The following is a 58640-nucleotide window of genomic DNA, read 5'->3' on the forward strand; positions in this document are numbered from 1 at the left end:
TATGGAAATTGGAATCTATTAATAAATAACAAACCTGATACATGTGCATAGCACCATATTTTTGCATGCATTTTTTAATTTCCTTAATTTGCTGGGCATATCTAAGAGCAAATATGAGACATGCTGTTAAGTTGAACAAATCCAAAAGGGACAAAAAAAAAAAAAAGACAGACTGAAATCAATGCATTTGCATGCACCAGCATTTAAAAACGTTTCATAACGCTCCCAAAGAGAGCATGTAAACTCCAGCAGTCTCATTGCAAAACTGCTGTAATCTGTGTTCCTGTGTAGTCATTATTCATACATGGGAGTATTCAGTTCCTACAGTAATTTTTCATGCATGAATAGTTTAAAACCCAAAATCACTAACATAAATACACAAGGGGAGAAGGGGGCTCCCTTTTTAAAGTTAACGTCTTACGAACTCTGAAAGTGAATGTGAAGCCAGATACCAGTCAAGGTGCTGACACAGCTCTCCTGTAGAGGGAAGGGAAGGGAAGGGGCTGGTTAGAGCCCCCCTACAGCCGCAACCAAGCCTTCCCCAGGCTAGGAGTCACCACCAGCCACTCGCCCTCAGCTGTGGAACCAGCTCCATCAAGGTCAGGACAGCACAGAGCAGAGCAGAGCAAAGTCTTACCACATCTCCCTTTCCCTCACCAGCGTGCAACTGGGGCCACACATGTAGGGAAGCGAGGTCAGCCCAACAGCTGCTTTGGGCGTGCAGTTTCCTTCTCAGGAGATGAAAGAAATCCCATAACCTATTCCTGCATTAAATAAAGGGCGAAAGGACACTTCTCCTGTTTTCCACATGATAAAGGATGATCAGCTGGCTGGGGGCAGGCAGACATGCAAATGGGCTCTGTGCAGAGAGGAAACGCACACGAAGGCACACACCAAGACGGCTTCATGCAGCAGCGTCTGGAAAAGAGGGTGACAGAATGGTGGCCCTCCCCTCCTGGCTGTCACAACGACAATGCAAAACAGCCATTAAGGAACTCCAGCTCTGAGGTGGGTCACCTCATCTGGAAATATCCGGAGAGGATGGTTATGTTAACCATCCCCCTGCAGCACGTCAGTCCCTCGTTTAAGGATTTAACCAATTTTGTTAGAATACATTTCAAGCCCACACTACATAGCCAGCCGTTCTATTACTTAAGGCTTTTCCCCTTTTAAAATCACACCTTTCACTGGTGCTGTGGTAAAAAGCTGGCAACTTGGCTTTTAAATTGCGTTTTTGTACGAGCTTTGAATATTTAGGGCCACCTCTTTCCAGTTCATAAAAACCTGCCTCAGGCCAGCTGTGTGCTCAGGAGCTGGTCCCTCAGAGGGCCCTGCGGCGAGTGGCTGTGGCGAGCTTCCCGCCCAGAGCTCTGCCGCCTCGTCCTGCTGTGACCTGAGAGCCAAAACCACCATGGTTCGGTTACACCACCAGCTTTGCACCGCCTCCAACTCACCTTACACCCGGTGCTACTACCACCGAGGCGGGGGGCCTGGGAACACGCTAGCGCAATGCCCCACACAACCCGCCCCGGGTCGGCCACCCGCTGACAGACAGCGGGCAAGATGGCGGCCGCCCCGCGCCCCGCCCGCCAGGCCTGGCCCGCCCGTCTCCATGGCGACGGCCGCGCTAGAGGGAGGCTGAAGGAGACGGGCAGCGGCTGTGCCTCAGTCGGGCCCTGCCTGCCGCGGGCCGCGGGAGCGACGAGGTTACGAACCCCGCCACGCTGGCATCCGCGGGTGTACGGGCAGGGGCCGAGCAGCACCGCCTCTGTCAGCGGTGGCTCGTTTCCGCGCAGTGTGCCCCAGGCCGGCCAGTGTAATCACTTCATTTAATCCTTAAGGAGAAGCAATGTCCAGTATGAGGCCTGTGTGAAAGACACGTTAAAACACTTAATGTGCGGTGCATCCTGGTGGATTGTATTCCTCAGTGATCCTTTTAAAACGTTCTGGAAGCTCCTGTCGGAGCGTGTGGGAAGGCACAGCTGTTTACAGATGTTAGCCAGTACTTGGAATTACATTTTGAATTCCGCTTGGTGGCAAAGGGATCATTTCCCATTCCATCCACATAGCAACTGGGAATGTAAATCTAATGCCGTTCTTGTTTTCAAGAGAGACAAACCCCAGCCCAGTTTCAAGGCAGTGTGGAAGGTTGTGAAGCTGGGAGCATCTCGGAGCATCCCAACCACTTTCAAACTCCTCCAAAGCTAACAAGCAGAACTACATCATGGTGGATTATTGCTAAACTACAAATAACAAATACAATTGAAAACACATTAACAGCTGCCAATGGCAATTCCAAGTAGGATTTAGGATCTCTGTTTTATTGATGTTATGTAGTTCACTTGCCATATACATGCAGCTATTTTCCAGTTTGAAATGTAACTGTAGAAGATAATGCTTTAGTCTACTCTGCTCAGCACACACGCACTTCTTTCTAGCAGTAACAGCATTGCCAGGAGGTAAGACACAAGCTTCTCAACAGGAGATGTGTGGTGATGTTTACTCATGCATTTGTTTTAGGTAATTTCACACAACCACCCTATAGAACAACTGGGTTATCACAACAGCTGGGTGGCACAGGGCAGGAGCCAACCTGCATGCTTAACACAGAATCACACTCGATGAGTACTTTCATCACAGGCCTCCACAAGCATGTTTCAGTCATACTGACTTCCAGAAAAGTCCGACCAGGCAGCACAACCTTGTCTAGCCATGTGAAACATAGCATCTGTGTAAAGGTTATCCATAGGAGAGACAGGGCAAAGCGTAGGCAGTGAAGGTGAGGCTTCATGTAAGCAACAGGTGGTTCCTAAAGCTGGGCCTCTGAAAGAGAAAATGAAAATGCTTTGACCTGTTCTTTTTCCTCCTTTTTTAAAGTTACAAGATGAACTGAGTTAAAGTCTTGGGCCAGATGCCCCACTCCCACATTAAAAGTTATGGGAGGGACTTTTTCATGAAGGCACATCTGTGAGAGAGGCTTCTTTAGTGATTTTACTTTGTTGGGGGAATGGGTCGCTGTCCTTGTCCAGGGCAGGCTGATGTGAGGAGGCTGACATTGGCCAAATGGCTGCTCTGTGTGCCTTCCCTGATCCAAAGCCCTGTGACTCTCCTTGCAGGCCCGAATCATGTTTCCATGTCTGACACCAGCTCCACCTATAGCTGCAGTCACAGGCTTTACAGTGAGCACTTGCACAGCTACAGCACCTGACCCTGGATCAGCCTAGCACTTCTTCCTGATACCTATAAAGGTTATGGAGGAATACAGATAAAGTTCTTCCTTCTGTGCATCACCCTACCCCAGGAAAAGAAACAATTTCTCACAGAGCTTCAACTAAGCAAAAGGTGTGGCCTCCAATTCACTGGGGCCACAAATACAAACATTTTGATAATCAGCTCAATGAACAGGTAAACATTTCAGTGCTAACACCTGCAACCTTGACATGGGATGACACATTTTCAAAATCAGCCTCAGAGTGACAAATAACTTAAAGGAAAATACATACCTGCTCTGGAAAGCATTAATGCAGATTAAATCCAGTCAATAGCAAAAGTCAAGAGCTACCCATAAACTCTTCTGGTCCTCAGATCTGCTCTTCCAGAAGAAAAGCACTTTAAGAACATGACAGACACTTCACTTTTGAGCATGCTCCAGCAGACCTCAATAGAGCACATACGGGAGTGAGCAGGAGTCCACTCGAGTGAACAGGACTGTCCCACATGTGTTTCAACTTACCCACTTGCAGCACCAGCACCCACTTACCTCTGGAAAGCTAAACCTGACCAACCAGAGAAAGGCAGGGTTTAAGAGTAGGTAGTTCTTCTTAATCTTACCTGCAGGGACCCTGAATTAATAACTGTAGTCAGGTAGAAGCTTTTTCCTTCTGGCACGCACATCCACAGAACTCCAGATTTCTAAGAACGGGCATTATTAGAATGACAGGACAGAATTATTCTTTAAAACATGAGAAGTCGGATGTGTTGGAGAGCAAGATTAAATAGAAATGCTTGAAAATTACTCTCTCCATAGCATCACTGCAGGGTAAATCCTTCTCTCCAGTTTTACTCTCTGAAAATTTCCAAATGTTTCAGAGAGCACCACAGATACCATCAGCCTGCTCTAGGGAACTCGCCATCCTCCCATTGCTTACAAAGCTTTGCTTTGTCTCACAAGAAAACCCCCATCTCCTCCACAGCACTGCCTACAAGATCTTGGCTCACTGCATTTCCCCCTTCTCTACCCCACTTGGAAGTGTCAGATGCCCCACGCCTAAGCACTGCTCCATTCCCCTCAGAGGAGACATCTGCCTCTTCCCCCAGTAACCCAGAAGGTAAACAGGTGCCTTCCCTGCAGCCACCTTCATGCCATGCAGAAGTGCCAGCAACAGGGTGTAACAGGCAGTACTTCTGCAGTGAACTAGATGTCCATCACAGACACAAGCAGGGAAAATCCAGGACATTGCTTAACATGAGAAAAAGCTGAAGAGGGACTTGGGTTTTTCTTTGAGACAATAATTTTTGTTTACACAGACTGTAGGAAAATCCTGTTTTCTTGGGCAGAGTTGTTTATAAAAGCAGGAGGTATTTTCTTTGCTCAAAATTCAAAGGGACACTCAACTGGACTAAATATAAACATGCTTTTAGCATTTTATTAGGTAAGCTTTTTCTACTGTCACTATGACTAGTCCTATTTTACTGTCACCTTTCCCTTGTTACTTAGTGCTGTATTTCAATCCATGTATATGCAGGTACACCCATCCACTAAACTAAAATGCAACAAAGCCTCTACCCAACTGTGGATCTGCTTGAACTGTCAGTGAAGCCACATGGCACAATAGGAAGTACCTGAAATTATTCTCAAGACAATACACTTAAATAAAACAGCACCACTAGGAAAAAAAAAAAAAAATCACAGTAGGTCCTGCAAAAACATTCAGACAAGAACTTAAAGTGATGCCTCATTCCTTTTCAGGTTACTGCTTGTTTTGCACTACATTTTAAACTCAGAATGCTGGCAGGAAAGCTGTCATTGCTCTTACTCTCATGGTGTTTCTGTAGGCACCATAAGACAGTCATTCCCCAGCAAAACTTTTGCAGAGGTAGACGCTGGTGATAGAATGCATTTAGAAACGATGGCCAGATGGTGGCATAGCAAACACCCCTCTTTTGAAGGGCCTTATGTGTCTATTAGAAATATTCCTTGTTCTGTATGCATATCACAGTAGATTAGACACATACAGTCCTCACACAGAACAACTGCTTCCCAAAACATGTCAGCAGAGTATTTACTACCAAATCCAGAAGGACTTTGTGATTCAAACATTGTCCCCATTAATGAGAAAAATGTCAGTATACAAAAGCTCTTTTTTCTTTTTTCTCCTTCTTCTGAAATCCTTCAAACAGCTGATAACTGCCTTTTATAGATTGGAGAGTCAGAGAGACTTTGGAATCTATTACTTTACTAAAACCCCAGGGGTCAACTTATCACCTGAAAACCATTTTACATGGACAATTTGACTTTCATGTGGAGTGTCAGAACATACCCTGGATGGAAATCTAAAATAAATTATATGGAATGCTGCCTGCTTTGTGCTGAAATTTATCACTCCCACACTACTATAATTTTGCAAATTGTATCCCTTAAGCTCCAGTGCCAAGATATTATTAACTGCTTGAACTGAAAGAGCAGTTCTGACTGGCTGCTATCCTATCTATGGACAGAGACTAATTTCTATTGAAGCACATGCTCATCTGAAGCTGTTTTCCACCATTCCAAGCTGCCAACTTTATTTTCTTCCACAACACACTGCCCATTTTATTACTGTCATTCTCTGTAGGCACTGTCATTTTGGCAAATCTGTTCCAGAAGCTAAAAATGAGTCTAAGCTTCTGCTAATATGGTTGCCTGAGACAATCACACCCAAGAGAGTGGGAGGGATGGAGGGATATCCACTTGTACCTCTTATCTTCCTAATACAGGTTATTTTCCTCACTAAGCAAGCCTCCAGTCTGAAATGCATCTCTGCGATGTACCACAAGATAAGCAGATCTATTTCATAACCCACAATTTCTTAACCACTTCTACTGCCATATGCTTGAAATAGAACTATTTGATAATGTGTTGATGGTTTGGTGAATGCTCTTTTACATTTATTAGTATAATTTTTAGAAACCACCCAACTGACCTCAGAGCCTAAAATCTTTAGAATTGAGAAGACACTGAAAATGTTAATGATCCAGCTGCTGGATTTCTATTATTTGGGTAGACATTCCCAGCTAGACAGAGAAACCTCCTCTAGGCATAACATGTAAGACACAAGAATGGAGCTCTGGGATAAGAGAAGTCTATTCCTGCACCCAGTAACCTAACAAGTCTGGACTACAACAACTAAAATACTACACCACAACGAGAAAAAAAAACACAAGAGTCCTAGTACTGAACTCTACCGCCCCATTTTCATTCAGATAAATTAATAGCCTTTATAAACTGGAACTGCTAAAAAGGAAGTTCTGACCTGCACATTCAAGCTTCTAGACAGCACTACCTTCACTTTTTCTTAACTAAACAGTATCTAGTGTCTCCAAGGGGCATTCAGACTAATGACAATTCACGGTAGCCAATCATTCACTCTCAGTAGACAGCAACGGCATTCAGCTCAGTAAGGCCTTTGCCAAGCAGAGACTGAAAACAAAGGTTTTGCAGGTCTCTTCCAAACCTTTACTGCCTGGCTGTCCAATATCTTTCTTTTATGTTATGTATCTAAGTAGAAGCAGGAGCCTGTTAGTAAATGAACAGTACATTGCAAAGTCGCAATTACAGCCTTTCAGGGAGGGAAGTGGCTAGTTGACTGGAACCCTGTGTTTATGTTCTCTCACACTGACTTCCCAAGGGTATTCCTCAAGGGTCTGGGAGAGCTCTGCCAGCTTGCCTGGGAGTAGTACTGGCCTGTTGTGTGCTGGTGCCTAAGCTCTGTATTCAGTACTGGTTCTGAAGCCATGCTGGATAGTGCAACATCCAAGCTCAGCAATTAGATGACTACTACAGTTTATTATTAAAATCCTCTGCAGTTACACTTCTACTGAAATATCGTATTTTAGAGAATCTGTGAGCTGAAACAACTGGGATAAAATAGTATAATATAGCCTTAGCTTTGAAACAGTTACTTTCTGTTTTGGCCAAGCATCTCAGTTGGTCAGTGGTGGTCTACCTCAGGCAAAAGTTTTAGAAGTATGAACTTATCTTTAATAGAAAAGATAACCTGAGGAAAGTATTTGGGCCAGTAAAAGTAATATCCATGTGTCTGCTTTAATTATATCTTACCCTGTAGTAAAGTGGCTAGAGCCAGTTAGAAGGACTTTTTCTTTCTTACCCAAACAATAGGAATTCCTTGCCTCACAAATTCACAGTACTGAAGGTAAGGAAAAGTGCAAAATGTGGAGTTGTCTGCTTGTATTGATAAATATTCTGAACAGTTTTAAGTGCTTAAACTGTTGAGATAAATGCTTTGGAATCTGTTTCTACAAACGATAGCTTAATTATCTCAAACGAAGAAATTCACAATTTCATAATGGGCACAACTGATAGAGCCTGAATTGAGCTGGAAGTGTGATCAGGTATCAACATGCAGCAGCTTAAAACAAGTTACAGAAGCTGACCTTAATATGTGTGACTATCGGCTTTTCACTGTAGAAATATATACTTTTCAATATCCTTTTCTGAGCAGAAATCATGTCATTTATATGCAAATCAGACTATATTCTGCAGCTGTTTCTTTTGTGCTGAAGCCATGGGAATTATTTGCACTTAATAAAGCCTCATAAATAGGTTTTGTTTCTAAATGGGTGGGGGAGCAGCAAATATATCATAGCCATTTACAGTTACAAGCATCTTCTTATTTTGAAAGTTATATGCATCCTTTAATAGGAAGTTTCACAGCTGCAAAAAGAAACATTGTTTAATTTATATAAACAAAATACCCTTACAGCCTTCAAAGCAAAATGTTTTGCATTTTTCCCTATGCTCAACTATCTAAAATGCAGAAATTGCCATGTAGCATCAATCAAAAGGACAATCTAGATCATCATTACATGCTAGTTCCATTTATTATAACTTAAATAGAAGAAGAAAATCCTTGCTGTTGGGTCTAGGCACTTTTATTACATTTGAAGGAGATATACCTTCTTTATACAAAGTATGTCCACCCCATATAATCTACTACATTTCTGCAGAACGTGTGACATTTTCACACACCACCAATCAGATGTGCCCCTCAAGTCCTGGCACATGGAAACAATCCATCTAAAAACCATAAGGTGACAGACTCAGGAACACTCAAAGCACATCCCACAAGACTAGAGCGAAAGAAGAATGTAAGTGTGGAAGTGTACTGTTTAACGTGGTAGGTAGCATACTAAAGTGAATTGGGAAACAATTTCCCCCAGCTGGTATAAACTTTTGGGTTGGGACCTGTTGTTAAGGACTGCATGTTAACAGCAGCACAGCTTTTCCAGTCACTTCACAACCACAGGAGAGAGCAACAGTGACCAGCACCACTGAAAGTCAGGAGACAAAAGGGCCCCAAAGGCTCTATGACTTATGAGTATGCATTCCTTACCCCAGCCCACTCCATCTGAAATACCTGTCAAGAGCACATGGAGACCAAAAGTTACAACACTTGGGAAAAAAGTGAGGTTTTGGACAGGTACAATTTTCTCTCATTCAGGTTTCAAGAACAAATACAGAAACGTGGTTCAACCAGCATGGCCCTTACGTCAGACAAACAGTGGCAGCCAATAAACCACTGCCCATTTTCTATCTGACTTATTTCAGTCAAGCTGATCATCAGTGCAAACTACCAGCACACTGTGCGTGCCTCAGCTTATTCTCATCTAAGCCTTCAATAAATTCCATGTGTTGGTAATCCTCTGCAGGAAGTTAATTTTACCATGACTAGCACTTCCTTTTCCTTGTCAAGCAAAGAAGTTAAGACAGACCCCTAAAACCCAGCGGGCATTCATGGGTCTCATTTCATGGATATAATTTAAAGATTCTTTTGGTAAAACAATTGACATGATATTGCTCTCCTACATAAAAACCAGAAGGAGTGACATAAAGAGGTAATGCAAGATAGCCTTTCTTTTAGAAGGGATACCAGTTATTCTGTCATAATGATGCCTTAGAGATGTATTATTTGTGCTTTACAAAATGACAGATTTTAACTCTTTTTCAGGTGTATATTGGCTCCATACAGTGACTTCTGTTCACTCTTTATCGTTATGCTGACTGCCTTTAAGAGCACCAGCTTTTATACCTCACATAACTATTCTGTGAAGGTAAAAACACATCCAAATGACAAGAGTCTGACTTGTAACCACTGTCATTATTTTAGTAATTACTGTAATGTTTAACCCATTATAGTCTTCAAATATGTGAATAAGGTCTACATAGTTAAAATGATCACAAGACATGCTCCATACAATTATACTGATGTCATGTTTACAGTATTCCATATGCTATGGACGTACCTTAAACACAAATGCGTCTGGCAACATGTTTAAACACTATACTTATTTTCCTGCTAACAATAAGATCATGGGGTTTGAGGGGATATTGCATTTTCTTCAGGCACAGATATGGTTGACCTCAGTTTATATTTTGAAACCAATATATGTGATAGGACAAGGAAGCATGTAAGGAAGTTGAAGTTAAATTAAAAGCAGGTATAAGCATGTATTTTATTACAGAGAATCAGACAAGTAAGTCAGTAAAATCTGACTTCTTGTCACATTGAATTTTCTTTCACTACTCCATTATGGGAAACAGTATTTTTATAATGTAAATTTTATAGAGTCATCCCCAGACTAAAGTCTGTGGCATTCTGCTGTATCCCCAAAGAATTACTTACACAATCCCACTGATTGAAAATCAGGCCACTCATTTAATGTTACAGCTCTATGCAGAATTAAAAACAAGGATCCTTTCAGATTTTAACAATGTTTTTATGTATTTTAGTCTGTATTTTATCTATTGGTAGTAGCTTAGTGAAATTGTCTGATGTTATCCTGTTGAATTTAATCAGTATGTTTTACCATCTGGACAGCAACTAAAAGGAAGCTGCATGAAGCAACATTAGTGGAGTACAGCCATCTTTTGCTGTACAGAAATAAAGACTACTCAACTTAGGAAAGTTGAATACTTATGTGGATAAAAGAACTCAGGCACCTCATGTGCACAAGAAAGGCAATACTCAGTGACCCTGGCTGTGAAATTACAGCACACCAGCTTCTCCAAGCTAACTGTATGTGGTCACTTTCATCATAGCTAATTTGGTGAGTTCCACCTGAACTGAGAGCAATTCAGCCCACTTATAATCTGAATTATCTTTTGACAGTATCTGCCTCTTTCTAATGACTACACAGGGAGCCCAGGTGAACTAGGTTAACACTTAATGCGATTCAGTTAAATGACTAAAATTACAGCTCTTTGTGGCTATGTCTGTACTTAACTTTCAGCACATAAGATGGGATTTTGGTCCCTGGTCATTCATGTAAAGCATCTGCGGAGAAACACCACTATTCCTGCTTGGAAGCCATCTGATTGCTGTGGAAGTCAGAAGATGGAGGTACACTCTGCATTCTTAAGACTTACGATGACATGGAACTGGGAAGTGACTAGGATATACATGAGTAGGACTCAGTAGTAGCATAGTAATTCTGAACTACCTTAGTTTGGAAATTGAATTAAAAAAACATCATTCAGATTTTACTAGATTTTTCTAATTTTGCAGTCAGTTTGCTTTTTCTGCCTGTATTTGTTTTGAAGTATAGTCAGTGTGTATCTGCAAGTAATTGTTGCCATAGAGACCTACTATGATTATCACTTTTGATCTTTGAATTACTCTGATTTGGAAACTGGAACAATAACAAATGCTGCCATATGAACAGTCATTCCTTTTCCTGAGATAAAGAACGTTTCAGCATTTAAGTACTTCCAAACTGGGTTTCTGAAAGTGAATTAGACTTTAAGAGTCATAGAGCTAATATGAATGATGAAGAGAAACAACAGTGCCCAATAAAGCCCTTATCTCTAGAAAAATGTTTTTGCACCAGAGGTTCAGTGTTCCTGTAAAGACATTGCAGTATTGAAAGATTTATAGTCTGAAATCTGTGAAAGCTGTCAGCAGCAATAGCAGAAGTTTGTAATTTTCCAAGGATAATACAGGATGTGAATTTCTTGTGAAAAACAGAGACAGGAAACAACCCGATAAACCATCTGCAAAGTGCTCTGAATAGTCTCAAAAGTCCTGAAATGCTTCTGTTATCATGTGTTCTGACTATGGGTCAAATTGAAAATTAAAGCCTTTTAAAATATGGTATCAGAAACTTTATCAGTCTGAATCTTGAAGTACCCCAATAATAACTTCTGAACTCCTGCACTGGGGAAAAATAAGAGGAAAATAAAATACCTGCCTGCAATGGTCATTTTCTTCGGAGTAGTAGTCTAGATATAAACCTATTCCTATAAAGTAACTAAAGCCAAGTGGTTATATTTAGGCTATACAAAAAAAAAAAAAAAAAAAAGCCAAAAATGGCAATAATATCAATTACTTTTTAGACATCACATAAACTACAAAAATACCTCACAGAAAAATGGAAATACACCTTCAGTGTAGTAATGGGGCCATAAAAAACCCTCAAAAAGATGCTTCCTTAGTACAGAGAAATAAATGAAGCTTACCTTACTCATTTTTATGAAGACCTAAGCACAATCAACTTTCACTAGTTTCTGCCTCACAGCTCAAGAACCTTTAGAAGGAGCTTCATGCAGATCAGCAGGAAAAAGTGCAGCACCTGCCACCAGAAGCTCTCCTAGTCTGCAAGGGAGGCCTGAGCAACCAGCAGGTGAGTAAGATTTTGGAAAGTTGCAAGTTGTATAACAACAATATGATATAAATTATATATAATATCAAGATTATATTAATTGTTTGCTTCCTCTCCTATTTTCTGTGTTTGAAGCTCAGCCTTGTGTTGCTGTGTAAAAGCTTTTGTCCAACATGAAGAAACTGAGGAACCGCTCAATTAGTTGTTGCAAGCTAAAAGGCCAGGGAAAGGCAGGATACAAAGGCAGTTAAAGAATGCCATGTAAATATGAACTATACATTGAAAAAACCCCCATGTATTTCAAGTAGCAGGGAGAGAATCAGGTATTCAAATATTAACATCCAGTACATTTTAGATGCCCTAGAGGATCTGGAACATCTCTGGCACAGTAGATGGAGCTGAGGGAAGATTCTCTGGATCACCTAAAATGACATTTGGCACTTTGCATTCTTAAATCTCACCCTGACACAGAACTGAGAGGTGACTAGGAAGTATATGAATAGGACTGCAGGGCTAAACGTAGTAGTAGAATAGTAATTCTGAGTTACCTTAGTTTGGAAGTTTAATGTAAAAAACAATTGAGACAAAAAGATCTGACATACTGCAAACTTCCAGATGCAATTAAATATTTGAAGTGCAGCAAAGTGAGTTAAAACTTTGGTCTGTTGGAATTTGTGCAGTCAAAACCATACCAAGTGGTGGGTGCTGATGCTGCTTATGCTAGGCCATGCTTTCATATGGATAGAATAAACAAAAAGTGTAAGGAAACATCAGAGTCAAATAAAATGTTACTAGCTGAGAAAAATACAATCACGTAGTGCAGCAAAATAGTATTGCATTTGGTTGCAAGAACAGACAGCTAAAGTTCCAGGAATGATTTTAACATTTTAATTCCATACATTTTGAATAATTAACAGTGAAAATTAGCAGTTTCTTGGACTTTAGGCAGGATCATGTATTTTTCTAACTGTTGGACTTGCAAGGTCTACTGTTCAAAAAAATAGAGTTACAATAAGATAGCCAATCCAATGCTTGGTTGTCTAAAACTGTACTAAGATGCATAAATGTCCATTTTATGACCTTTGGTGTAAAAGTGTAAAGGCAAACACAACTTCTGAGTATTGTTTGTAGACATTTTAGACTGTCAAAAGTCTACAGTAGCTTACCATTCTGTTACTTTTATTTATAAATCTAATTATTTTTACAGAATTTATGCTATGAACAAAATCAGCATTACAGAAACTGAAAGACAACACCAAAAGGCATTAAGAAATTTCTAAGGAAAGAGCCTTTCATTCATTTAAAGTGTACTTCTAAGCAGGGCATGTAATACACAGCTCACTTCCCCTTATGTGTTTTTCACTTTATAGCAGCACCCTCAGTTTGAAACTATTCTCCTGTGACACATTCCAGTATTTTCTCAAAAACAGCAAAGCCAACAAACAAATATTTAAGTACTTTTCACAATAAGATAATATACGTAGAATTCCATAAATTCTCCATCAATTGTGTTATCATCTATTTTGTGCAGCCATCCAACTATTGGTAAATAGGTATACAACACAAATCATTCACTTAACTGAATTTGAAGGATTCCCTCTGTAAAGATGACTGTAGCTTCTTTCCCCAACTCTTACAATGTATTTTGGTTTATATGTTTTACAAAATGCCATCAAATATACCAAGAAAGGGCTTGACATCATTGATTTCATCATCAAGAAGGTATCTAATGAAGATGAAGCAAACAAAAACATTTAGTACATCAAAACCTATGTAATCAGGAACACTATACAAAGAATAGTCAAGAAATTTAAAGTATTTCCTTTCTAAAAAACTAAGTTAATTGCTTCTATTACTATGAAAATTCATCTTTATAAAATTAAGGTTATATATGAACACATTGCCTAAAACTCTGTGTTCCATGAGGAACTAAGCATTGGAACACTGAGGCAACAGAAGAACACAACTTTTTATTACCTGGGATCTGCTTCTGTGAAAATAAAGAAATCCTCTTTCCTAGTGAATTTAGAAGAGTCTGGGATCTTTTTTGAGATGGAAGAACATTGTGCAGTTTTCAGCTCTTGTGAAAGATTTGAACAGTTTTTCTCTTGAAAACTGAACTGCAATGTAAATGGTGAAAAGTGTATCTGGTCACAATAACAATCCGAAAGAGAAACTGCTAGACTGTCATAATATGTAGTACAGATATTTATATTGATATTGTATTTTACAAGGTCCAAGCACATTATAAATCTAATTATATATTGCATAACTTGCAGAATCACAATCAAATTGAGTTTTGAAGTCATGCTATATGAAGTAAATTCAGGTCCTAGTTTTTTGTATCATGAATATCACACTGAACACAGCATGCATGCATATCTGGACAACACAAAGGTTCAGAAAATCATTATGTCCAAGCTGACTCAGAAGTCAGCTGTGGTAAATATATTCATACCTAGGAAATTATAGGAAATTCTCTTGCAAAAAGTATTTTTACTCACCATATTTATATTTCCATGCTGTGCAGATAAATTCACTTTTGATGGGCTATTAACCACAGAAACAATGGAGTTCTGAACACTGGTCTCATCTTGTAATATGCATGAACTGAAAATACCAATTGAATAATATAAGTATTTTTACAGAAGTGCAAAATTATTTACTTTTCAATTCAGGATTTTCTATTTATTTCCCTTTACACTTAAGGGGGGGGGGAAGAATAAAAAATCATTCAACAATTCCTGCCTTTTAAAAGCTGAAATTTCAGTTTTATGAGTGAACTTCCTTCTCTACATTTAATTATAAAGCTACATGTGAAATACAAACAATATTTTTAACTAAATAAAATTGTAATAAATTATATAATGCTTACTCTTCTGAAATGTCATTTGTGGCTTTGCTTCTTACATACTGGCCAAGCGGTTCACACTCATCTGGAATTTAAAGGCAGATATTTACATGTTCCATGTAAGAATTAAAGTTTAGAAACAGAGTCACAAACCAGCTGAAACCCCTTGTAATAGCTTAAATAATATGATAAATAATAGGTTGAAAATTATACAAATGTCTTAACACTTAAAATATTTCTTCTGTGGGTTTTGAGCTAATGCAAAGATAGCAGAGATAAGTAGTCAAATAAAATAACAACTATGCAGTTGCAGGCCATCCAAAAGATACTTCATTATTACTTTCTCAACTCTCCCTTATGTATTACATTTGTCTCAATATAGGTGACATTGAAGGGAGAATAACAAATCTGGTGGTAAAGTCAACTAACCAAAAAAATTCAGGTAGTTGTCTTCACTGTGTACTGTAATAAATTATTCTCAAATAATAGCCTGTAAAGTAATTTCTACATAGGAAACAAAGAATTTTGTTAACCATACCTAAATCTCTACTGTCAAAATTGCTAGCAAATACTAATTTCTCATCATCGATATCATCCCAAACATCATCCTGCAGTTCAAAGTCCACATCAAAAGCATCTGCAAAACAAAATCTGCTTTTATCTGCATCCATCAGGTTACACATTAAAGATTTAAACTTTTTTTTTATGCCATTGTCTCAGCTTTTCTCACACTCAAACACTGAATGTTCCTAAGGGAAAGCTTTAATATATTTGTAATGGACAAGTACAACAAAACCTGTCTGGTTTATGACCACTTGCTCAACCTATTGAAAGGAAGATTGTAATATATGCAACTTTTCTCAGCATTGTTTTGAGAAAAGTCACCCTCAGTGTATATTCTAGGAAAACCACTGCTACATCATTCTTTGCCTTTGTCAGAAGCATTGCTTGATTCCAAACTTAGTACTTTTAATTCAGTCCTTTCTTCTCTCCAGTTTTCAACACACTGAATGCTCTCTTCCTCCACACAGATCTAATGCCTAAGAAGAACCATGACAAACACATTTTCAAGCACTGTTGTTAAAATTCTTAATTAAAATGTGAGTTAATGTTTTAAAATACTTTTTTTTCTGTTGCAAAAATGACTTTCCTATTTTCCTTTAACTCTTTCCCTTTTGTTTGTTGTGTTATTTCTTTTCATCACCAGTGCTGTTCTCTCTGCTATTTTTTTCATCTTTCTTTTGCCAAACTACCCTCCAGCATCAGACAGTGCTGGAAACTTGATTAAGTTACCATGGCCCTAATATGCCTAAAACAATCCTGATCCATGTCTCCCTTTCAACAGAGGGGGAGCAGGACAGGCTTATATCAGAAATCCTGTTCCAGAGACATGGGCAACACCAGGAAGGGACTGCCACTGTCATTTTGGATGTGCACAGTCAGCACAGTGCATTACTGCAGTTACGCAGACTTTAAATTATGTATTTAGGTTACTACAATTTCACTGTATATTGTTAATTACCTTTCTCAACTACTTACTTTTTTTTTTTTTCATGAAATGGAAAGACAGTGCATTACAGATGCAGTTAACTCTATAAAAATCATATGAACTGATGCCTTTATTAGAACTATTTTCTGGCCAAGGTTGGCTTTTCTGCTGCTATTCAACGGAGAAGGTTTTTAGTCAGCAATATCTTCTACATCCCCTTGATCCTGTATGATTTGCCTCAAGATGTTCTCGAGCACAGACTATAACTATACTGGGATATCCATCAGTCTTCTCATGACTTTATTCTTTTAACACAATTATATGATACATTAACACCCTGCTGTCTCCCCCCAGCAAACCATGATACACCTATGCAACAGTCTTCCATCTTAAGACTAGAGAACAACTATAGCAGGTAAATTAGTATTGCAAAAAAATATGAAGCATTAAAGAAATAGGATTACAATCCCATCATCAAAATATTAAGCAAAAATGAAATTACAGAACCATAGAATGGCATCCCTTCCACATTCCCTCCAGTGTGTTGACTGTACCACACAGCTTGGTGTTGTCGTAAAACTTGCTGAGGGTACACTCAATCCCATTGTCCTTGTTGACAAGGATGTTAAAATTACGCAGTATAGCTGCCAACACTCAAAGCAGTATGGACTAAAAAAACGTTTCCATTAATTTCAGCATAGTGTTTCTTATATGTCTGAGTATGACTTAAACATTGGAACTGCTATTCAATAGCCAAATTAATCAGAGCCTCATTCACATTGATCTGCTGTCACCAAATACAAAGGCAAAAGGCATGCAGTGAGAACATCATAGTTATATACTGATAATGAAGACAAATCATTTAACACCATGTGTAAGAAGATTTGTGGCATTTCCAGTGGAGAAGAAATAGAAATTTTTTTTCCAGATTAGGATGTTTTACTAATTATGAACTCAGTTACTGAATGGTCACATTTTGTCAACTACGAAACAAAAGCTCATTCTTTACTAACTTCTTCCAGCAGAAAGGGAAAAGAAGAAAATATATACATATAGTGGTAAAATACTTCTTGTATTACAAGTAGCTTCAGTGGAAATGTATTACAGTCATACCTTTCAGGAAGTATTATAGATTTAGAACTTCATGTATTAGATCTAGTCATTACTGTTTTATTTAAAGGTACATTTAGACACTTAGATACACGTTAGAAATTCTTAGCAGTACGAGAAAGAAACCCAATTAAGACCACTATATCTCCCCTATACATTCAGTGTTCTATAATGTTATACTGGTTGTCGTAGTGATTTCAGCAAGTTTGAATTTACAAATACATTCCAATCAAAACAGTAAAAAATCATAATTTCAAACATTGGCAATAACTTACTACTTTTCCCATAGTTCCAGGATTGCAGTTGTTTCTGAGATCCCCCTAAGCTATTACCTGCCTGGTCCACCGAAGGTAATGAAGACGACTGTCCATTGCTAGACCTATTAAAATAAAAGGAAGAAATCACTGACATGCCAGTAAAACAGTAGCAGAAAATTGCAAAATAGTTTTAGTCAGAAAACAGGTTTTAGTTGTTACAACTTAATATTATCTAAAATAAGGCAGTTTTCTTTTGTTACTTATATTAATCAGTACCTCAGCAATGCCGGCAGTGAAGATTTCGGTGTAAAAACATACTGCTTGAGATCCACAGTTTGAGTTTGATTTAACATCTGCATCTAAAGAAAGCAGATTATTGTAACTGATAAGATGTATTGAAAACCATTGGGTTTTAACAACTTTAATGACATCATTAATACTTTATGAAGTTAACATAATTTTTAAAGGTCATATGTAAAATCTGATGTTTGCTTATCTAACATAATCAGTTAAAAAGGTTTGAATTACTTGTGTCTAGTAGAGTTATCCAAGTACCATGGCAAAGTCAGACTGGTTATCACTAACTCTCAACTGTATTAGCTACAGGCTAAATCATTCTCTATTGCAAACAAACAAGCAAACAAAACTGAGGAGGAAATAAAACACTCCAATATCTCAAATGCCATTCTTGTTGCAGAAAGAACTAGTTTAGTACTTTCAAAGGGAAAAAGTGTAACCCATGAAACCCTTCAGAGGTTAAAAACTAACATGGTTGGTTTTTTCATAATAGGTGTATTTACCTGTCAATGCAAAAAGATCTCATTGTAGCGTTACTCTGATAAATACCACTGTTTATTTTCATTCAGGTCGTATTTAGCCCAAACCAGGTCAGAGTACAGTACCTTCCAGTGATGCCTCTGTACCTCACCCACCACAATCTATCAAATGCAATACAAATAAAACCAAAGAGTACATGTACAGAAGTGGATCATTTAAAGTACTGCAAACAGCAGCAGAACCTCTAAAAGATTCCTGGACATTTGGTACCTTTGTACTTCTTTGCTTTTTGCATTCCACACAGAAAAGGCAAACTTGAGTGTTCATACTTAGTTATAAAATTCTCTCTGCAAACAATACATAACAGATTAAAAGAAATCTATTCAATGGCTGACTGTATTCAAATGAACCTTTAACCGTTTTACTGGGGGTACACATGAAATTGAGTTCCTGCTCCTTAAATCAGCTAGGTACAAAGAAAACTTTGCATCTCCATTCATCTCAGACTTTGGAGGTACTCCAGTTTTACCTGGGAAGAAAAGGAATTAAAATAATCTATAATATTAATATAATATTAAAATAATTAAATTAAATCTTCAGATTAATTTAGAAGTGATAAATCCTAATTCTTCCCAGATCAATGGGAACTTTGCCACTAAGCTTAGTATGTTCTAATAAAAGATCTTAAAAGATATAACACACCAATATTTATATAAAAGTGTAACAGGCTTTGCATTGCTCTTTAATCAGATGCTGCATGTTCTGAAAGGTATTATTAATCATGCAGTTCCTATAAAAGTGTAAAAGACAAAACTTGTTATTCCTGCTTTTATGACTGCATGATAACAGCAGCTGAGGCCTAACTCTCTTGACAGATTGTCTCTGTTAATGTAGCTATTGCTATAAATTAAGCTATTCTAAATTATATTTGTCTAAAATTAACAGAAATAGTAGATTTAAGGAAACTCACAGCAGTCATGTCCACACACGTCTTTGTTTTTACAGCGGTGGTTGCATTCTCTGTTTCCATATTTCTTGTAAGTAATCTCTTGTTTAGATCTGCCTCCTAGATACATACAGAAATGCTCATTTTTTATTTCATATGTATTGTTGAGAGAGTACTTCAGGCAGTAAAAGATAGGCTAGAAGTAATCTGGGTCACTAGAATTTTGTTGCCTTCAACAAAACTTTGGGCTGCTCAAACAATATTAATATTAATCAGTGCTACTGAAAAACAGAGGCAGTACACATTCCCACATTCAAATGATAATATTAAATACCAAATACTTAATTCTTCTTATCTTCAAATTCATGAAAGAATTGCACTGCAGCACTTGACAAGTGGAAGCAGTGCCATTGTATTTCTGTTATACTTCTGAAAGAAACAGTGTGGGTAAAGATGTAGCTCTCTACTGAAAGCAAACCTCAATTTTCTGTTGAATTTGGTGTCAGCCGGATGTTATGATCTGACCATTTACCTGTATCTACTTTTGCTGCTGACAGACTCTGTGACGAGCCGTAACATGTATCAAGTGAAGACTTGGCCTGCAGGTTTTGATTTGTAACCACCTTACTTCCCCCTGGTTTTGGTGTTAAGTAAAAGGCTGTATATGCTTGCTGTATATCAAGGCCAACTTTAGAAAAAAAAAGACAAAAATATTTAAAATCACTATAAACTATTTCTAAACTACTGATTACTTTCAGTTTTCTAAAGAGTATAAATGTTATTAAAGGATCATGGAGATTTATTAAGGTAATGTACCATTAAAAGCACATATTATATGAATGGATTCTTTCTGATCAAGACTAAAAAACCCCAAACATTTTCAGAATTAAAGACACGGTTACCGGCCAAGTAACAAAATCAGTCCCTTTAACAGATTTTTTTTCTGTATTGTTTTAAAACTACATTTATCTATGGCTTTACACTGCCAATATAATGGTGATTGACACTGAGGGGGCCTGTGTTTAAATCTACACACTTTAAAGGACAAAATTTTCCACTGTAGAACTGTCTTGCTGTTAGAGTGAGGATGAATCCATATTTAATACTTTTTCTATCACAATGCAAAACCTAACCTTTCACAAAGACAGCTCCTCCCAGCAAAAATAACTTATCAAAATGGTAGGTTATCCCAACTGAAAGTTAATTCAACTTCAAGGCAAAGGGCAAAAGAGAATCCTAATCTGTATCAGAGTAAACTATCACCTCCCAGTAACAGTTTTGATATTTCCCAGTTCATTAATACACTAGGAAACAAAACAGATACGTAACTAGGACTGTTAGGTAATACTCATGTAATATAATTTTGTTTCCAGATCAGTTCATTTTATTGTAATTTTTGGCTTGATATAAAGTGTTTTAATCATTTATTCAAAATGTTATGCAGTTGTTTTTAAATTAAAAGTGTATCAACCAACCTACCATAATCAGAACTAATTAAATTTATACTAATTTCCTCTGATTTAAGAGCTCTTTTCACTTCAATTTTCTTTGTCCAATTGCCAGTTTTCAGCAGCACAGAATCCCTGTAATATATCAGTGAAGTTTTGTTAGGCATGGACAGTGAAAACATCATTGTATACTACGATGTCTGTAACCAAGGGAAAGAGCCTTTCTTTGGTCTTAGTTCTTGGATTTTGCTTGCTCAGTGGCCTAAAAATAACCTTCCAATAATATATGATCTGTGGTCATAAGAAAGCCAGGATCCTGCAGGTAAGTTTCAGTTCTGCCAAAAGTGCCAGACTTCAGCCAGAACTCATGTGAAAGTCACACAGTGGGAAAAGGTTTTGTTTCTCCTTTCCCATTTGCTCCAAGCATACCTTAAGCCAGCTGGAGAATTTAATTCCATCTCTGAGTGAAACAATTTTGACAATATGATATAATTAAAGAAATACAGCTATCAAGAGTAAGTAACAACTTGAGAAGGTGTTTTTTAAATAGGCTTATATTTATGGTTTATATTGACATGGAAATTTTTATAACTTCCATAAATGACTTCCATAATATGACATCAGTCTTGTACAGATACTTACACATACTCTGTACTGACAAGCACACTGGCATGTTTTGGAGGTTTTTGAATCTTGTGCAGCATTTTAAATGACAACAGTGACAAAAAAATGCTGTAGGATTAAGAGTGATTTTGTACCATTTATCATCAATACAAAGTATTGGAAAACTCACAAATCACAGTGAGGATTAAAAGCCAACAGCCTTAAAAGATGTGAGGCAAACCCCCTGATAATACATACATAATTTTCTGATTAAAAATGACTTGGTTGTCAGCATCTCCTATAACCAATGTAACATAGTGGAAGTCTGTCGCTGTTCTCTTTGTTTGTAGCTGCTCATAGTTTGTTAATCTGATGGTTACTAAGATTTCAGCCAATGTATCACTGTATTTTGGAAGCTAGGAAAAAATGATATAGAAGAAGACATAACTGCTAAAACATGCAAAGTAACATATGTGCTCTACCATAGATTTTTAACTGTTGATACAAACACAAACTTGACTCAAGCAATTTCAATTTATGGTACAATGTTCATTTGTTGTTCTGAGACACTGTTATACAGTACTAACTTGCCCATAGCTGAATATTCTAAATTTGATTAAGTATTGAGAGTAAAAGAGAGTCTACGTTAAGCCCTTAAAAAAATTCTCCTCTGTTCAATGCAAACAGAAAGATACAAGAAGAAAACCTAGGTGTGTTTTGACATCACAACATTTCTCTAAAAGATACTTTTAACTGTTAAATCTTCCTTCTGAGAATAACTTTAGAGATACTCCTCTGGTATTATGTCAAATGACAAACTAAAATAGAATTGATTGTTACAACAATAGGATTTCACACATTATTTTTTAACTTCAAGGATATGTTCATGAGACACTTCAAGGCTTTGTTTCAAATTCTGCATTTCAGAAAGGTAGCATGGCTTTGTGATCTGTCTAAAGACAAAATGAGTATCAGAACTGCAAAGCTCTTGATTGCACATAGAACTGCACCCTTCCTTTGAAAGGGTACCAGCTAGTTTAATGTAATCATTTAGTGTTTCTTTCTATTCCTAAATGTGACATTGAAAATAAACATCAGTTAATGCTTCTTCAGTAACTTTTATATGGATGCTTTCTCTGTCTCTAGGATTTGTTTATCATTAAGACAGAAGAGACCTCTCAGGCTTACATATAATGCTAGAATGTGGAACATACTGGTTCGCATCTGGAACATAAAATGCTATTAATGAGAGAGAGAGGCCAGTGTATTACATGGAATGTCTATTCCAAGGCTCTTCTTCAATATTTAAGAATTTGATTATACACGCTAAGGTGGACAGAGGCCTTAATATTATGTTATCTTCTATCAGCAGAGGCTCAAAACTTCTTTAAGTCAGTATTTCCTCTTTCATTTAATAATATCATGCTCTTTCATTTAATAATGTCAGCATAAAAATAAACTAAATAGAAAAGCATTTACCTGTTCAATGTCAAGTTCATATTTTGGCAGGTGCAAAACAGATTCTTTTATCTGGTTTCCAAAAGGAGGATGTCTGTTTAAAATCTGCAAAGATTTAATTTCATTTCTGATACATTCAGCTGATTAGAGATGCCAAGAGAAATGTAAATGCAAGGAATCAAAGTCACCAGAGTAGTTATACTATCAACAAAAGCCCTTATCACTCCTGGTTCTTTTCTGTCAGCAGTACCCAGAGTAGCAACAGAGCCAAAAGAAAATTCCAGTATTTTCCATGTTGCTACCACTGCTCTTCAGGTATCAGCCAATGAACTAGCCAATAACTTCAAAACCTGACTACTCAGGTTTTATATGAGGTGACTCTTTTATGTTGCCCTAGTTTTTATCAAAACAAAACAAATGACAGGAAAACTGCAGAAGGAGGCAGAAAAGAGAACTCAGATTCCTAAAGCCAATACAGAAAAACCCAAGTAAGATCGATTTCCTTTAGAAATCTGTTTTATCTTCCAGAACACTGGAAAAAGAGTTTCCTCAGAAAAGAAGCCAAAAGCTAAAGAGCTTGTCCTGGGGTCTAACTTCCGTAAAATAAAAAGTGCTTTATAGATGATTGAGAAGAACTTTGTTTTATGACTATCTTTAACTAAAACTAGCAATAATGGAAATTCAGGATTCTCAATTAACATACATGAAGAAAAACTTTAAATATGTATTCCCTTTCTAACACTTGTAAAAGGGAAATGCATATTGTCTTTTGTTTCAAACCATATAATGATGAAATTCTACAGATTTAAGCAACTGTTTTCCAAACCTAGCCAAATCAGTGAAATCTTTCACATTTAATTTGCTAGAATAAAACATCTTACGTATTTTCAAGGAAAAACAGCAGTAGCCACATAAGTTTCTAATTCACCAGTATAAGCAAATTCAAGGCCAGGCTGGACATGGTTCTGGCAACCTTATCTAGTTGAAGATGTCCCTGGTCACAGCAGGGGGATTGGACTAGATGAGCTTTGAAGGTCCCTTCCAACCCAAACTAGTCTATAAGTCTATTATTCTAAACCACTCAATTTTGCTAAGAATCATATAGTAGATATATATTAACCATACCACTTTTACTGGTAACAGTATTAATACTCATTATTTTCCTTATACTTATTTGCATAAAAAATAATCAATTACCAATTCAAGTTCCCTTGCATTTGTTTCTTCTATTTTTTTAAATGATGTCAGCCCAGCATTTACCATAGCGTTTGCAAGTGATACACCTGGGAAAAATGGAAGTTTTATGCTGTTAAATGACAATCACTAACCTCAAATTGTTCTCAACAGCTTCATTATAGCAGGAAAAACCAAAGCAGAAATCACTTAATAGTATGTTTGTCCCAACTTTTTGCCCAGTAAATCACTAAACTTTTTTCCAGTTGATTGCTTTTAGTATCATTTCTCTTATCCATTAGTAAAAATAAATGCAATATAAATCAAACATGAAAACATTCAGTATTTCAACACTGACAACTTTAAGATACGTTTTCTAGAATAAACCAGATTTTAGATCACTTTCTGCAAGAGCCAGGAAACATGTTCTACATAGATATGATGGAAAAAAAACACATCACACAACATTGTCTCAGAATATTTTTCCTACCTAAGGAATTATTTACCTATGTTAAAGTCATAAAGGATCTCAATCATAAAGTCATAAGGATCTCAATGTTTTTGAGCAAGCTAATAATAAAATACACTAATAAACTTATAATCTTTTAGGAGTCTTTGCAGATATAGCAAAAATTTTTCCTCTGGCATATCTGCTACAAAAGTGAACTGGCAGAGAATTCCATACAATCTTCTTCCTCTTTCCATGATTCCCAGTTCTTTTAAACTTCCAGTGAAATTTAAAGTCATCACAGCATAGAAGAAGGCATTTCCCTAACCTAACACTACAGCCTTCTACAATAGCTACAATAATTTTAGATAAAAGAATGAGTATGCGGATTCTTCACATGTAATTCTGTAGGAACAGTAAAAGAGATCTGAAAAATTAATTGGGAAACCTCTCAAAAGACCTTTAAGTTGCTTCTTGGAAGACATTACTGCAATCTTACAAGGAAAGACTCATTTCAACTCAAGAATGTAACAATTTGAGAAACAGAAGACCTTTTGTCTCTCATATATATTTGAATACATTTTGGGTCTGACTGAGGGAAAGCATCTTCTACCACCTCCCCTCTCCTTTGCCAAAGCTCTGCAAACAGTCCAAAGAGTCTCAGCTACTGCAGCTACTTCAGTTAAAGCTGTTGCCTTGGTTCTTTATAAATGAAGTTGAATACTACTAGTTCTTTTGTCATAATTCCTAAAATGGCAGAAGGGTTTTGCCAGTGAAGAGAATAAGAAACACAACAAGACTTGCTTTTTGTCCTTTATTTCTGAGCAAGAAAAAAAAGAGGTGGAAATCAAACTGAGTAAGTAGTAAAGGTGATAAAATCCTGTATGGCAAGTGACTGTTACCCTGTCTGTCAGAACAAACAAACAGAAATCAAGCATAGCAAACAAGAGGGAGTATCATTACTGGACAAAACTAACAGCAGTAAGAATTCAGCTGAACCCTCAACCTCAGTAAGGTCAAATCTCAGTTAAAGAACAGTCACTCCTATAAAAGAAATACAGGTTACTAATGTTTTTTTAAGATTAAAAACCCCATATTGAGATAAGAGTTTAGAAATCAAGAATTTCTGAATATGCTAAATGTTCTCAATAAATTTCTGTGTGCTCTAGCAGTTAACTTCATAACGACATAGAATAGGCTTAGCAGCCATAGCATAAGAGAAGTCAAGAATCAGACATACTAATGTAGGCATCAATTCAATATTCAGGAGAAGAGAGTGAACTTTCAGCAGTGGCTCACAAGAAGCCTGTGAGCAGAACAAATGGAACTCTGAAAGTCAGCAGTTCTTCGTAACATACGCTGGAGAGCAATGATAGCAAAAAAAACCAAAACAGTACAGATGTGTATGTATAGCACTGCTATTATTAAGAAAAAGAAACTGTCTTTATTCTATTCAATATAGTGTACAGGAAAGGATTTGACTATACTGTAAGTGCTATGTTTGTTCCACTGATCCTAACCCCCAGAAATGCTGAACATGAGGCAGACCCTCCAGATGACCATGTGCACATCAGCACAGATCGAGAAGTGATGGAAATGGGTTCCTACCATGCTGTACCGTGCTGCACACAAGCTAACAAGCCCTGTCCAGTCCTTTGAATCCACATAAATGAAGCTATATAGCTTCTGCACCTGGGCTGGCAAGGCTGTAATGTACTGTGCAATGTGGATCTTCTGGTTTAGCTATTCTCTAATTTGCAGATCTCTGTACTGTGCTCTTCTGTACAGAACATGTGTCTTCAAAGAAGAAATATACAGAACACTGCAGTGAATTCTAAAAGCATGAAATTATAAGATCAGACATAAGTCGGGAAGCTATACTATTACCTCAAACAAGTATAACTACATTTTTGTAACACAGAGCACTCCAAAATTTCCGAACTCCTTCACAAATAATTATGACAAGTTTCTACTTCCAGCCAGAAGTTCATCTATTAACTGAATAGAGTGATAGGAAGAAACTTGTGATCCTCATGTGTGTAAGAACCTCATCCACAGTAAACTATTTCTATTTCATGATTCCTATCCAGGTCAAAATAAATTAAAAGGCTTTCATGCATATGTGTTACAGGACCTATAGTGAAAGCTGTTTGGAAAGAAAGGCATAACTTAGAGATATGCAATCACACAAATGTGGACTATGCCCAAGATACTGAGATGAACATTCAGAAAGAAGAACAACTCTGAAATACTTTGAAAGCCTGGAAGATTACTGAATGCATTACTTTTTACGACAGACTATTCCGACAACCGTGGTACTCAACTGTGGAAAGTAAGTAGTAAGGAGACTCGTTTAATTATGTACGCAGACAACTCAAAAATTAGCAGGCTAATTCTGAGTCTTGATTTTCTATTGCATTCACCCTTATAATATGTGACTACTACCTACCAATTTTTTCCAGTTGTTTAGACACATGAAGTGAATTTTCCCAAAGTCTGCATCTGAAACACTTCGCTAAAATCAAAGAGTTTAATAAAGCAGAAAAGTTGTCCTTACATGATGCCAGAAAGTCAGTTAACCCTGTAAAAATAAGATTGACTAGTATTAATCAATATGTAGCTTATTATTATATGTACCAAAAAAGATTTAAATTTCACCATACATCTAGTGACTCTTAAGCCATTTCTAAATATTCTGCCAGTATCTTGTGTCAAAGTAAAGTCTTGAATAGGAATGCATCCGAGCTGAGCCTGAATAAGACTGGAAAAAAAAAAAAGACTGTTTTGGTATATAAGCCATACTGTAAGCAAAGTATAACAACTAAAACTTTCTACTGAAAACAATTCAGAATAGAAATAATGAAATGCAAATGATGCAAATTTCAGCATCTAAAATGACAGCTTTTCAATGGAAAGTAACAAAACAATATCATATTTACCAGTTTATTTTCATTTCTCTTGTTTTTATCTTCCCCTCCATTGGAAACCTATGAATGAAAATAAACAGATTTTCTGCTCTTCCTTTTATTTATTACTAAAAAGAGACTTTCCTTTTTCAAAGTACTTATTTTTTATACCTGATAGTTATTTTGTCCTTGTCTTTATTCAATGTGTTCAGTATTTTCTTTTCATTAGTTCTTAACTTGACATCCAGAAATTCTGTGCAGTTGGAGATCATTGTAATCTGTAACAATTTAATTTTTTTATTCATTCTTTTTCTTTGTCATTTTTTCTACCACTTCTTCCAATTACCTTCTTTTTAAAAATAAAAAGCTTTTAAAAAAAACATTATTGTCTCAACCCTATACAATGGAAAGAAGTTCAGTTGATTCTTTCTGATACTGACCAACTTCATCTTCCTATAAAGGCTATTAAATCGGAAGACTTCTTCAGTTTTAGATTACTATCCCACTTGAAGTTATCCAGAATCAACCACACAGCTAACACATCATGACGTATAAAGGCAACTATAGGTAATTTTTGCTGTCTTATGTATTTCAGTTTACTTTCTTCATACTTTTGTAACAAAACAGTCTCCCTAGGAGAAAAGGCATTCCATTTTTTCATGACCAATCTGTTCTGCCATAGTATTTGCATGAAAACAACATGTCTTTTGTGACTTAACAGTGGCAATAACAACCTCTTATTTGAGAGAGGAAAGTTATTTAAACCAGAAAGACAGCAACATTCCTTTAAAAGCAAAATGTGCTCTCCATGCAGCTTGTTTTGGCACTAAAATGTAACTACTAAGCCACAATACAATACAGTGACACATAAACAGAACAGCTTCAGCAACTTTTATCTTCATAAGCAAGGTAAATGAGGGTAGAAAGAATTTGAAAGCAAAAGATCTCAAAGAGTAGAAAGTCTCAAAAATACTCCATAAGGAATTTATTTAGATGTAGTCTCTGAAACTTTACATAGACAAAGCATGAGCTGTTTAAATTAAAACTTCTGCTTATCTTTGAATCCACTTAAAATCAATTGATCATATGTAAATTGTCTTAGAAAAGTTAAATTACCAATTCATTTAAAGTCTCTGTTCCCTTAATTGTGAAAAATTGTTTCACTGTATCAAATGCAATATAATACCACGCCATTAATCTTCCAGTCTCTGTAAAAGAAGAACATACCTTAAAAAATAAACATGCCAAATGTTTTTCATGTATTTTTAAAATCACAAAATCAAAGTGATTTTCTTATTAGAGGGGTCTATGACATTTACCACCACTGACTCAGTATATTATTGCCCCCAGCTGCCTGATGGACATTACTGACCCCATCACAGAGTGGCAGAAAGAAACATATGCCAGGTACAGTTTTCTCCGATGAAGATGAATTCACGCTAATATATCAGAATGTGACCTGTGGTTGCTGTGAAGCCAGCCACCTCTAGCAGAGGACTGTAGAGAAGAGCAGGTATTGATAAAACCCATCCTTCATTGCATTGTGTCACATTCAACTATTCTGTGATAATTTTCTGTAATTTTCTCCTAATCTGCAGCAAATTTTCCAGCAACAAGAGATCTGTTCCTGGATAAACATTAAGAGAATGAACTTCCATGATTTGCTAAAGAAACTTGTTCATATATTCTAGTCAAACAATCTCTCAGATTCTACTCTCTCCTACATTTCTGTACTTCTATTAATGGGTCCTATTAAGTTGTGACCTGTTGTAGTTCACTACAATCTCAACATCAATGCTGAAAATCAGTTTATTTTAAAAAGGTGTTACCTGTTGGTTTGAATTTATTTTCTTCATCCATCCTGATCAAATCAAAAGATGATAACTCATTTAAGTTCTTCAAACATAGCTCTACCAACAAATTGAAAATATATGTGGGTTTAGTATATGCAGAAAAACTATGTACAAACCAGAAATGTTATCAAATTGCATTGAATGCGTACCCAACTAATTCCATAGAACTCAGGTAAAGGTTTTGGAATATGAAACTGCTTCTGCTAAAGTTGGTTGTTAACTTCTGCCTAGGGAAAGCTCACTGAAAGATACTGATACAGGACAGCACAACTCTTTTTCAGGCAAAAATTATGTTCACACAATGTTCAAAATTTAAAAGTATGTTGGGAAAGCACTCAAAGTGATAGCAACCAGAAATCATTCACATTGCACGTGAAATGTATGAGAACATAACTACATACATTAATACAAAATACTTCATGTGTGCAGGGAAAAAGAGCTACTTTCTGCAAGAACTGTAAAAAGAGGTTTTTAAGATCAGAGTACTTCAAAGAAATATAATCCTCACCTACAAAGCATTTATAAGTGAAGCCTTCTACTCTAGCACTATATGTAGAGGTGATTTCAAGCCATGCCTTCTCACATAAAAGCTTATTTAGGAAGGAACATGCTTCATTAAGTGCCAAAACCAGAAGTGTTCTGATCAAAAAGACAGGACAGGGTAGAAAACAACTGAATGAACATAGGAACTAGGTAACTTTTCTTACTGAGAAGTAAGAAGTGGTAAATGCTCCATCCCTGGCAGTGTTCAAGGCCAGGTGACAGAGTTTTGGGCACCATGGTCTTGGGTAAGGTGTCCCTGCCCATGGCAGGGGGTTGGAACTAGATGATCTTAAGGTCCTTTCCAACCAAACCCATTCCATGATCCTATAATTCTAATTTTAAACTGGTTCTGAACAAGGTGAAGATGTTTGCATTTTATATCCTTTGTTATCAAGGCTAAATTTATGACAATGGGAAGATGCAAAAACGTTCTTTCAGAAACTGGCAAGTATGGTAACGGAAATTAGTGAAAGCAAATGAGATCCATCAAAGGAAAAGCAACCAAAATTTAAGTGTTCTGCTCCACACACATTTCTGAGTATATATATGGAGATGAGATAGGCAAAGGTGTTTTTTTCTCTACACAAGAAAAACCCTTCCACCAGTTAAAATGTACTGATAATGCTTTGAAAGTATTATAATAAAATCAATAACACAACATAGTGAATTACATTTGTTCTGTTAATGAATCTATTAAAATTAATGTAAATATAATATACATGGATGACCCTGCCCTAAAATGTAACATTTCACCCAAAAAAACTTTAAAGTCACTTACCTTGTAATTTTGCTTCAATTCCAATTTTATCCAATCCAGATGAAAAACCTTCAAGAAAAGACAAAAGGCTTTTTAACCTAATATAATAATATACTTCCTCCTTGATATCCTTACTCATCAAAACTGATTTACTGATTTTGGGGAGCCAGAAGAATATCTCAAATTGGTAGATTTTATTTATTATACTGGGAACAAGTCAAAAGCCTTACATAGCGTATCTAAGTATCAGCAAGTGACTGTTAGAGCAAATGTACACAGGTAAAAGCTGCAGATATTCCCCTATGTAAAATATTAGAGTCCTAAAAGTTGCAGAAATGTCAGAACTTCACATGTACAGTTTTCCTATTTTAGAATACAGGAAGCCATCTAAATCATAACATCCCTTCAAGCACTAGATGTACTGTGTGCCAGTCCCATCTATAAATCCTTACAAAAAATTGTCTCCAGCAAGTGCCCAATGACCTGAATGCAACAAAACCAGGACACTTCATAATCAGATGTAGAGCAAGTGACCAGGAACAAAGACATGGTCAGGGCTGGGGGCTAAGGGGCTGTTCTGGGCAAGACAAACTGAGGACATCAGCATTAAGGTTACTGATCTTTAATTTTAGAAAAACTATTAAAAATTAGACAGTTGGTTTTTGGGGTTTTTTTAGCAGCACATTATCTAATCAGCGCTGAAAAATACATTATGGCTCAATATTGCATTAATACATGGTAAAGTGTATTAAGTTCAAAAGAAATAGATCATTGAGAAGCTGTAAATGCCTTCTTCATAGTTTTTTAATGTTATACCATACTGAAACTCCTATTACTTCTATTAAAGCAGCTGAAACTGTTCCTAAAAAGTCACAAGCCATATTACACATCTTGTTTTTAAGCCCTTATGAAATAATAGTGCATAAAAACCTGAAAGAAACAACACGGATCTAACACATCATAGTGTCATAACTTAGACAAATTAAAAAAACAACCAACAAACCATAATGAGTTGGATTTTTTAAGGCTCTGATGTACAAGAATGTTGATCGTATCCACTGCAAAGCTACAGTGACATCCGTGAGAGTACGCAGCACTATTTCTGCATTCAAGTGCTCAACAAGATGCCTGTGCAAGCTAGTGAAAGAAAAGAGTAAAAGGTAAGTATATTTACCAATTAGTAGTACAAAAAGTGCCCAAAAGAAAACAAAACCCTCTCCAAATCACAACAGTTTTCTGGGTTTGTTTATTTTTGTTTTCCTGTCAACTGCTCACTTTAAGCAGTGAAGTCAACAGAACACTGTAAAGAATATGTAAATAATCAACAATGTAATTTGGTTATTATGGCTTAATGTCCAGCAAGCAAAAATAAAAACCCTGTCAACTGTAAAGTTCCACATTCTTTAGAAAATAAAGCTTTAAAAGTTCAAATACATTTAAAAGTCACAGCACAATGTTGGTATTTGAATATATTTGAAAATTTAAACCTTAGCAAAATTTCATGTTTAACCCTTTAAAGTCTTAACTTTCCTACATGTTTCTCTTGATACTCTGTTCATGTCAAGTGAATTCTGTAGCCTGGAATTTTCCAGACTCTATAATCTAAAAATTCAGAGACACGATCTTGGTTCAGTTCTTGCTTTTTGTATTTGGAACATGTACTATTTCAGTTTCTTCAGTTTTCCAGCAGAAATCTACAACTTTTTTGTTTAGTTGAAGATGTTCAAAAGATGTTTTTAGGTAATAAAATAGAGGCTGTTAATTTCTGTATAGCTTGGTTTGATTACTTTTCTTACATTACTTTCTACATATTCTGTAGAAACTATGAAACATTGCTACCATCTATACAGTCTTATAAAAAATGCTTACTTACCTGCTCTCTATTATATCAGCACCATTTAACATCTGCATATACTTTTCCCTTGTGCTCCAACGAGTCATAATAACTGCTGTAGCTGTAGTGTCAAACTGAAAAATAAGACCACAAACAAAACCTGCTCTTTAGCGCTTAGCAAAGAAATTTCAATTGAATATGCATCACACGTGTTGAAAACCTTAATACTGTTTTCTTAGAATCCTTGTTGAAATGGCTGTTGAATGCCAAGGTCTCTCTGACTTAAAGGTGAGTTACAGCTCCTGTGGGTAGCAAGCAGGACTCGGGATTCCAGCCCTTGGTGGCTGGCAGACACCAGCCCTTACGTGCTAATATACATATAACAGAAACATGTTGAGAAATACCACAAACGTGAACTGTTACTGACCTCCTTACAAGGTCCACAGCTTAGGAAAGGATTCCTGACCACAACCACAGAGAGAATAATTCTCTGACACAAATTTTTATTCATCATTTCCAGACATCAGAAAGTCTTGAATGAACAGTCAACCCTTTTATGGTAAATTTCTATAATCTTCATATCTACTCTCAAACCACCTCACATTATTTTGTTTTGTGAGGCGAAAAAAATACTGTTAGATTTGTTGGTTTTTTATACAAGAAGTTTCCTAACTTTGCATTTTTTTAAGATCAGATTAATATATGTACTACTGTACAGCAGATCTTGATAAATATTTCAGGTCTTGACTCAGGAAGTTGAAGTGCCTTAGGATTCCGAGTCACAACGTTAAAAACCTTACTGAATTTATTCTAGCAAAAAAACCCCAAACCCAATCAGTTAAGAAAGTGAGGAATATTGGCATTTCCATACTAGTTTAGATCATAGAATCATAGAATAGTTAAGGTTGGAAAAGACCTTAAGATCATCTAGTTCCAACGCCCCTGCCATGGGCAGGGACACCTCACACTAAACCGTGCCACCCAAGGCCTCATCCAACCTGGCCTTAAACACTGCCAAGGATGGAGCATTCACAACCCCCCTGGGCAACCCATTCCAGTGCCTCACCACCCTCTCAGTAAAGAATTTCTTCCTTATATCCAATCTAAACTTCCCCTGTTTCAGTTTGAACCCATTACCCCTTGTCCTGTCACTACAGTCCCTGATGAAGAGTCCCTCCCCAGCATCCTTGTAGGCCCCCTTCAGATACTGGAAGGCTGCTATGAGGTCTTCACACAGCCTTCTCTTCTCCAGGTTGAACAGCCCCAACTTTCTCAGCCTCTCTTCATAGGGGAGGTGCTCCAGTCCCCTGATCATCCACATGGCCCTCCTCTGGACTTGTTCCAACAGTTCCATGTCCTTTTTATGTTGAGGACACCAGAACTGCACACAATACTCCAAGGGAGGTCTCACGAGAGCAGAGTAGAGGGGCAGGATCACCTCCTTTGACCTGCTGGTCACGCTCCTTTTGATGCAGCTCAGGATACGGTTGGCTTTCTGGGCTGCGAGCACACACTGAAGCTGGCTCATGTTCATTTTTTCATTGACCAACACCCCCAAGTCCTTCTCTGCAGGGCTGCTCTGAATCTCTTCTCTGCCCAACCTGTAGCTGTGCCTGGGATTGCTCCGATCCAGGTGTAGGACCTTGCACTTGGCATGGTTAAACTTCAGAAGCTTGCAATCAGCCCACCTCACAAGCATGTCGAGGTCCCTCTGGATGGCATCCCTTCCCTCCAGTGTATCAACTGAACCACACAGCTTGGTGTCATCGACAAACTTGCTGAGGGTGCACTCAATCCCACTGTCCATGCCACCGACAAAGATGTTGAACAAGACCGGTCCCAACACTGATCCCTGAGGGACACCACTCGTTACCAGTCTCCAGCCGGACATCGAGCCATTGACCACAACTCTTTGCATGCAGCCATCCAGCCAGTTCTTTATCCACCGAGTGGTCCACCCATCAAATTGATGTCTCTCCAATTTAGAGACAAGGATGTTGTGTGGGACAGTGTCGAACGCTTTGCACAAGTCCAGGTAGATGACATCAACAGCTCTGCCCCTGTCCATCAGTTCCGTAGCCTCATCATAGAAGGCCACCAAGTTGGTCAGGCAGGATTCCCCCTTAGTGAAGCCATGCTGGCTGTCACCAAGCACCTTGTTGTTTTCCATGTGCCTCTAGCATGCCTTCCAGGAGAATCTGCTCCAAGATTTTGCCAGGCACAGAGGTGAGACTGACTGGTCTGTAATTCCCCGGGTCATCCATTTTCCCCTTCTTGAAAATGGGGGTTATATTTACTTCACCTGACTGCCATGATTTTTCATGGAACTTCATGAAAATTTCATTTGCCAGCTCCTTCAGGACCCGTGGATGGATGTCGTCAGGTCCTATGGACTTGCGTATATTTAGGTTTTTAAGATGGTCTCGAATCAGATCCTCTCCTACAGTGGGCCCAGGGTCTTCATCCTTACAGTCCCTGCGTCCACCTTCCAAGACTTGGGTGGTGCGGTCAGAGCCTTTGCCAGTGAAGACTGAGGCAAAGAAGTCATTAAGAACCTCAGCCTTCTCCAAATCCAGGGTAGCCAGTTCTCCCGATATTTTCCGGAGGGGGCCTACGTTGTCCCTAGTCTGTCTTTTATTCACTACATACCTATAGAATCCCTTCCTGCTATCCTTAACATCCCTAGCCTAGTTTAATTCTAACTGGGCCTTAGCTTTCCTAACCTGGTCCCTAGCTTCCCAGACAACATCCCTGTATTCTTCCCAGGCCACCTGTCCCTACTTCCACTTTCTATAAGCCTCTTTTTTCCTTTGAATTTTCCTGAGCAGCTCCTTATCCACCCAAGGAGGTCTCCTGGCCCTCCTGCTGCACTTCCTTCTAGTTGGGATGCAACACTCCTGAGCTTGTAGCAGGTGATCCTTGAATAACAACCAACAGTCTTGGGCCCCCCTGCCCTCTAGGGCTATATCCCATGGAACCTTACTAAGCAGGTTCCTGAAGAGGCCAAAGTCTGCTCTCTTGAAGTTCAGGGTAGTGAGCTTGCTGCACTCTCTTCTCACTGTCCTGAGGATCTCGAATTCGACCATCTCGTGATCGCTGCAGCCAAGGCTGCCCTGGAGCGTCACATTTCCAACAAGCCCTTCCCTGTTGGTGAGCACGAGGTCAAGCATGGCACCTCTCCTTGTCAGCTCCTCTATTACTTGCAGAAGGAAGTTGTCTTCCACACAATCGAGGAACCTCCTGGATTGCTTGTGTTGGGCCGTACCATCGCTCCAACAGATATCAGGGTGGTTGAAGTCCCCCATGAGAACAAGGGCTTGCGAGCGTGAGGCTTTTCCTATCTGTCTGTACAGCGCTTCATCCACAGATTCCTCTTGATCAGGTGGTCTGTAACAGATCCCCACAGTAATGTCTCCCATTGCTGTTCTCCCTTTAACCCTGACCCACAAACTCTGTCGACTGCTCACCCGTCCCCAAACAGGGTTCCCTACTCAGATCTTAGGTCCAGATAATATATTGTTGTGTCATGTACACAACATACCACAGTGGCTAACATACGCAGCCTATCTCCTAACTATCTCCTGTATTAGGCTTTATATTGGCTCTATCTATCTATTTATCTATCCATCTATCTTTATTCTAAATAGTGAAAGGCTTAAAAGTGTAAGATTTAACATAAATGATTTGAAGACTTGAAAGAGGCAAAATTAAAATAATAATTTTTAAATCCCATCCCCCTCTTCCTTTTTACAACCAAAGAAATGTCTAAGCCTTTCTAACATACAGCATTCTTGGCATCAGCAACCTCTTGTGGAAGCAAAATGAACGAGAAATCTTTGAAGGCACTGTTTCTGACCCTCCCCCTCTAATTCCACTTCTAACTTAATTACATGTTTTCTTAGTCTGATGTTGAGAGAACAAAAGCACATGGCTCTCCATGCTATTATTCAATACTATTCAATATTGCAGAATCTTTATCATGCCATTTGTAAGTTGTATGCCAGCTTCCTACTTTTTCTCTACTCCTTATTCATTATGTAACCCAAATGTGACCTTTAGATTTTCTTCCAGAGCAAGGTGAAGCAGTACATTTTAGTGAAAAATACAAAAGGAAACAGAATTCTTCCTTTATGAAGTTACCCAGGAGTAATTTAACTATTAATAACAACCCTTTAAAACCCAAATATTGCAGTAAAATTGTTGGTGGTGTAGTTTCTTTGCCATGAATAGTTTCTACTGATCCACCCATATATAGCATCGATATAATATAGCATTAACTTACTTGAGGCCTTCCTGCTCTCCCAATCATTTGCAGAATGTCAGTTTCACTGTACTCTTGGAACACTCCTCCAACATAGTGCATTGTGGATTTTATAACCACCAGATGTGCAGGCAGATTGACTCCCATTGCTAAGGTGCTAGTAGTAACTACATCAGATTAAAGTATATTGATTGCAAGATGAAAAACATCCAAAAGCAGCAAATAAGCGATTAACTCTTGATTCCTAAGAACTCTTATTTTCTAGTGAAGGCAGTGGGCATTCTGCACCACAAAGACTTAGACATAGATTACAGACATTGCACAACAATCTTCAACAAATTACATCCTAGATATTTTTATTTAAACATTCCTTAACATTTGGAGATAATCCAGAATCCAATCCACCTTCAATATGACACATACACATCAAAGAAACATTATTCATATTTCTTGATGGACAGATATTTGAATACAGCCCTGACTACGTCTTGCCTTGTAGTGATCAATCTCTTTAAGGTATTTTAAGTGAGCAGTCATTAGCATTTTCATAACCATGGTACCAAACCAGAATCACCACCAATACTATTGCACTACTTTACCAATACACACTCTCACACAGAAAACCCCAATCAAGTTTGTGGCAAATTCTCTCACACTCACGTTTTCTAATTCACTCTCTCTAACAAATATATGGGGTGGCAGGAATTGAACATGGAAAAACACCTATAAAAGCCAAATGATAAAACTATCGCACTAGGAAAACAAAGTAGCAATGAATTTTCCAATTCTTTTTCGAAATAAAAGCAGAACTAAAATTCAGGTGCATCAGGAAGGAAAACTTTAGTCTAAATTAAAGATATATTCACCCCATCTTGTGAGAGTATTATGTATTATGTTTTGTCATATTGTGTTGGTTGCAAAATGGGATATTTGTCAAAGCAAAATGAGCTAACCATAAAAAAGTCCAAAGAGCGGTTATTTACAGTGCAATCAAACTTCAGTCCATATAGGCGTATGTGTATATATACATGTATGCACACACACACTGTGAGTATACATACACTCTATTTCAAGACCAAAGAATTTTTCCCCTTTGCAGTATCTGTGAAAGGTGTGTTAAAACTCTACCCTCAGATATATAAAGTGGAATATGCTCTATACTCTTTCAGTTTCCCCTCAGCTGTAGTAATGTAATTCTAGTATCTCAGAAATTCCAAAATAATTTCAGATGACTTAAGTACCAGTAAGCAACCTTGCATTCTTTCAGTGGTAGTCCACACACATGTTCATGGTGCGCTCAGCTGTGGCACAGGTTTTCAGTTATTTTTGCAAAAAGCAATTGTACAACCAGTCTCCTGAGATTGCAGAAATGGCACTGCAGTTGGCAAAGCCATACGCAGTGCACCAGGCAGCCAAAGTACAGTAGATTGCAGGGATGCAGAGACCTTTTAATGTCATGGACACTGCAACTCCAGCAAGGTTGCCAGGTCACAGTAAGGGTATGTACCTTAAATTTTCATAGTGAGTCATGACCATTGTATAGGAAAGAAAAAAAACATTAATCTTTCAGTGTTGTACAAGAACCACACAGCCAATTCCCCAGAGGGTCTGAATTTTTTTTACAGAAAAAGAAAGCCTGGATGAAAAGAAAGCCTGGATGAAAAGAAAGCCATCATGTCTCAAACAGGTACCTTCTCATCTCAGGTAACAGCAGATGGAATACTTAGGAACTTCCCCATCAGTCAAAACACCTTGCATGGGAGTTTGAACACAGTAGCCTGCCAATCTAAGAAGCATAAATGTAAAAGATTACCTTTATCACTGTATTTTAACCTGTGTCACTGCTGCAAAGGACGCAAACAAAAAAAAACATCATGTGAACTCTGAGGCAAGACACACTAGCAAAGAGTTTCACCTCAACAGGATGGCTCAGTGGTATGAAAAGGAACTGGACATTGGCAGACCTATATAGACATATGAGGAAGGATGACCCCTGTGTATGCTGTAAAGAAGACAAGTTCTACAGTCTTTAGTAAAAGTGTGTATGCATACTCACAGGGTGAAAGTGTATCTAAAACACAAACACCTCTTTATCTGAATTTCACAAAGTAATCATTCCAAAGGTTAAACAAACCATAGAATCATAAAATATTACCATTTCCAAACTGCAATCCTCTCAGGATACATTAACAGCATTTTGACTTTCAAAGTTACATTTACTTACAAAGTACTGGTAAGTCGCCTGCAGTAAAGGCTCCTTCAATTATTTTTCTGTCAGATAACTCCATACCCGCATGATGGTAAGCCACACCATACATTAAAAGATCTGATAGTAAAATAATTATAGTAATAATTACAGTTATGAAATAATACTACTCAAGCAAGTATTCATTCATAGAGCAGAGAAGTAGTAGGTTATATTTACCTCTCAGTTTGGAATCTTTCAGCGAATTTGCAGACCTCTGTAATCTATGCAACACACATAGAAAAATCCAAATACTTCAAAATCACAAACCACATCTAATCTAAGTGCAATATACAAAGACTAAGTATGTTTTTAAAATGCAAAAATAAAGCTTCACATGAAACTAGATACACCATACTCCACCTAAAGACTGTTAAGATGTATTCCTTGACATGTACATTTTTTACATATTTTCCCATAGTTCTACTACATTTGTGCTTTTTAAGGATGTTCGTAGTTTCCAATTACATGCTAGACTATCAAAAGCACATAGTCTTAAAATAACATTTAAAGTATACATTCTTTGGATATTTTCAACTACCACCTTTCCAATCTTTGCAAAGGGAACAAAACTGACTGGGGCAGCTGCTGCAGCCTTTCCAGGTCAGTTATCTTTCCACGTCACAACCTACAATCTAGATGTTGTTCACATAAGGCAAAGAAGACTATGTCTGAGGTCCAAAATCAGGAAGTAGCTCCTGCAGCTGCCAGGACTAAGCAACCCTGAAATAAATAATAACTAATATGGGTCAGGGCTGCATTTATTAAAGGTTCCTGATAATACAAAGACTTCTTACAGCTTAACTTAAAACACTAATAAGACTACACCCAATTCAGCTATTCAAATGCTTAACCTTTGCAATACAAGGCTTTATAGGTCCATAGGAATTAACATCTGTATACTCAGAAGGCAGCTTTTAGAAATAACTTAATGTTCGTATGAAGTACCCTAAACATTCAAGAAGCAAATAAAACTTCCCAAGAAGTGCCAGTTTACCAAAAAGAATCTCAACTGTGAGGATGATTTTGTTGCAGACACACTCTTCTGCTAGAAACTGTATTAGTTCAATAGCTTTCTTCACAGACGTCACAGGTTTACTAGAACACACAAACACTTATTAACAACTCAAACATACAAGTACCTTTGTTTCTGTTCAATACTCAGTAGAAATTTAGCATCTTTTGCAAGAACAGAAGCGGCCTGTTGCACTCCTTTTCTTGTGGCACAAAACTATAAATAAAAGGGTTTTTTAATCAACACTTCAAAAGAAAGAAATAGTTTCAAATGTGATGAAGGGAAAAGCTGTTATACCACAAGTGCCGGTTTTTGTTCCGAGTATGCTTGTATAATACTAGCTATCTTGTAGTTAAGAGTTAAATCAAATTTGAATTCTGTCTGATTGTCACTGCATGGAAAACCAAGAACAATTTTGCGTAGCTTGACTGGTCGTTGATCCTCATCTATTTTCAGGCATACAGCTGGCATCTTACTATCTGAAAGCCATTCTGCAATCTGTGAAAAAGACGAAATAGAATAGAAATGAAAAATTTCTGCTTTTAATCTCACTGTGCTCTAACTGCAGCACACAATAATTAACTTAGCTTTTGTCACATGTAAACTATTAATACACTTGACATTGCTTTTATCATTAAAAACGCAGGTGAGGTGCTGCTATCTACAGGACCAATATAATTTGTACTGAAATCTCAAGTCAGTTGTGAGTTGCACTTAAAGATAAAAATCACAAATCTAAAACTGAAGCATGTCCATACTTGGCTAATAATTCCATATGGTTGTAGGTCATGTGGTACATTAACATCTACCTCAAAGCTGCCTTCAGGTGACAGCTTCAAAATGACACAACTCTGTTATCAATCTGAACTTATTAGTCCAGGTAAGTTTTATAAAATACAACTACATTAATTCAAATGAAGTTAAAATGTAGCTCTTACATCTTCAGCATTTGGGATTGTTGCAGAAACAGCTACAAATCTCAAGGGCGGAACAGTGTCACGATTCTCAAAAAGATGCCAAAGAGAAGACTGAACAGTCTTCATCCGACTGACTACAACTTCTAACGTTGCACCACGGCTTTCATCCTTTATAACATGCACCTATTGGGAATTTTAAAAGATTTGCTAAATATTTCTCCAGTTACAATCTATACATGTGTTAAATAAATGTTATACTTTTAAGTTTCCTTTTATCTTCAAGAAGAAAACCAGTGCATACAAAACATGAATTTTCTTACCTCATCAATGAGAAACAGTCGTACAAGCTGGACTATAGAGTTGTCTCTCCACCTTCTAGTCATGCTATCCCATTTTTCCTAGGAGAAAAGAACCCCACAACAAACAACAAAAGGCAAAAGATGTTTTAAGGGCCAACATATGCCAAAAGTACAGTACAGGCAGACATGCCCAAACTTCAATTAGTCTTGAAACAAAGTCAGTTTAATTCAAGCTAATGCCATGTTTCATCTGGCACAATTATATTCCTAGCTGTTGTTTCTATGAACTAATAGTATGCACAGCAGTGTGTAAGCAAGTATAAGGATCATAAAAAAAGAGCAGTCCTACTAGAATACAATGAGTAGACTACTACTGTCTGCTTATTCTAGTTTTTGGTAAGAATTGAGACTGAAACCTACAGGTGTGGTGATAATAATGTCAGCGTGATGTATTTCAAATAAGTCATCCACCATTGTATCTCCTGTCAGTTCCTTGCAGCTGAGTCCTATAGGTCCAAATTTTTCTTTCCAATCATCAAAACGCTGACTGCACAGAGCTTTTATTGGAGCCACTAAAACCAACACAAAATAATCAGTGTTATATCAGGTAAACCAAAGCTTCAACTGTATTGCTAAAGATGCTAAATGCATAGATTTTTAAGATGTCTTCTTGAATCTAACTTCCCTAATTTTCAGCTTTGCTCCCAGAACCATAAAATTTGTAACTGGTATTAACTTTATTATTCTATTCCATGCGCACAGATCAGTGTTGAGCTTTGGGCCCCAGTTCTTCCCCATCAACAATCAGAAACAGAACCCTTTTACTAAAGTTATTTATGTCCTTTCTTAATCCTAATTTTTTCCTCAATCCCACATGGAAACAATTACTCAGCTACCAAAGGTTTTCTCACACATAGAAGAAACCACAGGAAAGACATCTTTTCCAACAGAAGATCATACAAATACCAACCTTTTTCCAGTTCAGAATGATTTGAGCACTTTGTATTCAGAAAGGAAAAGGGTCATAAGTGAGAAACCATCCATGAGCAAGAGATAGTATACTAGAAAAAAATCAAAATCTATCTAAACCAGATGTACAGTTAAATGTAGTCAGCACCAAGCAGCTAACACAGCAAGTAGCAACTAACATGGCAGGTAGCAGTTCTGACGCTGGGCCTTATAAAAACAGACTCCTAGAACAACCTATTTCTTCATAGTATTTTTTTTCCACTGGACACTTACTACATTTTGCAGATGGAGGTTGATTCCTAGAAATCAGAAGTAATTCTCTACACAGACTGATACCAGCAACACATGTAAGTCTGTATTGGATGGTAATCTATACAGAAAATGCAATGATTTAAGTGAAAGAAGAGATCTATGCATGATCTGAAAACAGCAGTAATAAAATAGATCTTGCAGTGATCACATACTAGGCTATTTAGAGCAACTGGAATATGACCCATCAGCATCATATCAGTTGACAAGTGATTCCCAAAATGAAGATATTTAAATAACCAGTTTCTGCCTCAGAAAGAGGTATAAAATCTCATGTTATCAGGGGTCTACAAAGCAAGGAAATCACCAGATCCAGAAAACAGATTAAGCTACGACCACAAAACTCAAAACTGCAAAAGTAATGATCTTTTGCTGTGGAAGAATACAAGAAGCTAATGATTGCTTGAAGGTAAAGCCCTGTACCCCTGTGACCTCAGATGAAGTCAGGTCAACGGAGCAGTTTGCCTTAGTCGATGAGGAATGGGTTAGAGACCAGTTGAGCAATCTGGACATCCATAAATCCATGGGTCCAGATGGGATGCACCCGCGAGTGCTGAGGGAACTGGCGGAAGTCATTGCTAGACCACTCTCCATCATCTTTACCAAGTCTTGGGAAACGGGAGAGGCGCCTGAGGACTGGAGGAAAGCAAATGTCACTCCAGTTTTCAAAAAGGGCAAGAAGGAGGACCCGGGTAACTATAGACCGGTCAGCCTCACCTCCATCCCTGGGAAAGTGATGGAACACCTTATCCTTAGTGCCATCTTAAGGCATGTCAAGGATAAGAGGGTTATGAGGGGCAGTCAACATGGCTTTACCAAGGGGAAGTCATGCTTGACCAACCTCATAGCCTTTTATGAGGAAATAACACGGTGGATGGATGATGGCAGAGCGGTGGATGTGGTCTACCTTGACTTCAGCAAAGCATTTGACACAGTCTCCCACAGCATCCTCATAGCTAAATTGAGGAAGTGTGGTCTGGATGATCAGGTAGTGAGGTGGACCACGAACTGGCTGAAGGAGAGAAGCCAGAGAGTTGTAATCTATGGGGCGGAGTCTAGTTGGAGGCCTGTATCTAGTGGAGTGCCTCAAGGGTCAGTATTGGGACCAGTATTATTTAATATATTCATCAATGATTTAGATGAGGGAATTGAGTGTACTGTCAGCAAGTTTGCTGATGACACTAAGCTGGGAGGAGTGGCTGACACGCCAGAAGGCTGTGCTGCCATCCAGCGAGACCTGGACAGGCTGGAGAGTTGGGCAGGGAATAACTTGATGAAATATAACAAGGGAAAGTGTAGAGTCCTGCATCTGGGCAGGAACAACCCCAGGTTCCAGTATAGGTTGGGGAACGACCTGTTAGAGAGTAGTGTAGGGGAGAGGGACCTGGGGGTCCTAGTGGATGGCAGGATGACCAGGAGCCAGCACTGTGCCCTTGTGGCCAAGAAGGCCAATGGCATCCTGGGGTGTATTAGAAGGGGGGTGGTCAGTAGGTCGAGAGAGGTCCTCCTTCCCCTCTGCTCTGCCCTGGTGAGACCACATCTGGAATATTGTGTCCAGTTCTGGGCCCCTCAGTTCAAGAAGGAGAGGGACCTGCTGGAGAGAGTCCAGCGCAGGGCGACAAAGATGATTAAGGGAGTGGAGCATCTCCCTTATGAGGAAAGGCTGAGGGAGCTGGGTCTCTATAGTTTGGAGAAGAGGAGACTGCGGGGGGACCTTATTAGTGTATATAAATATATAAAGGGGGAGTGTCACAAGGATGGAGCCAGGCTCTTCTCAGTGGCAAACAATGACAGGACAAGGGGTAATGGGTACAAACTGGCACACAAGAGGTTCCACTTAAACTTGAGAAGAAACTTCTTCTCAGTGAGGGTGACGGAACACTGGAGCAGGCTGCCCAGGGGGGTTGTGGAGTCTCCTTCTCTGGAGACATTCAAAACCCACCTGGACACATTCCTGTGTAACCTTATCTAGGTGTTCCTGCTCCGGCAGGGGGATTGGACTAGATGATCTTTTGAGGTCCCTTCCAATCTCTAGCATACTGTGATACTGTGCTCCTAGAACTTCAGTCACCAATCCTTAGCATGTGTTAAAGCTCTTGGGAACCAAGTCTAATTTACACAACTACTGCAAGCTATTTCATATACATTGGGCCACTGATGAAGCAGGTAGCAAAGCATGCTCTGGCAGTACCTAATCTGATTAACACCTCTGTTCCAACATTTGGAAAACTATGCCTCCTCCACCACTGTCAAACCTGGAAAAGTCACAGATTTAATTCCACCAGCAGGTAACTGGCTTCCTTAATGGAAGTTCCAACTGGCCCATTTGTATCAGTTCTACCAAGGCAATTAAAACCATTACAGTTCACTGAAATGTTCCACCTCAATATGCTGACAGGGAAACTGTAATACATGTGTGCTTATACACCTCCTGTTTAAAATACACAGTAAACTCTACACTAGCTTTATTGTAAGAACTTGTACACATTGGAATTAAGAAAAGATAAATACATTAAGCTGAAACTTTGGTAAATATAAAGATTAACCATTAATAGAAGACTGACAAATATATCACTGTATGAATTAATTAAAACTGGGACAAAGCCACCAATTTCACCTGATTTACATGTTATGAATTCAATTCTCCAGAAAGGAAAGAAAATAAAAGGTGTCAATGGTTGTGACTATTCTCAAATATTTTCATTAGTTCCTACACAGATCAATTAAACTCAAAGATCATAGCTTTGTTGCCTTTGAACTAGTAGACAGAAACCCTGGCAGGTAAATAAAAATGGAAGATTTGATCCTCATCTTAGAGCAACAGACAGTCATCTGCCAGTAAGAATTTGTTTTAGTTTTCTTTGCTTTCTTCTTCCCTTTTAGTGTCTATCTTGCCTTCCTAGATGACAAACTCTTCACAAGATTTCTTTATTTTTATTTGTATAGGCAATGCTGAACACTACAATTATACAGTGCTGTTAAATACTAGTAAGAGTTACAATGGTATCACAAAGAAACAAACCCTAAACCAAACAACTTCTTAAAGAATAAGGTAGGCTACAATTTCTTAACATATTTAATTTCTATATAATTCAAGCAGTCACTCTAGATCTCCACATTTACAGAATGACATTTTCTACTGCTGTCACCAAAAGGGTTAAAGCTGCATAACACTTACTGTAAACAACCTTAATATTTAGCCAAGGCAGTGGGGCTTCCATGAGTAATCTGGTAATAGCTAGCTCGAACATTACAGTTTTTCCAGAGCCAGTCGGAGCACAAATCACAAAATTCCTGTCTGTATACAGAAGCTAGGAAAGAATTGCAAAGTAGTAAATATAATACAGCTATCCATCGTACCTATTCATATATTCCAAAAGCATTGTTAGGGAAAAACCACACAGGGAAATTATTATTACATTGACACATGTACTCCTCTAAAAATGTTTGCATTAGCTGTGAACTTTATGTTACAGCACAAGAACATCATCTTCTGCCACACACCTGCCACAGAACCATAAATGAGATACTGTTCATCTTAAGGTTATTATGGAATGAAGTCTACCATTCTGCAGCAGGCAAAAAAGCAGTGTCTAGCTTTAAATTACATTAAAACAGAATCACCGCCAATGTCTAACTGGAACCAAACATAGGCTCATCAGAAAGAGGTACCTTGTGCTCAAATTCCAAGTGCAATTTGTTTTCATTCTGTAATTCAAACTGCAGTCAAAATTGCAACATTGTTGAATATGTACATTTTTAGTAGCCATCATTTTAATAGAATGTGAAGTTTTTAAAACTATTTCCCCTAGAACTCTGTTTTTGCAACCTCCATGAAAGTAAATCTTGCATACATGTGGTTTCCCATTATTCTAGGAGGAGTCACACAAGATTATCTTACAGGCCAATATGATGTATAGCTCTCATCAGGAAATAAAGGCAAATTTGGAAGTAAGGAAAAAATAACCCAAATTTATGCCTAAAACTAAAAATGTAGGGGGAAAAAAAGCAAAACTACAGCTCGTATAATTTAAATACAAGATTATTCTGCTCATATAAACACCATTCTTAAAGTCTTCACTTTATAATTCGTGGATAAGAAATTAAAATAATTGAAACATCAAAAGTAGCTTGAAAAAAACATGCTTATAAATGCTTGTAAATGACACTGGATTCCCCCTAGTGTTGAATAAAGATTTCAAATGGTCTGGTGAAGACTGATGGATCATGTATCTCCTCTCTGCAATACCTATAATTCAATCTTTATCTGGTCCCTTTCAAAGGAAGTTCTGGTTTTAAAGATAGCATAGCTGATACAAAAGGCGATGGATAAACATCACTTCTCCAAAAGTAAAACTTTCTCTAAAGTTCTGCTTTTCTTAATCTTCCTGTGAAAATAACTTTTAAAATATTACTAATCTCTATGCAGAAATCCACATAGAATTCACATCTTCACATAAATGTATTTAAAACTGACAAAAACATTATTTAAAAGCTCTTCCTGTCTCTTCTCCCAGCTAAGCACAACCCTGCTCAAGCATTCAGGGAAGAGGTTCTAGATATATTACAGTTTTCTAACCCCTTTAAAGTTCTAAATAGCAAACTATCATTTAAATTTATCTACTAAGTATTGCTCTCTACTGCACCTCATGTTTCATACTTACATCATCCAAAGCTTTAGACTGTGCATAGTTGAAATATGGGAACTCCTTAAATATACTCCTAAATTGGCTTGCTTGACAGAATTAAGGAATTTTAAACAGTTGAAAGTCATAAAATTTATTTTAGAACTGTAAATTAATATCTTTCTTATAATTTAAATGCAAATTAAAACATATGCAACAATCTTTCACTGATATAGGCTTGGGAAAGATTACCAAAAAAGCAACCTATTAAACTGTTTAGTAGCTTTATTTAAATTCTTGGTGTCCCATGTAATTCCACTTGGTCAAAAAAATCCGCTACCTGTTTGAGAGGTCTCAGGGTTATATCAATAATCAAGAACCTGCTCCCTGGCGTAGGCTTCCTGGAATGGCATACAATTATGGAATGTGAGACTGCAAGGGATAAAAGCTTTATCCTACACTGCAAACCAGACATGGGAAGCAAAGCACTGCTGTTGCATATCTAACATGTCAATGGTCACATTATATCTGTACTATAGCAGAAATTAATCAGCATAATGTTGTCTGTCTGGTCATAACAGTAGCAAAGAAAATTCACCTACATCAGTGGTTTTAAAGATATTTTCCAGTGTCTAATATCATGTATTCATCAAACAACAACATTCTTATCTCAAAAATGATTAAGAGGAAAAGAGAACATTGTTACATTACACATCCAGTAAGTGAGTTGATCCTTGTCTGGACTTGCATTGAAGCCACAAGCAGACTAACTGTAATGTCTGATCAGGCTGAAGATGCACACACGGTCAGACATAACACCTCCAATAACAAGAACAATGAACTGCTGAGGCCTCAGATTTATGTTACATTCAGAGACTAAATAAAGATGAAAAACAAACAGACTAGAACAAGAAATAAAAGCAGTTAAGTATAACCATTAAAAATGGGTGAAGATAAGCAAGTATTAGACTAAATGAAATAAGGATTTTTTTAAAAAACTTCTCTAAAATTCCCTAAGTTAAGAGCTGTATTTTCAAAATGAAGAACACTGACTATGGCAAATTCAGACCAACCAAGTCTTTACTGATGTTGGAAATTATGACACTTCTTAAAGCTATTCACATGAATTTAAGTTGCCTAATTCAGATATTTCCTCTTTCTGCTATTTAACGTACCATTTGACAGCTTACTAGGAACAAAATATTGAAAAGACAATGTAAAAACAGAAAAAGAAGTAAACTGACATCTATAGATGGATGGTTAATTGTGTTACGGGTTCAAGGCACAGCCAAGAAGGAAAATTATTGTGAAACCTGCTTAAAGAATGGAAATACACTGTATGCACACTACAACATAAATACAGACCTATATGAGTAGGCGAAGTTTATTTTCTCCTGAGAAAATGGGACAAAAAGATTCAGTTTTCCTAATAAGCCTAAATAATAATTCATTCTTCCCTTATTTAAAGTATATGAGGATATACGTGTTTGCATATAAAAACTTGCCTGAAATATATGTATTATGCAAACAAAAAATTTTACATTTTAAAAATAAACAGTTTTGAGGATAAATTTCAAATGTTTGAAATAAGAATAAATTTGCTTAGCAATGAATGAGCCATAAGTTGTCCTATTTTCATTCTAGCTCTGGAAGTCCAAAGGGTAAACACCTATTCATCATTTGATTCCCAGCATTATGTTACAAATTAAAACTATTACAGTGTAACGCAAGAGCTCCTATGGCTACAAATTAAAACTGTAATTCTGTAAATGTAAAAAGCATTTTAATAAAATCAGTAAATCAGATACAGCAAATATAAGGATACGTATTTCTGTAACAGCCCTCAAAATTTCCAATTTTCTTCCTGTAATTCCTAAAGAAATATGAGCAGTAAATTTATAAAAGCAGATTTGTTTTCAACCAACACCCATGAAAAGTACATTCCTGATCCCAAGCTGTGTGTTCTGTGAGGCACTGCAAGGCTATAACAAGGTCCAGGTAATACAGAAGTTGCTGAGAGTACAGGACAAAGAGGTCACAAGCTCATCATCTGGAGAGACCATCTTGGTGGCCCTTTGCTGAACTCACTCCAGTTTAAGGATGCCTTGCCTGTACCAGAGGCTCAAAACTCGATGCAGTATCTAGATGCAGCCTCAAAAGTGCCAAGAAGGGAATAATCACTTCCCTCAACTTTCCTGGCTCTGCTCCTGTTAACAAAGCCCAGGATGCTGTAGTCCTCTGTTACTGCTGGGACATGCTGCCGGCTGATGTTCAGAGCACTGCTTGCCAGACCCCAGCATTTTCCACAGAGCTGCACCCAGTTAGTCCATCCCAAGGGACCCACAGAAGTTCTTCTGCTTCCCAGGGGCAGGACTTTGCATTTGTTCCTACTGAATTTTGTCAGATCACTGGCAGTCCCCTCCTCCAGGACAGACCCCTGCAGTTGCAGCCAGCATGTGGACAATATGTGACCTGTTAACACTCACTCTCTGAGCCCGACCATCCAACCATTATTCTACCCATGCAGTTGTACATCCATTGCTAATCCTGAGTCCTAACTCAGATACAAGAATGTTGTGGAAGACCGTGCTTCTCAGCCATTCTATGAGTCTATGAAAAGTCATACTGAAGTCAAAGTACATGACATCCACGATTCCCCACTCATACACAAAGCCAGTCACCATTGCTCACAAGGCAGAGAGGAATCATGTTTTCCAGCTTCCAAATCGCATCCTAAGCCACAGCTCTGCCCTACAATTTTCTGCCAGAACTATTTTTGTATTCTGTATTTCTGCAGGAGTTTGCCAGGTACACAAGGTACATTCCACAGACGCAATGAGTCCTTGTCCCAAAAAGCATAAAATCTAGATATAAACCACATCACAAAAATTCCATTTTCAAATGAAGATAAGACTATTTACCACATGAAGGAATGAGGCTGCTCTTTCTCAAATTTAGAGGACTGATTCGGAGTGACATTTTCAGAATGATTTGGCACTTCTGAAAATGTGACTTTTCTTCTTAAATTGTTTACCCAGCTCATATGAAAACCCAATGCAATTAAGTTCCATAAAAATGCAGTATATTCTTCCAGGTTGAGCCAATTATCTCACCTTGAGCTGGTGGGAAAATGTTCTTCACTCTACTTGAGATCATGGATATCCCTTACTATTATATACTAAAGACAGGCAGTGGACTATTTTTCTTGAAAGAGAGTAATAATAATTACCTGTCATATCCAGAATCTCTGAAGCATTAGGAAATGATTTCATATCCATTCCAGTTTTAGATGCAATGTTCCCATTATTCACCCTACGCAGAGTAAAATCTGAGTCTTCAGTTATTGAGGCATGATGATTATTTCTCCATAAACCTTCTTTCTTTACTTCTTTTATGTTTTCAGTTGTATTTAAGTACGTATCAATTCCTTTCACATCAACAGAACTATCTTTCAATTCTGTATTTGTGTGCATATAACCAGGCATTTTAAATAAGCTGAAAAAGATCCAGAATTTCATTGTTTGTTGTAATGTTACAGTTTCTCTAACATTTTAAAATAATGTCTACTTGTATCAGAAGCAGCATTAGTAAGATACAACCGTAAGAAAAGTTTGTCTCTAACTTTATTTAATCTGACACCCTTCTACGTAAAGAAGACTCCTTTCAAGATACATTTTAACTTTACTTTCATTCCAGAAAGAACCCGAATTAACTGCTTGTCCAGATGAGTTCTGAATCACAATAAGAGATTAACTGTCAATCTCTGCACAATTAGGAACAATAGAGACACACAGGTTCTGAGCAATGAGAAGAGCTGGGCAGAAGATGAGTTTATCTGTAACACCTCTCCTCCTAGGAAGCACTGAAATAATGTTGAGAACTGCTCAAGGTATTCCTGGCTGGCAGACCTCTGCTCTGAAAAGCAAGTGATCTTTGCCTTCTTGCTCGTTACCACATCAATAAAGAACTCAAAATAGTGTTTTGAGAATCCTTTGTTATCTAACAATTTCTTTAAAATTAAAGCAACGAACCTCATCCTTACTTTTCTCATAAAAGAGGATGAGCTCAGGACACATTTAATTACAGTACTGAAATACTGACAAAAGGAAACATCTTTCTTCCTTATACTGAAAAGAAATAGTGACCAGAACCCTGTTTATGTACCTTCAATTGAAGGATGCAAAGCTCTGTGTTTAACAAATGTGTCTAAAATAGTAATATGATTCTGACAGTGGATAAATTATCAGACTTGGCTAGACACATACTTTTTTCTTAATGTTGAATGGGCACTCTCATCGTCATCATCACTGTTTTCTGGAAAATTACTTTCTCTTTTGTTTTGTGAAAAATTTGCGCCTGGTGGACAAGAACCCCCTGTTCCTGTTTTAGATTTATTTTCGTCAGAAGAGAGAAACAATGAAACCATTTTCAGACTTTCAGGGCAAAAACTAATTTTCTCTCTTTCTCCTACACTAAATTGGAGCACTTCTTTTTCAGAGTCTACGCCAAACTGAACTGGTGCTGGTGCTTTGTCATGTCCTTCCTCAGAGGTACTTTTACATTGTTGTATAAACTTCTTGTGCTTTCTCCCTCCTGCAAAAACAATAGATTATTATTTCTATTAATATTCAACTTCCTATTCATAGTCATATTAGTAAATATTTTCCACACAGAATAAGACAAATTCATGTATCTTATATGAACTGCTATTTCTATCTTATTGCAAGAAATTTAGTGTGTATTTTCTGACTCATGCTAATGAATGCAATGTGTGTTGTTAATTAAAAAGTTATAAAACCATGGTCACTTTCCAAGCTTTATATATAAACTAATGGAGCAAAACTATTCCTCAGAAGTACAAAGTAGTTTGTAAGACAGAAACTCTCCACCCTGTCCCAGAATAAAGATGATCTTTTAAAAAGATGACACAGTGACCAAGCTTGAAGTTTGTACTATGAACAGCCATGAGATAAACCTTGCAATCTCAACAGTCAAAATTCCTATTGATGGTTTCATAGTCATCTTGGTTAATTATCACATTTTGAAGGATTAGCTCTCAGTAAGGATCTGTGTCCTGATATAGATGCCCATACAAGCATTTCTGTCAGCAGAAGGAAAGCAAGAGCAGAAACGAGCAATTGGATGCAACAAGATTACAGAACAGCTGTATTCCACAGCCTATTAATTTCAGTATTATCCATCTAGAAACTAGGAAAAAAACCCTTCTGTCTTAACAATATAATTCCTAAACAGAGACTATCATAAATCAGCACAGCAGCTGAGAAATGCTGAAATCTAGTTGACAGAGATAAAGCAACCGAATTCTTTAAAATAAATTTCCTTAAGGTGATTGAATGTCCAGATGGAAGGAATACCTCACTTAGCAGCAAGCAATGGCCAGATTCAAACTTGGCCTCCTGAACAGCAATTTGAAAAAAAAGCCATAAAACAGAAGAAGAAAGTTAGGTTCAAGCAAACTCTCTGTTCCTTGGGTGGGAGACAGGTCATCAGACCCATGTGGTGCACTATGCTCTTACAGCTGCTTTCTACCGTGTTATGATGCTTCATGGAACAATGCAGAGTAGCTGAAATTTTGATCATACTTCTTACTTTGCCCACTTCTGCACAGTAAACTTGTAGCTTCTATATGCCCAAAGATGACTGCTAACACTCCAAACATACTAAGATCATCACTCTCAACTAAAATACATTCATTGTATTTGCATAGCTAGAATATTCCATATGTCACAGCAATAGAAAAGAGAGGAGGAATTATCTGTAAAGGTAATTATTTCTTAAGCCATTCAAAATGAACGTCAAATACAGCTTAGCAAGAGTTGGTAGGGTTAGGCTTATGGCTGGACTCCATGATCTTCAAAGTCTTTTCCAACCTAAATGATTCTATTATTTTATTGTATGATATTTTACCCTTATGAGTATTGGCTGTGGTTTTTTCTAGTTCCCTCTGCAACTCCTCTGCAGCTGGAATTTCAGAAATAGACGGAGCAGGTGCAATACACAGAACCTTAGGCTCTTCATTTTCTAGATACCTATTTTTAACACAGAAATGTAAAGTCAAAGCATTTTTAAGCACCCTCCACAACATTTAGCTCAAAATCACTAATTATAAATAACCTACTGTTTCTCCTGCTAAAAGATATTATTTAATTTGTATGATTTTTAATCATAGAAAAATTAACAGGCAAAACTTCTGCTAACCTGTATTTCTTATAGCCTAAAGCACACCTGCACCATTCAAACTTCAATGTGCTTGGGAAAACATTTCAGAGTATGGGTTATGAACCTGGAAATTTCTGGCCCATTTCTATTGGTAGACAGAAAAGGGAGTTACAAAAAATAATTCTGCAGTAAAACAATTCAGACCATGGAAAACAATTATATATATTAAACAATGAAGATTTACCTGTGTTTTTTATCCGGTCTTTCATAAAAAAAATTATCCAGTGAAAAGACCATGTTTGCAGAGTTGAACATTTTTAGATCAAATATGAAGTCTCTTAATCTGCAAAAGGCAGCACAAGGAACCATGAAACTGAAAAGACTAGAACTGAACCTGTATAAGCAATAGAAATCTTATTAGCTATAAGTGCCAATATTTTACGTCTAGATTCTTTTCTTTTAGAGCTCTTGCCTGCATCCTTAATTCTTCTTCAAAATGAGAATCTCTTTCCTGATAAAATATGGATCCTATTACTTATGACCAAAAAATACTGTAGGCCAGCCTAAACGATCTTTATACTACTATGATATGTCAGGAGAGAAAAGTGCTGAACAGTGAAGATGCAGATAAAGTTTATGTTATCTAATTTCTAAGAATAATACTAAGATTGTTTTGTACAACTGCAGACTATTTTTTCCAGATTGTTTCTGTTCTGAAGGAAAAATACAGTCTGTTTTATGAACATATTCCATCAATTTTTGCAGAACAAAATAGTTCTATTATCTAAAAAAAACCCAACAATCATTTCAATTTACAAGTAAATCAATTATTTTTTGTAACCTATGTACAAGTTGCTTACTTGGATAATTGGAGTACAAGCCCAACTCCTTAATGTTGTTAGTAGGTTTGTTCTGAAACATCAAGACCAGAGGTTATGTTCAAATTGATCATATACAAGTTTTAAAAATACTCCAGTTAAATGTTTTTCAATTATAACCAACTCTAGGCATTAGACATGTTTTCTTTATGTATTTGTGATGAGATGTTTCAGAGCTCCTAATTTTGCTTAAGAACAACTTCATATAGCAAAGACTTCACAAAAAAAAAAAAAAAAAAAAAAATTTATGAGTCAAAACCCTTAGATTCACTGAAACAAATGGCAAAATACCAAACCAACAGAGTTTACACAACTCAACATAAGGCCAAATCTGGTGATAAAATAACAAAGCAAACCTATCTTTTTCACCTGCAGAGATACACCAAAGGCAACACTTCTTTTGTACAATAGCATCTCATTAGTAACAGATGAACAAAGTCCTTCAGAGCACTCTGCAAACAGGATTCAGGTTTACTTAATTACTGCGTACTATCAGCTGCGAATTAAACATTTAAAAAGTATTTTTCTTCCACAGAAGCTGCAAAACTTAAAATATTCCAGAGAAGTGTTCCAAACTGAAACCAGAAAACATTTCACAGTACCGGCAGAACACAAAGCAGGTAATCAAAACTGTCTGTGAGCACAGTGAAGATTTGCCTGAAGTTCTAAAACCTAAAATCTGTCAATGCCCCTTTCACACTCCTTTTCTGAGCAACACCACTTCTGCCAGTTTCTGCCACTCCCCCACTGCCAGGGTTTGCCACTTTTTTTCCTTCACACTAATAAACCTAGAATTTAGAAATCACATTCATAAATCTAACAAAGCTGGTTAATCGGTCACCATCCTCGCACACTCTTTCAATGTCAGTAATCCAAAGCAGGAGTTCTCAGGCTTGAGTATCAGTAGTGGCAGCAGAAACCATCTGCCATTAGTACTATCAAGTTGTTGCTATTCAAGTAGTAGTATCTGTGTTAAGCGCTTATCCAACCGAATAACCATCGCTCCATCAGCTCCTAGGAGCTTCAAACACTGCACACCAGTATGAAATGCTTTTCATACCTCAGGTATTGCCAACCTATGATTATGCAACTTCCATTTAAAGAATTTGGATTCCTATCCTTGAACAGTGTTATATACAATACTTAATCTCCAGAGCTCTTCAGGCCCCTGCTCTCTATGCATAATTTATTCTTTGTCTGACTGTATTAATTCCAATTGCTTGATAATGTAAATAAAAACGGTAAGCGATGTCAAGGTCATTCTAAGAGACTGGAAAACCCTGGTACAGCACTCCTTTGGGCAGGTCTGCATTCATCCACTTGCTTGCTGGCAGTCAGCTTAGACATCCCTCTCAAAATCCACAGCCAAGAAATAGTGAGAAGCCTCTCTGACTTTTAAAGGAAGAAAAAAAATAAATAATAATAACAATAATAATGATGTGGGAGAACACATGTCCAAGATGGACATGAATCCAGGGGTCTTTTCCATACTTTCAGTGGTATGATAGCACAGGAAAAATGCATATTCAAGATAGCAGAATGAGGGAGATGAGCAGGCATTTACAGAGCAGCACAGACCACCGATTCACATTTATATTTGCCAAATGCTGTAAGCAAAGTCCTCTCATGTATCTACTTTAAGACAGCTTACTACAAACACTGCAAACCACAAAGGGGTTTGCTCAGTTTTGAAGCCACTGTGCTTCTCACCTCTCTCCTAAAACCAAATCGTTCCCTCACACCCCTGTATTTCACCTCAGCGCTCTCTCCAAGGGGCCAAGTGAAGGTCACAACCTCCAGGGACTCTGCCCAAACCAATTACAGCTGCTCAGTTCCAGCCGTGCACCAGGTGCCCTGAAAGGACAGGGCCCATGCCCGCCTCACAGCGCCTTTCCTCAGGCGAGGAAAGAGAACCGGCCCGAGTCGCTCCCACCTCACCAACAGCGCCTCCCACCACCACCGCGCGAAATGGCGGCAACAGAGGGGCCAGGACGGCAACGGAAGGGCGAGCCGGCAGCGCTCTTAACGCCCTTCAGCCAGGCGAGCGGGAGAAGCCATCCGTGGTGATCCTTCCTTGGCACCGCTCGCCCTCCACGGCTCGCGGGAGCCGGCCGGGGTCTGTGGGCTCCCGGTGTCACGAAATGGAAGACGCAGGCCCGCTCCGCGCCGGCCGCCTTTCCTCTGAGGTGAGGGGCGGCCGTAGCACCTGACGGACCAAGTACACTCGCGAATGCTGAAACCCATGGGGAAGGGCTAAATTCTCCTTAAAACGGTAAGAAAGGCATGTGGAGGGAACTCCACTGGTGCCAGATTTAGAGCTTGTCCAAACATGGATGTTTTTTTGGGGGTATTACTCTAAAAGTCTTTACTCTTCCCCAGGTATAGATTAGGTAAAGGTGGCTCATTCCTGCGCAATATGACTGCATTATCAAAGGGATTCCTACAGAAAGGAAATAAATATACTGAACATATTGATCCTTAAAAATATATTCTAGTGGGTTTCTGAAAGTATTTTCTTCCTTGCTGCTAAACTCGAGCAACAAAGCTCCAGTTCACATGAATTGAAACAGTATCACATAAAATATTGTAAAGTGCAGAAGTAGGTTGCTTTATTCTTTTTATTTCCACTTATGGTTCTGGACTTGCCATCAGAGCAAAGCTTGTGAACTATTAAATTTAAAATAAATAGCAGAACTGTCTCAGAAAGACTAAGTTTTAAGCTGGTTCAAAGCTTCGTGCCATTCAACAAATACTATAGAGGCAGCTACTGTAAATATGTATTTCCTCATACATAAATAGATGAAAAGGAGACAGATTTTCTCAAATACTGATTGATTTTAACATAAATAATTTTTATTTAATAAACTTTTGTTTTTCTTTCTGGAAACTATTGATTTATAACTGCATTTCAAATTCTTAGACATATGTTTACCTAATGTAAGTGTATTCTTTCAGGTTGTTCAAGCCTATGTCAATTAAAAGAATGCAGTAAAGGTTATGATAATTTTTGCAATTCAACATATATGAGGTCTTTATTATTCTTAACCTTAAGAAGTCTCTTGTCAGAACTGTGTCATATTACAGTATCCCCAAATTTACACCACATGTTTGGATGCTTTAATCCACCTCCCCATCTAATTACTGGGCAGACAGCCAAGGGTAAGAAGCACTTCATTCCTGTTTCCAACATGACAGAATCTTGGCCAGCCCAGAACAAAAGATTTTATGATAAAGAACATAGAATGCAGTCAGGATTGCTTATGAACCCATTGTCTGAAACTCAGTTCTGAAGCCACCAATGTTACTCAGTAATTGGAATAAAAGTGGGAAAATGGTTGTGTTTATAAGCATACAATAAGCATTCATTTTGTGCTTATAATAAATTCCAAGACCAGAAAGCATTTTTTACTCCTTAGTAAGGAGAGGCATTAGAGAATGCCTTCTTCAATTCTGACCTCAGGCAAGTTTCCATCTTAGTTCACATGTGCTTTTAGCTGACCAGACCTTAATGTTTAGAGCCATAATACAAACCGTTCATTTTTAAAGCTATTTTTTTCTTCAGTTCCCTTCCCTAGGTGACATTTCCCTCAACACACACACACAAATCACATAAAATATATAGCAAAGTAGTCTCTCAACTGCTTGGAGACAGTTTAATTTTTGATTTTCCCCAAGCCTAACATCTGATCTGCCATATGTTCTGAGTCTTTCCAGCTCATGGAGATCACATATTAAGTCATAAACCTGCATGTTCTGGAGCAATGCAACTAGAAAATCACAAACACCAGACATTGGTCAGTGATCCGTATGATAACAGAATAATACTCGTACTTACTAAATACAAATCTGTTAGAAGATTCAGTTTTCTCCAGAACTTACAAATTGAACAAATCAGCTACAAACAAATGAAATGCAGAAAAGTATCAGTAAGCTGAGGTGTTGATGTCTTCTGTTCCCTTCATTTGGCTTTATCCACAATTTCAGAGACGTGACAAAACCATTGGTCTCTACAAAGGGCCCTAACTGATAACAGAAATGACAAGAAGTCATTTAAGTTCTTAAATGACAAGAAGTCATTAGAAGTTCTTAAAATCACAGGCCACTCCTGAACTGTATGATTTTTTCCCTATACTTGAGATGGTTGCAATGGTTCATTTATTAAACTGTACAATCAAGAATTAAATATTTTCAGCTGTAACCTTTCCCAGTCAAGTTTGGGAAATAAAAATACAGTAAACCCCAAGTTGCTTAGATGAGGCAAGGGCAGTTTCTTCTATTTTATCCTGTTGGCTAGCATTTACAAACATTGGCCTGATGTTGCACCAGCCTTGCAAAAACTTAAACCAGGTGAATAACCTGATTTGTGGCAGCTGAAATTACTCATGTGCATAAGTGTTTGCAAGATTGGGTCTTAAGAGAGCTAAACGCAGCTCCTGCTGGGACCTGGCAATACCACTCTGTATGTCTGCTGGAGGGGATCTCCCAGTCCTGATACAAGGCACTGCTCCCCAGGGCTGCAGCAAGCAGCCTGTTCTTGCTGTGCCCCTAACAGATGCTTCCCCAGGAAGTTGAGCTCTTAAACTTTGATGTTTTAATGTGGCTAAAGTAAAAT

General features: G+C 37.7%; 1 protein-coding gene across 1 annotated transcript; it reads right to left on the reverse strand.

The window, feature by feature from the left end:
• Positions 1-13536: 13536 nt before the first annotated feature.
• On the reverse strand, positions 13537-53465 carry HFM1 (helicase for meiosis 1; the record flags this gene model as incomplete). The annotated part of the gene is given in 39 exon segments (XM_080624044.1): positions 13537-13603; positions 13855-13997; positions 14382-14487; positions 14753-14813; positions 15267-15365; positions 17603-17706; positions 17861-17943; positions 18772-18890; positions 19332-19427; positions 19840-19995; positions 20787-20890; positions 21617-21774; positions 22838-22921; positions 24014-24099; positions 26887-27018; positions 27101-27198; positions 27377-27424; positions 27515-27621; positions 28460-28551; positions 29173-29253; positions 30518-30565; positions 31500-31633; positions 32370-32464; positions 36613-36758; positions 38816-38917; positions 39017-39060; positions 39979-40067; positions 40149-40349; positions 40790-40951; positions 41027-41073; positions 41076-41166; positions 41488-41639; positions 45524-45656; positions 47010-47080; positions 48796-48843; positions 50200-50465; positions 51236-51563; positions 52899-53020; positions 53395-53465. Coding segments are annotated over 39 exon segments (4374 nt in total).
• Between the last annotated feature and the right edge of the window lie 5175 nt (positions 53466-58640).

This window comes from Psittacula echo, assembly GCF_963264785.1.
Source record: "Psittacula echo genome assembly, chromosome: 7".
NCBI lineage: Eukaryota > Metazoa > Chordata > Aves > Psittaciformes > Psittacidae > Psittacula > Psittacula echo.